The following is a 72089-nucleotide window of genomic DNA, read 5'->3' as shown; positions in this document are numbered from 1 at the left end:
CAACATTCATCACCCATGCTTCACACCCATATAAGAGCGTTGGTAGAACTATACTCTCATACATTCCCCTCTTTTCCTCCATGGACAAAGTTCTTTGTCTCCACAGACTCCTAAGTGCACCACTCACCCTATTCCCCTCATCAATTCTATGATTCACCTCATCTTTCATAGACCCATCCGCTGACACGTCCACTCCCAAATATCTGAATACATTCACCTCCTCCATACTCTCTCCCTCCAATCTGATATCCAATCTTTCATCACCTAATCTTTTTGTTATCCTCATAACCTTACTCTTTCCTGTATTCACTTTCAATTTTCTTCTTTTGCACACCCTACCAAATTCATCCACCAATCTCTGCAACTTCTCTTCAGAATCTCCCAAGAGCACAGTGTCATCAGCAAAGAGCAACTGTGACAACTCCCACTTTATGTGTGATTCTTTATCTTTTAACTCCACGCCTCTTGTCAAGACCCTCGCATTTACTTCTCTTACAACCCCATCTATAAATACATTAAACAACCACGGTGACATCACACATCCTTGTCTAAGGCCTACTTTTACTGGGAAATAATTTCCCTCTTTCCTACATACTCTAACTTGAGCCTCACTATCCTCGTAAAAACTCTTCACTGCTTTCAGTAACCTACCTCCTACACCATACACCTGCAACATCTGCCACATTGCCCCCCTATCCACCCTGTCATACGCCTTTTCCAAATCCATAAATGCCACAAAGACCTCTTTAGCCTTATCTAGATACTGTTCACTTATATATATATATATATATATATATATATATATATATATATATATATATATATATATATATATATATATATATATATATATATATATATATATACATATATATATATATATATATATATATATATATATATATATATATATATATATATATATATATATATATATATATATATATATATATATATATATATATATATATATGGGATGGGGTCCACCTCTGGTGTAAATTGTGGGACCCATATATATATATGTATATATATATATATATATATATATATATATATATATATATATATATATATATATATATATATATATACATATATATATATATATATATATATATATATATATATATATATATATATATATATATATATATATATATATACATGTATATATATGGAAGTACCACCTCTATATATAGCTTGAATGGGGACCCTCATCCTCAGAGAAGACAATAAACGTACCTCAGATAAAACTCAAGGTTCTCCCCGGAGCTGTTTGAATATTTTCTTCTCCTACCACCCCCTATATATTTTATATTCTATGTGAACATTTATTAATAAACAGAATACATTTACAGAATACATTTACAGAAAAAAACATAAACATGAATACAATGGCACAATGTATCAAAGAATTTCCCCTCTGGATGGCGACGCTGAGGTGCTGGAGCATGAAGGTGGCTGCCCTTGGGTCCCTGGTGGTGTCGATGAGTCTGGAACCCAATTCTTTAAGGAAACGTGTGACATTTTTTCCTCATGATCCCAAGGTCTCTGATCCCACTGGGACAAATTGATACTGTTGGCTAATGTCCCTGTACTTGCTGATCTTGTACTCCTCCCTGTGGTCAGCAGCTCCTCCCTGTCGCCCCACACTGTGATGGATATAGGTGTCAGCCAGTGTGGACACACAGGTATAGTCCCATGCTAAGAACTTGCCATTCTTCCAAGGATAGATGGTGATCCCGTCGGGGCGGTTTGCTGGGTTGTGGGTATTGTTTGCTGAAAGGGATCGTGGCTCCCTCTCGGCAGGGCATCCAGCTGTAGCAAGGGTTCTCTTAATGATGTCGTTGACTATTATGCAGGGTTCTGCATGACATCGTAATGTACATATAGTGGAGAAGTGTGCCATAATAATATGAATATTATAGTTGTAAAGAATAATTTTATAATTGATAATGTGCATTTGGGGGTACTGTAAAGTACTCTAACTGTAATTATAAAGAAATTGTGTTAATGATTTATTTTCCAAGGATGTTTGGGTACGCAGAGTAAGCGTGGGGAGGGGGTCACGTGACGTTAGCATGGTGTAGAGGCTGGCGTCGGAGATGCTGTGTATTTAAGATAAGTTTGTAGTTGTACACTCATTTTGTTTATCCAACTCAAGCCATAGGCTCTCATATGGCTTACCTGTATGTTCACCCAGGCTCTGACATGGTCAGGGTGCTGTGGGATGAGTGATGAAGTAAGAAATGAGGATTGTAGTGTAATGACGGCCTGACGCTGACGGAAGCCTAGTGTTATGGTGGCTGAACCTCCAGCCAGCTGTGTGTACCCTCATTTGGGCGTTTAGAATTAAGGTTTTTCTGTTATGTTATGTTATGGTGATTAAATAGATATATTTTCCTAATTGGGATTTTTGCCTAACCCTCTGTTAACCAACCCATTGAAGTAACACATACTGGTTTAGCGCTTTCTGTTTTGACTGGGATAGCCCGGGGTGGCCGGTTTGGGCTTGAGATGTGTGTAACTTTTACCTTTGCCCTTAGACCAGGCTCAAGCCCCCAGCTATCCCACATTTTTGCGTAACATTGACCTCATTGTGTCTTGCATGCCAGCCCTTGGTTTTGGAAAAGTTAAGACCATGTAGACCGTATTGGTCTGCTTGCACTTCGCCGCAAATACACGTATATTCTGTGTGAATTGGGGCAGCAAGGCGCAGAGCCACTGCAATACGGAGGGTCTTAGGGTCGAGTCGCGTTCCCATTGCCGATATGGGAACTGTTTGGAGGAAGTCGCCGGAGTGAAGTGCGCTCACAGCCTGGAGACGGGCAATCTCCCTATCTGATGTATGTATACATATGTACATATCTGTGGCAAGGTCATGTATTGAATGAGTGATGGTAAATGTATTTTCTTTTTTATATTATCCAATTTTGGCTGGACACCAGCAATATGGTTAAAATAACAAATTCAATTTTTTCTTCATGTTTTTAATATATATATTAAAAATAAATAAATTATACATATATATATATATATATATATATATATATATATATATATATATATATATATATATATATATATATGTATATATATATATATATATATATATATATATATATATATATATATATATATATATATATATATATATATATATAATATTCTCTATACAAGATATATATACCGAGATTAGTATGTATCTTTCAGTGTATATACACTGATAATTTACTTTAATCAATATTTTAGGTATTTATTGTATTTTTATCTGGTGGTATACAGGTGACAAGCAGCCTTGATGACCCTTTGCATTTTCAATGGGTTTTTAAGCCAAATTAATTAACTATCTCCACGAATAACCCATCAAGTAAGATAAAAGCCACAATACCGAGGCTGGTATAAGCCACACCTAACCCAGAAATTGGTCAGGAAATTCTGAGAGACGTTTTGGTTTGTCCTGATTTATAAGCAGTCGGGAATAGACCGCTGTCATGACCTTAAATTCCTTCTTTGAATTGTGGTTCGCCCTTGAATTGTACCTGGGTATTGTGGGTTGTATTCCAGGTGTTAAGATGAGTATTCTACCCGTAGGTGGATCGACGAGGGTCATAGCCACCAGCCTCGCTTGACTCCGAAGACTCTGAAGACTCGGGATAGCGAGCTTCTCCCTGGTAAGTCACCTCGACCACGTAGCCTGAGTCACCGTCCACGTAGTAAGTCACAGTCTGCAGACGACCATCGGGGAGCTGTACGTAGTACGACCCTTTGGTGTTGTCGTTGTCGCGGTTCTCCTGGTGACCGAAGTGGTTGCCAGAAGAGTCGTCCTTTACCGCGTAGCTGAAGTCGTACTTAGCTTCACTAGATTCGTAAGATTCCTCGGATGATTGCTGTGAGGGAGTGAATATTGAAGTTTAAACATGCTTGTGGATGTCTAGAATACCATCACGTAATTTTAGCGTGTGAATGCTCAGAATTGTTAGAAATTTTAGTGTGTGGATCTCTAGATTTGTTACGTAGTTAACGTGTGGATATCTAGAATACTCTGACGCAGTTTTAGCTTGTGTTAACTTACCTTATGACTCCAAAAGAATAATTAGCTCATGAGTTATGTCCAATTCCAACACCAGTTAGGTTAGGTTAGGTTAGGTAAGGTTCGTTAATAAACAGGACAAGTGTTTTCTGACGTTGGTCTTAGTCATATGATGACCCACAGTTGAAGCTTTTGGTCATCTGTCCTAGGCTATCCACTGGCTTACCACTCCAACACTTTAAAAATTAGGGTTATTAGATTTTTTCTCCACACCAGAATTTCATGAACAGCGTCACTTAGAAATTTTATCAAACTCAAACCTCAAACCTGTCCAGAAAATTGAAATAGACGAAAAAAACAAGCTGAGGGACTGACCACCTTCTATCAACATTGCCTCTCCAGTGTTATAATAAGCTCTGCATTTGACTGAAGAAGCCTGCTGAGCAGGCGTAACGTGTCCACAATAAAGATATCTAAGCTGTTGTTCGTATGTCGGTTTGTGTGCGGCCGGCAGTAACAGCCTGGTTGATCAGTTCCTGATCCACCGCGAGGCCTGGTTATGGACCTGGCCACGGGGGCGTTGACCCCCGAAACACACTCCAGGTATACTCCAGGTATGTCTAATGAGTTTAACGGAATTGTGTACCCTAAATTAGATAAATTCACTTCTAGGTGTGTAAGTCCACGGGTTAAGTCAGAGTCTAATGGAGGAACTCAAACCTAACTCTTTTGTATGCTTGAGTCACCCCTGGGTCGTTCAGAAATGAGTGAAATATATAGTAATGGTTTGCATTAGTTAACCTGTCGCCATGCAAACCTCGAAACGGGTGGGGGGTTGAACCAATAACAAATAAGTCCTGAAACTCACTCGCCATGGGATCAAATCCAACCTTTTTCTTGCTTTATTTGCAATTGTGTTATTACGATTTCGTGAGTCACGAGACACTCTGCAGATTCATCCACTTCAACCTCAATGTAAACCATGGAATTAAATATTTGTTATCTTTATCTCTATATATTCAAGGAATTATTGACGAGTGTGTGAGGAGTTGCTTATTCAGAGAAACAAGAGTTTAGAAGAGTTTACGTGCTGTTGGAGTGTTAGCCGAGTAAGATTTATGAAGGGATTCAGGGAAACCGGTTAGCTGGACTTGAGTCCTGGAGGTGGGAAGTATAGTGCCTGCACTCTGAAGTAAAAGTTGATATGTTGCAGTTTTTGATATGTAGTGTCGACATTCCTCTGGCAAGACAGTGATGGAATGAATAATGATGGAAGTGATTCTTCTTTTTCCGGTCACCCTGTCTTGGTAAATTGATCGAGACTGGAACTAATCATGTCTTCCTTGTATTCAATTCCTGATTGATCAAGAGGAGAGTAAACACAGCAATGAAGCAAGAAGAAACTGATAAAACTAACAGACACAATGCTAAATTTTTGAAATATTGGGCAACCTCCTTCACTACCTGCTTAATAAACTCTTGTCATGCTTTTATTACTATTGTATATGACAGCTATTATTAGTGTTACTATTCTATATGATAACCACACAGTGGGAACAACAACTATGTTTCCCTGTCATATTCCAGTCACGCAGAATGAACCACATACGTAATACACTGACAGCCACACAGTGGGGACAACAGCTATGTTTCCCTGTCATCTTCAATCACTCAGAAAGGGGCTCATACATGTTGTTAAAATCTGTGAGACTGAGATGAGCAACAACAGTGAGGATAACGTCAAGTATACCATTAAAAGACATCAGCTACGACAGCTTCAAAGGTTCCTGCCCAGCATAGCTGGAGTTACAAACAGCGCTAAGGACTGACCTGTGGTGCAGCATACGAGAGAGTCTGAAGTTTGTCGGCACCAACTGCAACCCCGAAACACATTACCAGGAATACCTGCAGTGAGACTTTGAATTAACGATGTGTGGTACATCACCAATGTGTTGCTATACTGTTGTGAGTGATAGTTACATTGTACTAACACTCGAAGTATGTTGCTACACTATTCTGTGATAGTTACATTATGGGAACACTCCTAGTGTGTTGCTACACTACTGTAGGATAGTTACATTGTACTTACACTCGCAGTGTGTTGCTACACTATTCCATATGATAGTTACATTGTGCTAACACCCGTAGTGTGTTGCTACACTATTCTATATGACAATTACACTATGGAAACACCCACAGTATGAGGTTACGCTATTCTACATGATAATTAAGCTGTGGGAATACCCGGAACATGTTGCTACACTATTCTACATGATAATTAAGCTGTGGGAATACCCGGAACATGTTGCTACACTATTCTACATGATAATTAAGCTGTGGGAATACCCGGAACATGTTGCTACACTATTCTACATGATAATTAAGCTGTGGGAATACCCGGAACATGTTGCTACACAATTCTACATGATAATTACACTATGGAAACACCCACAGTATGTGGTTACACTATTCTACATGATAATTAAGCTGTGAGAATACCCGGAACATGTTGCTACACTATTCTATAAGGGAAAGAAGAAGAGAAGAGAAGGAGGAGGAGAAAATCTGTGCTACGAGTCTCACAGACCCACCTTAACAACCATCTTGCTTACACCATGGAAAAACACACTGTGTCTGGTGAACTAATTCCCTTCTCTCTATATATATACCGGCAACGTGAACGGATGGACGCCCTGGGTACCTTTCTTCTTTAATACTCAACCTTTGGCCAGCTACAATAAAAAAAAATGAGGTTTGATAACCGCTAATCTGTTATCTTTCCAATCGGATTTCATGTTTCTTAAGACGATGGTGTAAGTATTTGTGGTTGGTTGATTGGTGGGGTTTCAAGTCTATCTACTATAGGAGGGTAGTAGTGTATAAATGCTCTGAGATGTATATACCTCATTGTGTAAATATGTTTCTCAGGGTATATATGTTTCTCATTGTAGTGGACGGAGTATCGAGCCTTCACCAGGCGTTTCGCTGAACGGCCGGGACTGGTTTACCGCTTCGAATTCACTCCTGGTCACTGGACCAACAATCCCCCCCCCCCCGAAACGGTCACACGTGCTCACGGGGAAGCACTAAACACGTGGGGGCCATGGGGAAAATGTGGGGATCTACTTCCTTGGATCAAGAGCCTCTAGACTGGATATTGCATAAATTATTTTTTTGCCTCAAACGGATTGATATACTAAGAAATGTATATCTCCTAGACTATGTACATTGAGAGTATACCTCGGTGTACGTCTATACAGCGAAAGGTGTGCATATTCTGTGAATATACACTGTGTTTATACACACTGGGAGGCGTGTATATATGCAGGAAACATCTCGGTGTATATATACACCGTGGAGTGTGTATATTGCAGTGTGTATACTCTGTGAATTGATTTCAATCCCTAGTTTACGCATTAAAATGATTACAGTTTGGATGTCGTTTCCTGTGTCGTTCTGACTGTTACATATAGTTTGGATGTCGTTTTCTGTGTCGTTCTGAATGTTACATACAGTTCGGATGTCGTTTCCTGTGTCGTTCTGACTGGCACTTACAGTTCGGATGTCGTTTCTTGTGTCGTTCTGAATGTTACATAAAGTTGGGATGTCGTTTCCTATGTCGTTTTGAATGTTACATACAGTTCGGATGTCGTTTCCTGTGTCGTTCTGACTGTTATTTACAGTTCGGATGTCGTTTCCTGTGTCGTTCTGACTGTTACATGATGCTTGGATGTCGTTTCCTGTGTCGTTCTGACTGTTACATAAAGTTTAGATGTCATTTTCTGCGTCGTTCTGAATGTTACATACAGTTCGGATGTCGTTTCCTGTGTCGTACTGACTGTTACATAAAGTTGGGATGTCGTTTCCTATGTCGTTCTGACTGTTACACACAGTTCGGATTTCGTTTCCTGTGTCGTTCTGTTACATAAAGTTTAGATGTCGTTTTTTTCTGCCGTTCTGGATGTTACATACAGTTCGGATGTCGTTTCCTGTGTCCTTCTGACTGTTACATACAATGCGGATGTCGTTTTCCCTGTGTCGATCTGAATACTAGTGTTTCCAGCTGTGATGTCGTTTCCCTGTACCGTACTGTTCCATAAATTCATTTTACTTTTAAAAGTATACGTGAGATACACTGTCACGCTTCAACACACTCGTATCGCTATCACGGACAGCGATCTAATGGGATTTCGCAGCGTCCTGCCAGATTTATATTGTGTGTGTACATAGTGTGAAAGTGTATATAGACCTTTTATAACGTGTGTGTATACGTTAAGTCTGTGTGTATACTATGAACGTTTAGAGACGCACACTGTGACTTCTGTGAGCGCATTTCGGGGGGTTTAGGGACAGGGTCGTGGGGGCGCTGACCCCCGGAAAACCGTCCAAGTTTGTCCCATCTACACATAACAGTTACAAAGAAATAATTTCTAAGGAATAAAGAGGAAGAATACCGTGACTGGAGCAATACACAATTAACCCGCACAGAGGAGAGAGGAGCTTACCACGACGTTTCGGTCCGACATGAACCGAAACGTCGTTGCTTCTGCTACTGTTCCTCGTGTTAGTTCTACTGTTGCTACTGGTTCTTGTGATAGTTCTAGTGTTGCTACTGGTACTTGTGATAGTTCTAGTGTTGCTACTGCTACTTGTGATAGTTCTAGTGTTGTTACTGGTTCTTGTGTTAATTCTAGTGTTGCTACTGCTACTTGTGATAGTACTAGTGTTGCTACTGCTACTTGTGATAGTTCTAGTGTTGCTACTGGTTCTTGTGTTAGTTCTAGTGTTGCTACTGGTTCTTGTGATAGTTGTAGTGTTGCAACTGCTACTTGTGATAGTTCTAGTGTTGCTACTGCTACTTGTGATAGTTCTAGTGTTGCTACTGGTACTTGTGATAGTTCTAGTGTTGCTACTGGTTCTTGTGATAGTTCTAGTGTTGCTACTGGTACTTGTGATAGTTCTAGTGTTGCTACTGCTACTTGTGATAGTACTAGTGTTGCTACTGCTACTTGTGATAGTTCTAGTGTTGCTACTGGTTCTTGTGTTAGTTCTAGTGTTGCTACTGGTTCTTGTGATAGTTGTAGTGTTGCTACTGCTACTTGTGATAGTTCTAGTGTTGCTACTGCTACTTGTGATAGTTCTAGTGTTGCTACTGGTACTTGTGATAGTTCTAGTGTTGCTACTGGTTCTTGTGTTAGTTCTAGTGTTGCTACTGCTACTTGTGATAGTTCTAGTGTTGCTACTGCTACTTGTGATAGTTCTAGTGTTGCTACTGCTACTTGTGGTAGTTCTAATGTTGCTACTGCTACTTGTGATAGTTCTAGTGTTGCTACTGGTACTTGTGACAATTCTACTGTTGCTACCGGTACTTGTGATAGTTCTAGTGTTGCTACTGGTACTTGTGATAGTTCTAGTGTTGCTACTGCTACTTGTGATAGTTCTAGTGTTGCTACTGGTACTTGTGATAGTTCTAGTGTTGCAACTGGTTCTTGTGTTAGTTCTAGTGTTGCTACTGTTCCTCGTGTTAGTTCTAGTGTTGCTACTGGTACTTGTGATAGTTCTAGTGTTGCTACTGGTACTTGTGATAGTTCTAGTGTTGCTACTGCTACTTGTGATAGTTCTAGTGTTGCTACTGCTACTTGTGATAGTTCTAGTGTTGCTACTGGTTCTTGTGTTAGTTCTAGCGTTGCTACTGCTACTTGTGATAGTTTTAGTGTTGCTACTGGTTCTTGTGTTAGTTCTATGTTGCTACTGCTACTTGTGATAGTTCTAGTGTTGCTACTGCTACTTGTGTTAGTTCTAGTGTTGCTACTGGTTCTTGTGTTAGTTCTAGTGTTGCTCCTGCTACTTGTGATAGTTCTAGTGTTGCTACTGTTCCTCGTGTTAGTTCTAGTGTTGCTACTGGTTCTTGTGTTAGTTCTAGTGTTGCTACTGGTACTTGTGTTCGTTCAAGTGTTGCTACTGTTCCTCGTGTTAGTTCTAGTGTTGCTACTGCTACTTGTGATAGTTCTAGTGTTGCTATTGCTACTTGTGATAGTTCTAGTGTTGCTTCTGCTACTTGTGATAGTTCTAGTGTTGCTACTGCTACTTGTGATAGTTCTAGTGTTGCTATTGCTACTTGTGATAGTTCTAGTGTTGCTACTGCTACTTGTGATAGTTCTAGTGTTGCTACTGCTACTTGTGATAGTTCTAGTGTTGCTACTGGTACTTGTGATAGTTCTAGTGTTGCTACTGGTTCTTGTGTTAGTTCTAGTGTTGTTACTGCTACTTGTGATAGTTCTAGTGTTGCTACTGCTACTTGTGATAGTTCTAGTGTTGCTACTGCTACTTTTGATAGTTCTAGTGTTGCTACTGGTACTTGTGATAGTTCTAGTGTTGCTACTGGTTCTTGTGATAGTTCTAGTGTTGCTACTGCTACTTGTGATAGTTCTAGTGTTGCTACTGCTACTTGTGATAGTTCTAGTGTTGCTACTGCTACTTGTGATAGTTCTAGTGTTGCTACTGCTGCTTGTGATAGTTCTAGTGTTGCTACTGCTACTTGTGATAGTTCTACTGTTGCTACTGCTACTTGTGATAGTTCTAGTGTTGCTACTGGTACTTGTGATAGTTCTAGTGTTGCTACTGGTTCTTGTGATAGTTCTAGTGTTGCTATTGCTACTTGTGATAGTTCTAGTGTTGCTATTGCTACTTGTGATAGTTCTAGTGTTGCTACTGGTACTTGTGATAGTTCTAGTGTTGCTACTGCTACTTGTGATAGTTCTAGTGTTGCTACTGGTACTTGTGATAGTTCTAGTGTTGCTACTGGTTCTTGTGATAGTTCTAGTGTTGCTACTGGTACTTGTGATAGTTCTAGTGTTGCTACTGGTAATTGTGATAGTTCTAGTGTTGCTACAGGTACTTGTGATAATTCTAGTGTTGCTTCTGGTACTTGTGATAGTTATAGTGTTGCTACTGGTACTTGTGATAGTTCTAGTGTTGCTACTGGTACTTGTGATAGTTCTAGTGTTGCTACTGGTACTTGTGATAGTTCTAGTGTTGCTACTGGTACTTGTGATAGTTCTAGTGTTGCTACTGCTACTTGTGATAGTTCTAGTGTTGCTACTGGTACTTGTGATAGTTCTAGTGTTGCTACTGCTACTTGTGATAGTTCTAGTGTTGCTACTGGTACTTGTGATAGTTCTAGTGTTGCTACTGCTACTTGTGATAGTTCTAGTGTTGCTACTGGTACTTGTGATAGTTCTAGTGTTGCAACTGGTTCTTGTGTTAGTTCTAGTGTTGCTACTGTTCCTCGTGTTAGTTCTAGTGTTGCTACTGGTACTTGTGATAGTTCTAGTGTTGCTACTGGTACTTGTGATAGTTCTAGTGTTGCTACTGCTACTTGTGATAGTTCTAGTGTTGCTACTGCTACTTGTGATAGTTCTAGTGTTGCTACTGGTTCTTGTGTTAGTTCTAGCGTTGCTACTGCTACTTGTGATAGTTTTAGTGTTGCTACTGGTTCTTTTGTTAGTTCTATGTTGCTACTGCTACTTGTGATAGTTCTAGTGTTGCTACTGCTACTTGTGTTAGTTCTAGTGTTGCTACTGGTTCTTGTGTTAGTTCTAGTGTTGCTCCTGCTACTTGTGATAGTTCTAGTGTTGCTACTGTTCCTCGTGTTAGTTCTAGTGTTGCTACTGGTTCTTGTGTTAGTTCTAGTGTTGCTACTGGTACTTGTGTTCGTTCAAGTGTTGCTACTGTTCCTCGTGTTAGTTCTAGTGTTGCTACTGCTACTTGTGATAGTTCTAGTGTTGCTATTGCTACTTGTGATAGTTCTAGTGTTGCTACTGCTACTTGTGATAGTTCTAGTGTTGCTACTGCTACTTGTGATAGTTCTAGTGTTGCTATTGCTACTTGTGATAGTTCTAGTGTTGCTACTGCTACTTGTGATAGTTCTAGTGTTGCTACTGCTACTTGTGATAGTTCTAGTGTTGCTACTGGTACTTGTGATAGTTCTAGTGTTGCTACTGGTTCTTGTGTTAGTTCTAGTGTTGTTACTGCTACTTGTGATAGTTCTAGTGTTGCTACTGCTACTTGTGATAGTTCTAGTGTTGCTACTGCTACTTTTGATAGTTCTAGTGTTGCTACTGGTACTTGTGATAGTTCTAGTGTTGCTACTGGTTCTTGTGATAGTTCTAGTGTTGCTACTGCTACTTGTGATAGTTCTAGTGTTGCTACTGCTACTTGTGATAGTTCTAGTGTTGCTACTGCTACTTGTGATAGTTCTAGTGTTGCTACTGCTGCTTGTGATAGTTCTAGTGTTGCTACTGCTACTTGTGATAGTTCTACTGTTGCTACTGCTACTTGTGATAGTTCTAGTGTTGCTACTGGTACTTGTGATAGTTCTAGTGTTGCTACTGGTTCTTGTGATAGTTCTAGTGTTGCTATTGCTACTTGTGATAGTTCTAGTGTTGCTATTGCTACTTGTGATAGTTCTAGTGTTGCTACTGGTACTTGTGATAGTTCTAGTGTTGCTACTGCTACTTGTGATAGTTCTATTGTTGCTACTGGTACTTGTGATAGTTCTAGTGTTGCTACTGGTTCTTGTGATAGTTCTAGTGTTGCTACTGGTACTTGTGATAGTTCTAGTGTTGCTACTGGTAATTGTGATAGTTCTAGTGTTGCTACAGGTACTTGTGATAATTCTAGTGTTGCTTCTGGTACTTGTGATAGTTATAGTGTTGCCACTGGTACTTGTGATAGTTCTAGTGTTGCTACTGGTACTTGTGATAGTTCTAGTGTTGCTACTGGTACTTGTGATAGTTCTAGTGTTGCTACTGGTACTTGTGATAGTTCTAGTGTTGCTACTGCTACTTGTGATAGTTCTAGTGTTGCTACTGGTACTTGTGATAGTTCTAGTGTTGCTACTGGTGCTTGTGATAGTTCTAGTGTTGCTTCTGATACTTGTGATAGTTCTAGTGTTGCTTCTGGTACTTGTGATAGTTCTAGTGTTGCTACTGGTACTGTAGATACGCAAATTATATAACATAGCAACGCATATTAAATATATATATATATATGTATATATATAGATATATATATATATATATATATATATATATATATATATATATATATATATATATATATATATATATATATATATATATATATATATATATATTTTAACATGGAGTCTGTAAAACAGCATTTAATGCATTATACAGCGAACACTATTATGTAAAAGTTCAATGGATCTCTGAACTGAACATGATGTAAGCGTTCAAAGGATCGTTGAACTCTAGATAAGGTTCAAAAGATCACTGAACCCTAACGCGTTCATTACTGGGAGACTGGAGAGGGTGTCCCAGGAGACACTGACACATTACTGGCGGCGCGAGACTCACAGAATTACATACATGTGTAACAACCTGACTCCTTTAATCAAACGAACACAGATGACAATATTGATAGACTAGTGTTGCACGTGTTTTATTCATCAATTAAGATACCTAAATGTTGCTCGCGTTTTGTTCATCAATTAAGATACCTAAGTGTTGCTCGCGTTTTATTCATCAATTAAGATACCTAAGTGTTGCACGCGTTTTGTTCATCAATTAAGATACCTAAGTGTTGCACGCGTTTTATTCATCAATTAAGATGCCTTAATGTTGCACGCGTTTTATTCATCAATTAAGATACCTAAGTGTTGCACGCGTTTTATTCATCAATTAAGATACCTAAGTGTTGCACGCGTTTTATTCATCAATTAAGATACCTAAGTGTTGCACGTGTTTTATTCATCAATTAAGATACCTAAGTGTTGCACGCGTTTTATTCATCAATTAAGATACCTAAGTGTTGCACGCGTTTTATTCATCAGTTAAGATGCCTTAGTGTTGCACGCGTTTTATTCATCAATTAAGATACCTAAGTGTTGCACGCGTTTTATTCATCAGTTAAGATGCCTTAGTGTTGCACGCGTTTTATTCATCAATTAAGATGCCTTAGTGTTGCACGCGTTTTATTCATCAATTAAGATACCTAAGTGTTGCACGCGTTTTATTCATCAATTAAGATGCCTTAGTGTTGCACGCGTTTTATTCATCAATTAAGATACCTAAGTGTTGCACGCGTTTTATTCATCAATTAAGATACCTAAGTGTTGCACGCGTTTTATTCATCACTTAAGATACCTTAGTGTTGCACGCGTTTTATTCATCAATTAAGATAACTAAGTGTTGCACGCGTTTTATTCATCAATTAAGATACCTAAGTGTTGCACGCGTTTTATTCATCAATTAAGATACCTAAGTGTTGCACGCGTTTTATTCATCACTTAAGATACCTTAGTGTTGCACGCGTTTTATTCATCAATTAAGATAACTAAGTGTTGCACGCGTTTTATTCATCAATTAAGATACCTTAGTGTTGCACGCGTTTTATTCATCAATTAAGATACCTTAGTGTTGCACGCGTTTTATTCATCAATTAAGATAACTAAGTGTTGCACGCGTTTTATTCATCAGTTAAGATACCTAATAGATGCATGCGTTTCTTTTTCTTCAATTAAGATACCTAAGTGTTGCAAGCGTGGCTTATTTATTAATAAAGATACCCCTAGTGTTGCACGTTTGTCTTATTACCTGGAGTTTACCTGGAGAGAGTTCCGGGGGTCAACGCCCCCGCGGCCCGGTCTGAGACCAGGCCTCCTGGTGGATCAGAGCCTGATCAACCAGGCTGTTGCTGCTGGCTGCACGCAAACCAACATACGAGCCACAGCCCGGCTGATCCGGAACTGACTTTAGGTGCTTGTCCAGTGCCAGCTTGAAGACTGCCAGGGGTCTGTTGGTAATCCCCCTTATGTGTGCTGGGAGGCAGTTGAACAGTCTCGGGCCCCTGACACTTATTGTATGGTCTCTTAACGTGCTAGTGACACCCCTGCTTTTCATTGGGGGGATGGTGCATCGTCTGCCAAGTCTTTTGCTTTCGTAGTGGGTGATTTTCGTGTGCAAGTTCGGTACTAGTCCCTCTAGGATTTTCCAGGTGTATATAATCATGTATCTCTCCCTCCTGCGTTCCAGGGAATACAGGTTTAGGAACCTCAAGCGCTCCCAATAATTGAGGTGTTTTATCTCCGTTATGCGCGCCGTGAAAGTTCTCTGTACATTTTCTAGGTCGGCAATTTCACCTGCCTTGAAAGGTGCTGTTAGTGTGCAGCAATATTCCAGCCTAGATAGAACAAGTGACCTGAAGAGTGTCATCATGGGCTTGGCCTCCCTAGTTTTGAAGGTTCTCATTATCCATCCTGTCATTTTTCTAGCAGATGCGATTGATACAATGTTATGGTCCTTGAAGGTGAGATCCTCCGACATGATCACTCCCAGGTCTTTGACGTTGGTGTTTCGCTCTATTTTGTGGCCAGAATTTGTTTTGTACTCTGATGAAGATTTAATTTCCTCATGTTTACCATATCTGAGTAATTGAAATTTCTCATCGTTGAACTTCATATTGTTTTCTGCAGCCCACTGAAAGATTTGGTTGATGTCTGCCTGGAGCTTTGCAGTGTCTGCAATGGAAGACACTGTCATGCAGATTCGGGTGTCATCTGCAAAGGAAGACACGGTGCTGTGGCTGACATCCTTGTCTATGTCGGATATAAGGATGAGGAACAAGATGGGAGCGAGTACTGTGCCTTGTGGAACAGAGCTTTTCACCGTAGCTGCCTCGGACTTTACTCTGTTGACGACTACTCTCTGTGTTCTGTTAGTGAGGAAATTATAGATCCATCGACCTAGTGTTGCAAGCGCATCTTATTCATCAATAAAGATACCCATAGTGTTGCAAGCGTATCTTATTCATCATTAAAGATACCCCTAGTGTTGCAAGCGTGTCTTAATCATCAATAAAAATCCCCTTAGTGTTGCAAGCGCATCTTATTCATCAATAAAGATACCCCTAGTGTTGCAAGCGTGTCTTAATCATCAATAAAAATACCCCTGGTGTTGCAAGCTTGTCTTATTCATTAAGATGCCCCTAGTGTTGCAAGCTTATCTTATTACTTCAATAAAAATACCCCTAGTATTGCAAGCTTGTCTTATTCATTAATAAAGATACCCCTAGTGTTGCAAGCGCGTCTTATTCATCAATAAAGTTGCCCCTAGTGTTGCAAGCGCGTCTTATTCTTCAATAAAGATGCCCCTAGTGTTGCAAGCGTATCTTATTTATCAATAACGATACCCCTAGTGTTGCAAGCGTGTTACAGCTGGGTTTGATTGGTGTCGTGGGTATGGGAGTTAATTCTTGGGTAGTTGTGGGTAGGGGTTGTTTTGATAAGGACCTGTTTTGCATGGGCCAGTAGGCCTTCTGCAGTGTTCCTCCATTCTTATGTTCTTATGTTACAATAATTTTGCAGCCAGCTGGCCCAGTGGCTAAAGCGTCTGGAGTTTAACGACTCGCCCACCGCGAGTTCAATCCCCGCCCGTACCCTGATTTGTTTACCTAATATTCCTTGATGTTAATAATTAAGACTGTTATCCTTGTAATAAAGATATAGTAGATATAAGTCCAACACTACAATTTTTTGGGGGGAAAACAACGTTTCGCTCACTGAAATTTTCATAATTTTACTTTGCAGGAGCTGAGGCAAAGCTCGTGGAGAGCAAAACGTTGCCACAATGAAATGTCACTTAACATATTGTAAGTAGTAGTACATGTGTGTGTGTATATATATGTGCGTGTATGTATATGTATATATGTATGTATGTATGCATGTATGTATGTATATATATATATATATATATATATATATATATATATATATATATATATATATATATATATATATATATATATATATATATATATATATATATATATATATATGTCGTGCCGAATAGGCAGAACTTGCGATCTTGGCTTAAATAGCAACGCTCATCTTGCCATATAAGATAAGTGAAAATTTGTGTATGCAATAATTTCGCCAAAATCATTCTGAACCTAACGACAAAAATATATTTCACTGTGTTTGTTTAGTATTAAATTATTGTAAACAAATCTAAAATATATTTAGTTGGGTTAGGCCAAAATAAATTGTTCTTGCTATAATAAGGTTAGGTAAATTTTCTAAGTTCCTTTTGGTGCAAAATTATAAATTTGTACATCGACATTAATGAAAAAAATATATTTTTAAACGTATAAGATAAAATTTTAGAAAGGACTTAATTTTAAATGAGTTCTTGCTAATTGACCAGTTTTACATATTCGGCACGACATATATATATATATATATATATATATATATATATATATATATATATATATATATATATATATATATATATATATATATATATATATATATATATATATATATATATATATATATTTATATATATCCATCACAGTGTGGAGCGACAGGGAGGAGCTGCTGACCACAGGGAGGAGTACAAGATCAGCAAGTACAGGGACATTAGCCAACAGTATCAATTTGTCCCAGTGGGATCAGAGACCTTGGGATCATGGGGAAAAAATGTTACACGTTTCCTTAAAGAATTGGGTTCCAAACTCACGACACCACCAGGGACCCAAGGGCAGCCACTTTCATGCTCCAGCACCTCAGCGTCGCCATCCAGAGGGGAAATGCTTGCTGCATACTTGGTTCGCGTCCAGCCTCGGAGGAGCTGGAGGAAATTCATGATATTTGATACATTGTGCCATTGTATTCATGTTTATTTTTTCTGTAAATGTATTCTGTTTATTAATAAATGTTCACATAGAATATAAAATATATAGGGGGTGGTAGGAGAAGAAAATATTCAAACAGCTCCGGGGAGAACCTTGAGTTTTTCCTGAGGTACGTTTTTTGTCTTCTCTGAGGATGAGGGTCCCCAGTCCGGCCATAGAGGTGGTACCTCCCTATATATATATATTTTTTTTTCAACAAACCAGCCGTATCCCACCGAGACAAGGTGGCCCAAAAAGAAAAACAAAAGTTTCTCTTTTCAAATTTAGTAATTTGTAGATTAGAAGGGGTTACTAGCCCCTTGCTCCCGGCATTTTAGTTGCCTCTTACAACACGCATGGCTTACGGAGGAAGAATTCTGTTCCACTTCCCCATGGAGATAAGAGGAAATAAACAAGAATAAGAACTAGAAAGAAAATAGAAGAAAGCCCAGAGGGGTGTGTATATATATGCTTGTACATGTATGTGTAGTGTGACCTAAGTGTAAGTAGAAGTAGCACGACGTATCTGAAATCTTGCATGTTTATGAGACAGAAAAAGGGACACCAGCAATCGTACCATCATGTAAAACAATTACAGGCTTCCGTTTTACATTCACTTGGCAGGACGGTAGTACCTCCCTGGGTGGTTGCTGTCTACCAACCTCCCTATATAAATATATATATATATATATATATATATATATATATATATATATATATATATATATATGATGTATGTATGCATGTATATATAGTATATGTCTGTATGTATATATATGGATGCATTAATGAATATATGCACGTGTATATGTATATATATACATATGTGTGTATAAAGTATAATGAACACTTGTCAGTGCTCAGAAATAATCCCCATGCGTACCTACCAATGTATGTATAAAAGTACATATATATGAATGAACGTATATTTGCACTGTATGTATGTATCTATTTATCATTTTCTGAAGGTAGACTTACGGAACAAGGTGATCAATCGACGGTCCACAGACAGAAAATTGATATGTCTGATAGCATTTCTTGGAATTTTTTAATCTACTCTGGTTTTTGCACATACGTAGTCTTGAAAGACTCTGGCCAGGTCTGGAGTCTTGTTTACACGTCGTGAAACATTTCAGGGTCCCATGACTTTCTCCCGCAGATGTTAACCTAGTTAGCGCGAGCTTACTAATACAGAGGGTGTGACCCAACCGTGGATAAAAACTAGACGTTTGTGGGGGAAGAGATGGGTGTGTTCCCTTCAATGTCACTCTCCACACCTGTTGCCCCTTTAGAGAAGGGAGCGAAGGGTATCTTTGATGCTGGTGAAACTGACTCTGGGTGTAAAGTATAATTTGAGCAAGAGACAGGGATGGGGGTTTGGAGTTTGGGAAGGACGTGATAAGTGTGGACCAGTAGACCTTCTGCAGTATTTCCTCATTCGTTACGTTCCTCTGCAGTTGGAGATGCCATCCACTTTCTCGGGTCTAACTTGATGGCACCTCTCAGCCAGCTCCCAAGCGATGTGTGACCCATAAGGATTTAGAGCGTTGTAAAACTGCAACAATAACGACCAAAACAACTATAGAAACAACAACCACCGCAGCAATAGCCACAGCAATCACAACAACAACAAAATAATAATAATAATAATAATAATAATAATAATAATAATAATAATAATAATAATAATAATAATAATGATAATAATAAAAATAATAATAATAATAATAATAACATTAATTATCAAAATAATGATAATAATAATAATAATAATAATAATAATAATAATAATAATAATAATAATAATAATAATAATAATAATAATAATAATAATAATAATAATAATAATAATAATCATAATAATAATAATGATAATAAAAATAATAATAATAATAATAACATTAATTATAAAAATAATGATAATAATAATAATAATAATAATAATAATAATAATAATAATAATAATAATAATAATAATAATAATAACAGAAATTTCAACTGTCCTGAGTTAACTGTTAAATTTCACGGTCACGAATCTCTTACTACGCGTTAAGAGTCATCTATTTACAAGTAACTTTACAATAACGAGATACGAACTAGACTGTCACTGTAAATCTTATGTCTAGAAGTAAATTCACTTCGATCTAAATGAGGTAAGTCACTATTATATTAAGAATTATAACTTGCACGCACTGTGTCACTGTAGACTACAAGAACATTTCACCCTCCAGGGATGCAACATTTCACCCTCCACGGAAGCGACATTTCACCCTCCAGGGATGCAACATTTCACCCTCCACGGAAGATACATTTCACCCTCCAGGGATACAACATTTCACCCTTCAGGGATGCAACATTTCACCCTCCACGGAAGCGACATTTCACCCGCCAGGGATGCAACATTTCACCCTCCATGGAAGCAGCATCTCACCCTCCAGGGATACAACATTTCACCCTCCAGGGATGCAACATTTCACACCTCCACGGTAGCAACATTTCACTCTCCAGGGATGCAGTATTTCACACTCCATGGATGCATCATTTCACCCCTCCACATAAGCAACATTTCACCCATCCATGAATGCAACATTTCACCCCTCCAAAGAAGCAACATTTCACCCCTCCATGGATGCAGCATTTCACACTCCATGAATGCAACATTTCACCCCTCCACAGAAGCAACATTTCACCCCTCCATGGATGCAACATTTCACCCCTCCATAGATGCAACATTTCACTCCTCCATGGAAGGTGTGTTCATTTAACGTTACGTACTTGCAAGTCCCTCCCGAGAAGATTATCACCAGTAATCCCTTTCTTAAATCACTTGTAAACACAACTGCTGAATAGCAAATTTCTGTCTTAACTGTTAGTAATAATTTTCCACAAGCTATATACACTGATGGATCTAAGCTGGAGTCTCCTGGCAGTGATGGGTCTAAGCTGGAGTCTCCTGACAGTGATGGGTCTAAGCTGGAGTCTCCTGGCAGTGATGGATCTAAGCTGGAGTCTCCTGGCAGTGATGGGTCTAAGCTGGAGTCTCCTGACAGTGATGGGTCTAAGCTGGAGTCTCCTGGCAGTGATGGATCTAAGCTGGAGTCTCCTGGCAGTGATGGATCTAAGCTGGAGTCTCCTGGCAGTGATGGATCTAAGCTGGAGTCTCCTGGCAGTGATGGGTCTAAGCTGGAGTCTCCCGGCAGGGCTGCATCTAATCTTGTTGCCCACCTCTCTAAGAACGATGCGTCTTAGCTGGAGTCTCCTGGCAGGGCTGCATCTGATCTTGTTGCCACCTCTCTATGAAAGATGGGTCTAAGCTGGAGTCTCCTGGCAGTGATGGGTCTAAACTGGAGTCTCCTGGCAGTGATGGATCTAAGCTGGAGTCTCCGGGCAGTGATGGGTCTAAGCAGGAGTCTCCTGGCAGTGATGGGTCTAAGCTGGAGTCTCCTGGCAGGGCTGCATCTGATCTTGTTGCCACCTCTCTAAGAACGATGGGTCTAAGCTGGAGTCTCCCGGCAGGGCTGCATCTAATCTTGTTGCCCACCTCTCTAAGAACGATGCGTCTAAGCTTGAGTCTCCTGGCAGGGCTGCATGATCTTGTTGCCACCTCTCTAAGAACGATGGGTCTAAGCTGGAGTCTCCCGGCAGGGCTGCATCTAATCTTGTTGCCCACCTCTCTAAGAACGATGGGTCTAAGCTGGAGTCTCCCGGCAGGGCTGCATCTAATCTTGTTGCCCACCTCTCTAAGAACAATGCGTCTAAGCTGGAGTCTCCCGGCAGGGCTGCATCTAATCTTGTTGTCACCTCTCTAAGAACGATACATCTAAGCTGGAGTCTCCCGGCAGGGCTGCATCTAATCTTGTTGCCCACCTCTCTAAGAACGATGCGTCTAAGCTGGAGTCTCCCGGCAGGGCTGCATCTAATCTTGTTGCCCACCTCTCTAAGAGCGATGCGTCTAAGCTGGAGTCTCCCGGCAGGGCTGCATCTAATCTTGTTGCCCACCTCTCTAAGAACGATGCGTCTAAGCTGGAGTCTCCCGGCAGGGCTGCATCTAATCTTGTTGCCCACCTCTCTAAGAACGATGCGTCTAAGCTGGAGTCTCCCGGCAGGGCTGCATATAATCTTGTTGCCCACCTCTCTAAGAACGATGCGTCTAAGCTGGAGTCTCCCGGCAGGGCTGCATCTAATCTTGTTGCCCACCTCTCTAAGAACGATGCGTCTAAGCTGGAGTCTCCCGGCAGGGCTGCATATAATCTTGTTGCCCACCTCTCTAAGAACGATGCGTCTAAGCTGGAGTCTCCTGGCAGGGCTGCATCTGATCTTGCTCCCACCTCCTTAAGAACGATGAGAACTTTGTTAAGTCAGGCATAAGAATTAACAACTGGGCGTCTACACTGGAAACTGAATTGTTTGTCATCCTAATAACACAAGCTAACTTACGACACTGCGATTGACTCTGTGGTTATCACTGATTCTGTGTCATCACTGAAGGTTCTTGACTCACATGAGTCTAACAGATAGCTCAGTGGAGAAGTCAGATATACACAGATACTCAAAAATTCGGGAAAAGGGAATTAATGTACAATTGTTATGGATTTCATTAGACATTGAAGGAAAATGTAGAATATAACTTTTTTGTGTCTGTGTCTAGCATTAGGGATAATATTAGGAGAGAAGTGAACAATGAAAATGATTGTTATAGGAATGTAGTTAGAAGCCTGAGTAGATCTATAACCCACTATGATAACATGAACATAGATAAGTATGTTTATGGAGCAACTTGCAGTGTGAACACTGACTGATATTTTAGTGGCCAGGCTTAGGCTTGGTTACAAGTACTTCTGGCAGTCTGGCAGACACACAGACTGATGTTATAGTGGCCAGGCTTAGGCTTGGTTACAAGTACTTCTGGCAGTCTGGCAGACACACAGACTGACTGATGTTATAGTGGCCAGGCTTAGGCTTGGTTACAAGTACTTCTGGCAGTCTGGCAGACACACAGACTGACTGATGTTATAGTGGCCAAGCTTAGGTTTGGTTACAAGTACTTCTGGCAGTCTGGCAGACACACAGACTGATGTTATAGTGGCCAGGCTTAGGCTTGGTTACAAGTACTTCTGGCAGTCTGGCAGACACACAGACTGACTGATGTTATAGTGGCCAGGCTTAGGCTTGGTTACAAGTACTTCTGGCAGTTTAGGAGACACACAGATGATCAAACCAAACCTAAGTGTCCACTTATTGAGCAATATATTGATAGACAGTATAATAACCTATGTGATATGTCAAGATATCTTATCAATGAAAATAAGATACAAGATATATTAAGCAAATTTCCGAATTTTGCTTGCAACAGATAAGTGAACAGTACTCCTGTAAAAACCCTTTGGGTCCTAGTTCCTGGGCCTTTTGTGTATCCATACGTTCTTGCGCTACCCTCCACAGAATGGATTTGTAATGCACAGTACACTAGCCACTTCAGCGGCTAGTACCTGCAGTGGGCTTACCAAAGATGGTTTACAAAGACGGTTTACAAAGATGGTTTACAAAGATGGTTTACAAAGATGGTTTACAGGTGTAACATCTTACTCTATTGAAGTTTTCCTGTCTGCAGTAAAGAGTTTTATTTGTTGGAACTGATTCTCAGTTTAGCAAGGAAACTTTAGAGGGCATTTCGGTCTGTTTAATGACCATTATCAGATTGTGCAGTGTAGTTTATACAATGGGGAACTGCAGTAGATTTTGTGTCTGTGTTCATCTAGACATTAAATCTATTTTCATAGACCTAGAGTTTAGTTATAGGAAGGTTAGCCTCGACGTAAACAGTGAAATTCTTTGCTGTCTACTCTTCTTATCTACTACACCATTTTCTTCAGTGTACTATCTGTACTTTCATGTACTCCGGTGTACTCCCCGTACTCTACACTATTTGTGACCGTCACCACCTGCCCTGTGAAGGTTCTGTGCACCAGCTGTAGCCTTATCTATGTAACTTTGAGCCGAGATGTAAATACTCTGTGAGATGCTGTGACATCTGTCTCTGTGGTCACAATACCCCACAATACCCCTCCACCCACAATACCTCTACTCACAAAACTACCCTGAGCAATAAACGCAATACATACACCCACAATACTCCGCCTACAATGCTACCCTTCCCCTGGGTAATAAATGCGATACCTTCGGCTATCTTAGTGTCTCACGTATTAACGCCTCCCACAATATCCCCAGCCACGTTTCCTCCCCACGATACCACCCTGGGCGAAACACGCAATACCCTGCTCCACATTCCACATTCTTGTCCGTTCCATCTCTCCAAATTCTCACAAAAACTCGTTCCTCTCAACCACACTGAAACAGATATAAATAAGGCAGATTTCGACCGTCTCACAGTCAAGATTCGTCTCTCAGACGTAACACAATGAATTCAAAGGTATAGATTGCCTCTCTTATTGCTCCTGATATCTATATAGATCTTGCTAACTATACACTACGTGGTATAGATTTCTTGTTATGTCTCTTTTTGATTTGAATACACATCTCGCTATCTGCCTAGTATTTAAAGACAGATATCAGATATTTTTTCTAACAGGCATACTTGCAACTTGTAAAGCACTTGAACGTATACACACACACACACACAGACTCACACACACACACACACACACACACACACACACACACACACACACACACACACACACACACACACACACACACACACACACACACACACACACACACACACACACACACACACACACACACACACACACACACATATATATATATATATATATATATATATATATATATATATATATATATATATACATACCTCTTGCAATTTATATATAGGTTATATGTACTTATTTGCTAAGAAACGTGAGAATTTTAAATTCTTCTGTTTTCAAAATTTCAGATTTTGCTGGTGTTGTGCCTGACAGCTGTTGCTGTGGCAGACAAGAGACCTTCCTTCACTTATGGACCTCCAAGGGTAATATATATATATATATATAATGAAACATTATTCTCCTTATTTTTTAACTGGTTGGGAAATCCATACTAGCATTCTAGATACTCATGTATCAGGATTTAAATTAGATAAGTTTAGATTTAGAAAGGACATAGGAAAGTATTGGTTTGGAAATAGGGTAGTTGATGAGTGGAACAGTCTACCTAGTTGGGTTATTGAGGCTAGGACTTTGGGTAGTTTCAAATTTAGGTTGGATAAGTACATGAGTGGGAGGGGTTGGATTTGAGTGGGACTTGCACATCGGAGCTTGTTTCTTGGGTGGCGTTGAAAATTGGGTTGGGCAAATGTATATTAGTGGGATGAATTGTAAAGGACCTGCCTAGTATGGGCCAACAGGCCTGCTGCAGTGTTCCTCCTTTCTTATGTTCTTATGTTCTTATGTTGTTGATCTAGGAAAATAACTTTTCCTGTTCTAGGAGCAAGAGTTCTAGATCATTTTCTAGGGGAACTAGAGGAATTAGCTATAATATTTCTTGTATGGATTCGCAACATAATTTTTTTTATCTTTGCTGATAAGCAAATATCCTTTTGAAAATAGATAATTTTTAATGTAAGGAGAAAATATTTGTGTTTAAAATAAGATTAAATTCACTCAGGAATAATGTCAACGATTTTCAATGCTAAAAATATTTGTAGAAGGGTTCTGAGGAGGCATGGATGTTATGGATAACTTAGGATAACTTAGGATAATCCAGGATAACTTAGGATAATCTACGATAATCCACGATAACTTAGGATAAGGTTGACTCTTTTCCATTGAAATAGTTAACGTTGTTGCAATATTTTTTAGGGTTCTTCTGAGGAATCTGGTCCAGCTCAGTACAACTTCAACTGGGCTGTCGATGACGACCCCTCAGGCAACGAGTTCGGTCACCAGGAGAGCCGCGACAACGACAACACCAAGGGGTCGTACAGCGTACAGCTCCCCGATGGTCGTCTCCAGACTGTGACTTACTACGTGGACGGTGACTCAGGCTACGTGGCTGACGTCCAGTACCAGGGAGAAGCTCGCTACCCTGACTCTGACGAAGTCAGGGCCTACGCCCCTCCAAGACCAACATATGGATAAGACCATCTCTCAGATCAACATATGGATAAGACCATCTCTCAGATCAACATATGGATAAGACCATCTCTCAGATCAACATATGGATAAGACCAACTCTCAGACCATCATACGGTTAGGAGCATCTCTTAAGAGAGCATATTATATAGCCCACCAGACTAACATACTGATAATAAATTCTCTAAAGTCAAGGGAAACCTACTGATTAGCATATATTGTAATGTAATATCTAGGGACCAATGTGTATATGTAATTATTTATTTACTTCTTAATAATGCAATTAAATCAAATTCACTGCCAAAAGCCTTTTTGTCTGATTCCTCGAGAACTGCAGTTGATTTACAATACTAAGAACTGCTACTGATTTACACACAACACTAGGGACTGCTACTGATTTACACACAACACTAGGAACTGCTACTGATTTACACACAACACTAGGAACTGCTACTGATTTACACACAACACAAGGGACTGCTACTGATTTACACACAACACTAGGAACTGCTACTGATTTACACACAACACGAGGAACTGCTACTGATTTACACATAACACTAGGAACTGCTACTGATTTACACACAACACTAGGAACTGCTACTGATTTACACACAACACAAGGGACTGCTACTGATTTACACACAACACTAGGAACTGCTACTGATTTACACACAACACTAGGAACTGCTACTGATTTACACATAACACTAGGAACTGCTACTGATTTACACACAACACTAGGGACTGCTACTGATTTACACATAACACTAGGAACTGCTACTGATTTACACACAACCCTAGGAACTGCTACTGATTTACACACAACACTAGGAACTGCTACTGATTTACACACAACACAAGGGACTGCTCCTGATTTACACACAACACTAGGGACTGCTACTGATTTACACACAACACTAGGAACTGCTACTGATTTACACACAACACTAGGGACTGCTACTGATTTACACACAACACTAGGAACTGCTACTGATTTACACACAACACTAGGGACTGCTATTGATTTACACACAACACTAGGAACTGCTACTGATTTACACACAACCCTAGGAACTGCTACTGATTTACACACAACACTAGGAACTGCTACTGATTTACATACAACACTAGGAACTGCTACTGATTTACACACAACACTAGGAACTGCTACTGATTTACACACAACACTAGGGACTGCTACTGATTTACACACAACACTAGGAACTGCTACTGATTTACACACAACACTAGGGACTGCTATTGATTTACACACAACACTAGGAACTGCTACTGATTTACACACAACACTAGGAACTGCTACTGATTTACACACAACACTAGGAACTGCTACTGATTTACACACAACACAAGGGACTGCTACTGATTTACACACAACACTAGGAACTGCTACTGATTTACACACAACACTAGGAACTGCTACTGATTTACACATAACACTAGGAACTGCTACTGATTTACACACAACACTAGGGACTGCTACTGATTTACACACAACACTAGGAACTGCTACTGATTTACACACAACCCTAGGAACTGCTACTGATTTACACACAACACTAGGAACTGCTACTGATTTACACACAACACAAGGGACTGCTCCTGATTTACACACAACACTAGGGACTGCTACTGATTTACACACAACACTAGGAACTGCTACTGATTTACACACAACACTAGGGACTGCTATTGATTTACACACAACACTAGGAATTGCTACTGATTTACACACAACCCTAGGAACTGCTACTGATTTACACACAACACTAGGAACTGCTACTGATTTACATACAACACTAGGAACTGCTACTGATTTACACACAACACTAGGAACTGCTACTGATTTACACACAACACTAGGGACTGCTACTGATTTACACACAACACTAGGAACTGCTACTGATTTACACACAACACTAGGGACTGCTATTGATTTACACACAACACTAGGAACTGCTACTGATTTACACACAACACTAGGAACTGCTACTGATTTACACACAACACTAGGAACTGCTACTGATTTACACACAACACAAGGGACTGCTACTGATTTACACACAACACTAGGAACTGCTACTGATTTACACACAACACTAGGAACTGCTACTGATTTACATACAACACTAGGAACTGCTACTGATTTACACACAACACTAGGAACTGCTACTGATTTACACACAACACTAGGGACTGCTACTGATTTACACACAACACTAGGAACTGCTACTGATTTACACACAACACTAGGGACTGCTATTGATTTACACACAACACTAGGAACTGCTACTGATTTACACACAACCCTAGGAAATGCTACTGATTTACACACAACACTAGGAACTGCTATTGATTTACACACAACACTAGGAACTGCTATTGATTTACACACAACACTAGGAACTGCTATTGATTTACACACAACACTAGGAACTGCTACTGATTTACACACAACACTAGGAACTGCTATTGATTTACACACAACACTAGGAACTGCTACTGATTTACACACAACACTAGGAACTGCTACTGATTTACACACAACACTAGGAACTGCTACTGATTTACACACAACACTAGGAACTGCTACTGATTTACACACAACACTAGGGACTGCTACTGATTTACACACAACACAAGGGACTGCTACTGATTTACAAACAACACAAGGGACTGCTACTGATTTACACACAACACAAGGGACTGCTACTGATTTACACACAACACAAGGGACTGCTACTGATTTACACACAACACAAGGGACTGCTACTGATTTACACACAACACTAGGCACTGCTACTGATTTACACACAACACTAGGAACTGCTACTGATTTACACACAACACAAGGGACTGCTACTGATTTACACATAACACAAGGGACTGCTTTTGATTTACACACAACACTAGGGACTGCTACTGATTTACACACAACACTAGGGACTGCTACTGATTTACACACAACACTAGGAACTGCTACTGATTTACACACAACACAAGGGACTGCTACTGATTTACACACAACACTAAGAACTGCTACTGATTTACACACAACACTAGGAACTGCTACTGATTTACACACAACACTAGGAACTGCTACTGATTTACACACAACACTAAGAACTGCTACTGATTTACACACAACACTAGGGACTGCTACTGATTTACACACAACACTAGGAACTGCTACTGATTTACACACAACACTAGGAACTGCTACTGATTTACACACAACACTAAGAACTGCTACTGATTTACACACAACACTAGGGACTGCTACTGATTTACACACAACACTAGGAACTGCTACTGATTTACACACAACACTAGGAACTGCTACTGATTTACACACAACACTAAGAACTGCTACTGATTTACACACAACACTAGGGACTGCTACTGATTTACACACAACACTAGGAACTGCTACTGATTTACACACAACACTAGGAACTGCTACTGATTTACACACAACACTAGGGACTGCTACTGATTTACACACAACACTAGGAACTGCTACTGATTTACACACAACACTAGGAACTGCTACTGATTTACACACAACACTAGGAACTGCTACTGATTTACACACAACACTAGGGACTGCTACTGATTTACACACAACACAAGGGACTGCTACTGATTTACACACAACACTAGGAACTGCTACTGATTTACACACAACACTAGGGACTGCTACTGATTTACACACAACACTAGGAACTGCTACTGATTTACACACAACACTAGGAACTGCTACTGATTTACACACAACACTAGGAACTGCTACTGATTTACACACAACACTAAGAACTGCTACTGATTTACACAAAATACCAATTATTATGGATTTACAAAGAAAGCCAAGAACTGCTATTAATTTTCACACAGCATCAAAGAACACCGAGAACTATTGATTTACAAATATCAAGAACTATTGATTTACAAATATTAAGAACTATTGATTTACAAATATCAAGAATTATTGATTTACAAATAACACCAAGAACTATTGTTTTACAGTTATCAAGAACTATTGATTTACAAATATCAAGAACCACTGATTTACAAATATCAAGAACTATTAATTTACAAATAACATCAAGAACTATTGATTTACAATGGATACCAAAATCTGCTATTGACTTACCGACATTATGCAACCTATGAGAATCTTTACTGAAGAAACGTTTCGCCACTCACTTTCTTCATCAGTCCAACACAAAGCAGGAAGGTATACGGAGAGGAGGAGTTTGAAGTAATCAGTCCCTCAGAGTGGAATCTATGTGTTCAGTCCATCATTCTGAAGGAAGTGTGGGGCAGCCCCTCACCTCTAACTTCCAAAGCTGGTGTCTACACCATCCCCCGTGGATTCTGTCCCAAGAAATATGTAGGTGAGACAGACAGAGACCTTGCGCTTCGCCTGAACGAGCATCGAAGTGCCTGTAACAGAGACGATGTAAGGTACGCCTGTGTCCTCCACAGAGACTCCACGGGGCATTTGACGAACTGGGATGAGGTACAACTCGTTCTCACCAAACCAGACCTCAGACGCCGACGGTGTCTAGAAGCCTCACTAATCACCGTCACCGACACAATAGAATGTAACACTGGAAACCACAAAATTTGTAATACATTAGCATACATGATAGTCAACCAGGCAAAGCACCACCAACCCAACAACACAGGAGTCACATCATCTCATAGTCTACCCGTCCTCATCCCAACATTGTATTCTTCAGGTCACCATGCGTCACTCACACCTCACTCTCCGCCTATATATAATGTCTTTCTACCTCTGTATGTTAGAGGTACATTCACACACCACGTGCACCATGCCCAGCCCTTCTAGGGCAGGGTAGGTGCCTGAGCCAGAGCTCGCAGCTCACAAGACTGTCATTCTCATTAGCCCCCTTGGGGTGGGGATGGCAGACCAGAGAGGCCTAGCTTCTCCCTACGAGCCCCGTGACGGCGGGGAATGTGGCTAGGCCTGGGGACAGTTGGTCCCAAAGATGAGGAGGTACTTGTACCTCCTCCCATGGGAGACTTAGGTCTCAGACATTCCCTAGAGAGGGAGCCAAGGCCGGGCCACCACTTGGAAAAGGTGTATAATAAATGTATAATAAATAATGTATGTCAAGGACCCAGGACCGAAACGTTTTCAAATAAATATGTCCTAGAGTTTACTTACGTGTTTTTCTAAACCAATTTCTGGGTATTTATTACCAAGGTTTATACCAATAATAATAATAATAATAATAATAATAATAATAATAATAATAATAATAATAATAATAATAATAATAATAATAAAATAATAATAAAAATAATAATAATAATAATTATTATTATTATAATAATAATACATTTGAATTTGCTTCGTGACCATTTACAAGGTTTTCTTATCCTCTCACCAGGTATTTTACTACACTTTACTATGGTACTTTATTGTCGATTATTGTTATTATTATTATTATTATTATTATTAGTAGTAGTAGTAGTAGTAGTAGTATTGATGATAGAAGTAGCAGTACTAGTGATGATAGTAGTAGTATTAGTACTATTGATGATAGTAGTAGTAATAGTAGTAGTGATAGTACTAGTAGTAGTAGTAGTAATAGTAGTAGTAGTGATGATAGCAGTAGTAGTAGTGATGAAAGTAGTAATAGTAGTTGTAGTAAGTAGTAGTAGTAGTGATGAGAGTAGTAGTAGTAGTAGTTGCAGTAGTAATAGTAGTAGTAGTAGTGATGAGAGTAGTAATAGTAGTAGTTGTAAGTAGTAGTAGTAGTAACCACACGGAGACAGAAACCTGAAGAATGAAGTTAGTCTGTATATGTCGACCTGTTAATGAAGTTTACGAGGTGCATGTGTCTCCGAGTTTACGTATTGAGAGTTTACCTTAATCACTATTTTAGGGATTAAAGTATTCTTGACTGGCGGTGTACAGGTGAGGTGCGCCCTTTATGATCGTAATCCACAGCCTTAAAACTTGCAAATCGATTCGTTGACTAGAGACGTCATGCAGAGTTAATAACCACTTTGTAGTCCATAGTTTTTTAAACCCACAATTCATTAGATCAAGGTTGTGTATCGTAACGCAGAGCCTCGCCCCACAACGCCTATGCTCCAAGCAACAAACGCAATATCTCGTTCCACATACCTTGATTTCGACTGCTTCCTTGCATGCGTGCTGCAAAAACTTGACTTTCTGCCTTACACGGGATGGGATATAAGGTGCCGAGGCTGTAGCTGTCTCACAGTCAAGAGTTTCCTCCAGACACAACACAATGAACTCCAAGGTAGCTGATGTCTTGAATTTTGTTTAATGGAGCAGTAGCCACGGAATGTTAGCTTGTGCTTCCATGTCAGACAATGAGGGTTGATGTTCTATCAGTCTTTGTATTGAATGATGCATGTGAGTTTGACATAAATTTAATTTATTAAATTTATTGTGTTAATGTTGAATAAGGCACAATACCCTGGCTAGAACGATTCACAACTAACTCATGAGACCGCTACTGGAACAACTCACAACTAATCCACAATACCCTCGCTGCGACAGTCCCCAACTAACAACTCCGTGGCTGCAAGATTTCACAACTAAGCCACAATCCAGTGACTGAAACAATTCACCACAATCCCATAAAATTCGTATTGATCAAAACAACGTTTTGGTCTGTCAAGACAATTAAGAAACTGCCATAATGATCCAAGATTTCCAGAACGTCTATTCCGTCTTCAGACTATGAATTAGTTGTTACACGTGCTAAGGTCCTGTGAAAATTAATAATAAGATCTTTTGTAATTTCTAGATTCTGTTGCTGCTGGGTCTTGTTGCTGTCGCTTCTGCTGACAAGCGACCATCCTTCTCCTATGGCCCACCTCAGGTAATATATAAATTATCGTAAGCTAGAAAAAAAATATGTGAAATGTTCTGATCTAGATGGGAAACCAGACTGGTTCAAGTCTTCAGCTAAAATCTCAGTGTTATATGTTATTTTATAGTTTATAAATTAAGGGAACCGTAGATTACTGGTGGAAAGTTAGGTTCGCAGAGACGCTGAACCGATTCCCATTTATGTTGAGACGTAAGAACAAGCCTCCCACTGTTGCTGCCCATGTTTTCCTACCAATAATAAGGTTCCTGGATTTCGTGCCTTTACTGTAACGAAAGTAAGACGTATGAGCAAATCTTCTTACTGTTGCTGCCCATGTTTTCTTAGTAGTAAGAAGGTACCTGGGTGTAAGTCGTCTGTTGTGGGTTTTAGTCTCACGAGTGCAAGATGTAAAATCTGGTTTCCCTGCTCACCTAGCAGTAAATGGGCACCTTGGTGCTAGTGAGTGTCAACCTGGGCACGGAGAGATTTTGTTTATAAAGATTTTTCGTTACCAAAACAATAGATTTCATTATAGATATAAGAGTGTTTATCATTCTATCGATGAAAGAAGAATTATTTAAGACATTCTTACTTATTTTTTTTATTTTTCAGCATTCTTCAGAGGAATCTGGTCCAGCTCAGTACAACTTCAACTGGGCTGTCGATGACGACCCCTCAGGCAACGAGTTCGGTCACCAGGAGAGCCGCGACAACGACAACACCAAGGGGTCGTACAGCGTACAGCTCCCCGATGGTCGTCTCCAGACTGTGACTTACTACGTGGACGGTGACTCAGGCTACGTGGCTGACGTCCAGTACCAGGGAGAAGCTCGCTACCCTGACTCTGATGAAGTCAGGTCTTACGTCCCTCCAAGACCAACATATGGATAAGACCATCTCTCAGATCAACATATGGATAAGACCATCTCCCTGACCAATGTATGGCTATGGCCATCTCTCAGACCAACATACAGAGACCAGCTCCAAGACCAATACACTTCTAGGACCATGTTTCTGTGGAAATAGATGTGTGGACTCGATACACAGTCTATTAAAATCTTGAAACTTGCAATGCTTGGCCAAAAGCTGAACAAAACTTACTACTAATACTAATACTAATAATAATATTAGTATTATTATTATCTTTATTATTATTATAGCAATCGCAATTATTTATGTATCTAATAAATGCATTATTTTCATATTAATTTGTTTGAGTTCCTTCATAACCATTTATTCTACGATTTCTACTATAAGAAGAAATATATACGTATAATATATACGTATAAAATGTACGTATAATATATACGTATAAAATGTACGTATAATATATACGTATAATACCTTATTAGTCTCTGTAACAACCTTATTAGGCTTTTAACGACCTTATTAGTATCTGTAACGACCTTATTAGTATTTGTAACGACCTTATTAGGCTTTTAACGACCTTATTAGTATCTGTAACGACCTTATTAGTCTCTGTAACAACCTTATTAGGCTTTTAACGACCTTATTAGTATATGTAACGACCTTATTAGTCTCTGTAACAACCTTATTAGGCTTTTAACGACCTTATTAGTATATGTAACGACCTTATTAGTCTCTGTAACAACCTTATTAGGCTTTTAACGACCTTATTAGTATTTGTAACGACCTTATTAGGCTTTTAACGACCTTATTAGTATCTGTAACGACCTTATTAGTATTTGTAACGACTTTATTAAACTTTTAACGACCTTATTAGTCTCTGTAACAACCTTATTAGGCCTTTAGCGACCTTATTAGTATCTGTAACGACCTTATTAGTATTTGTAACGACCTTATTAGACTTTTAACGACCTTATTAGTCTCTGTAACGACCTTATTAGTATTTGTAACGACCTTATTAGACTTTTAACGACCTTATTAGTCTCTGTAACGACCTTATTATTATTTATAACGGCCTTATTAGACTTTTAACCACCTTATTAGTCTCCGTAACGACCTTATTAGTGTAATAAAGTTGGTAGAATTACCGACAATATGTAAAGTAAAAGGACACAAGTGCAACTAATGTGACATTTATTGTGGCAACGTTTCGCTCTCCAGGAGCTTTATCAAGCCATTACAAACAATACATGGACACAGAGGGTATATAAAGGCTCAGAGTGAGGTGCAATACTAGTGAGGTAACATTTCGATGTTCACTAGTGGTAGTAGTAGTAGTAGTAGTAGTAGTAGTAGTGGTAGTGACAAAAGTAATACAATATGGTAGAGCAATTAATTCGTACATGAGTAAAAGGATATAAAAGCTATTACTTGGGTAACATAAAAATAGGTTGGACAAATATAGACTGGAATGAGGCAGCTTGTTTCAGTGTTCACTCTCTGTGCTTTGTGTAGTATAACAGGAGAGACTATGTGATGGCAGGGTTTACTGTTTTCAGGAGGATTCTTGCTAAGACTTCAGAGATGGTGAAGCTGCCTTTGTTTTGTTTAATTGTATTCGAAACAGCGATCAGTGCTGATTCGAGGCACTTGCGTCTGCGGAACCCTTTTACTTTACATATTGTCGGTAATTCTACCAACTTTATTATAGATAGAGCTTTTGGTCATCTGACCAAGGCCTTCCACTGGCATACCACTCCACCCCTTTAAAAATTAAGGTTACAATAATTCTTATTTTTAAAGGGTTTGGGTTTGAGAAGGACCTGCCTAGAATAAACCAGTAGGCCTCCTGCAGTGCTCCTCCCTTGCGTTGTTAAGTAGCACGAACACACTGATCCATAAAGCGACTCTCTCCACTTGCGATACTTTTGTAAATTCTTTCTTCTCTATTCGGGATAGTTTTCACTTGATCTATGTTGTGCAAGAATGGTATATAATACCGACAAGTTGAAATTAAGACACATGTACAACATCTGGCTAATTTTATTGTAGACGTTTCGCCCTCTCCACGACTACGGTGCTCTTCGCACCTACTCCAAGGTTGAGGGACTGATTACCTCATCTTCTGTACATAGTTCTACTGTCTTCAAGTTATGTCCTGGAATTTGTATTGATAAAGCCACTGGATGGCGAAACGTCTACAATAAAGATACCCAGATGTTGCACATGGATCTATTTTCTCTCTGGAGAATATCTGTGCTCTGGAGATTTTCTATATTACGTAGACAAATGTTATATTGGTCTCTCCCTTTATATCTGTTGCCTTGTACATGTACTTGTAGAAATAAAGATATTATTATTATTATTATTATTATTATTATTGTTATTATTATTATTATTATTATTATTATTATTATTATTATTATTATTATTATTGTTATTATTATTATTATTATTATTATTATTATTATTATTATTATTGTTATTATTATTATTATTATTATTATTATTATTATTATTATTATTATTATTATTATTATTAATATTATTATTATTATTATTATTATTATTATTATTATTATTATTATTATTATTATTATTATTATTATTGTTGTTGTTGTTATTATTATTATTATTATTATTATTATTATTATTATTATTATTATTATTATTATTATTATTATTATTATTATTATTATTATTAATATTATTATTATTATTATTATTATTATTATTATTATTATTATTATTATTATTATTATTATTAATGTTATTGTTATTATTATTATTATTATTATTAATATTATTATTATTATTATTGTTATTATTAATGTTATTATTATTATTATTATTATTATTATTATTATTATTATTATTATTATTATTATTATTATTATTGTTATTATTAATGTTATTATTATTATTATTATTGTTATTATTATTATTATTATTATTATTATTATTATTATTATTATTATTATTATTATTAATGTTATTATTATTATTATTATTATTATTATTATTATTATTATTATTATTATTATTATTGTTATTATTAATGTTATTATTATTATTATTATTATTATTATTATTATTATTATTATTATTAATGTTATTGTTATTATTATTATTATTATTATTATTATTATTATTATTATGATGATGATGATTATTATTATTATTATTATTATTATTATTAATGTTATTGTTATTATTATTATTATTATTATTATTATTATTATTATTATTATTATTATTATTATTATTATTATTGTTATTATTATTATTTGTATTATTATTATTATTATATTTTTATTAATTATTGCTATTATTATTATTGTTATTATTATCCTTATTAGTAGTAGTAGTGGTAGTAGTATTAGTAGTATTTGTATTATTATTATTATTATTATTATTATTATTATTATTATCATCATCATTATTATTACTATTATAATATTACTATTGGTAAGATCGTCTTCAGTAGAATCACAAGGATTCCAATTAAAATAAGTCACTTTGACTTTCAGTGGGGTTACCTTTGTAAATATACACACATGTTACTACGTGTTGCAATAAGATCACAGTAAACAGGTGATATCACAATATGCAACACAACCACTACGAAAAAAATCATTAAATAACAAGCGATTTCATAACTTCTCACACTACCAAAGAACTGGTCCTTGATAATGTGAGAAATGCCGAAAGCGCTTGGAATTTCACAATTTTTCAACAGTGGTTGTTCTACATGTGACTATGATAATTGTACCTATGTGAACCTGTACCTAAATAAACTTTAACGTTCTTTAAAGTTGTTAAGTACAAATTTGTGTATGCCAAGAATGTTATTATGATTTTAACTTGTCAAGAATATTAAATTCCCAAGTCTGTTTTGAGGAAGAGAAGGATTGCTCCAAGGACTTGAATCAAGAACCCTTTTGGAACACCAAGACTCCCTCGCTGGACAAAATAGATAAAAAAATGAGTAGGCCAATTATTTTACCCCCTCCATAGGCCTAATGAAAGTTAATAAGAAAAAATCACCAGGAAATTAAGGAGGCTGCGTAGGCCTACTGAGGCAAAAAAAAGCCAGAATTAATTTGTTTGGGCCTAAGAAAGGCATTTAGTTTCTAACAGACAGTGAGTCTAACAGCCTGGTCTTCCACAGACAAACTGACGAGGGTCCAGCGCCTCGTCACGAAGATGCCACTAATATAGTTATCAAACCCGTTTACAAGAACTAGATTCACTCCGCTTTATAAGGCGTTGTTTGAGACGTTTCAATTTTAAGAAAAAGGCAAACAGAAGATAATGTCGATGTGTAGAACTTCACGACGCATATCTTTTATATAATACGTAACAATATTCGTAAATTTACAAGCAATATTTTTTTATGTGCAAAGAAGCGAAACTGAAACAAGATTATCACTAAATGTATATTTTTTTTGTTAAAATTCGTTATGCATCTCCATTTAAAAATAGTGTTATAGAGGAGGGGATGAGCAAAATGTGGGTATCTTTACTGGGGAAACGTTTCGCCTGCGCAGCAGACTTTGTCAGTCTCACACAGAGGCATGTGGAGATTAATGGACCGTAACGAGAGGAGAGGTATAGCAGTTGAAGACATCATCGTAGGTGGGCGGGGGTCAGATTAACCCTAACATATAATAAACAATACAGAGAAATGTAGTAAATGCAATATCAATATATATATATATATATATATATATATATATATATATATATATATATATATATATATATATATATATATATATATATATACTTATATATATATATATATATATATATATATATATATATATATATATATATATATATATATATGTATATATATATATATATATATATATATATATATATATATATATATATATATATATATATACATACATATATAAATATATATATATATATATATATATATATATATATATATATATATATATATATATATATATATATATATATATATATATTTTTTTATTATCACACTGGCCGATTCCCACCAAGGCAGGGTGGCCCGAAAAAGAAAAACTTTCACCATCATTCACTCCATCACTGTCTTGCCAGAAGGGTGCTTTACACTACAGTTTTTAAACTGCAACATTAACACCCCTCCTTCAGAGTGCAGGCACTGTACTTCCCATCTCCAGGACTCAAGTCCGGCCTGCCGGTTTCCCTGAACCCCTTCATAAATGTTACTTTGCTCACACTCCAACAGCACGTCAAGTATTAAAAACCATTCGTCTCCATTCACTCCTATCAAACACGCTCACGCACGCCTGCTGGAAGTCCAAGCCCCTCGCACACAAAACCTCCTTTACCCCCTCCCTCCAACCTTTCCTAGGCCGACCCCTACCCCGCCTTCCTTCCACTACAGACTGATACACTCTTGAAGTCATTCTGTTTCGCTCCATTCTCTCTACATGTCCGAACCACCTCAACAACCCTTCCTCAGCCCTCTGGACAACAGTTTTGGTAATCCCGCACCTCCTCCTAACTTCCAAACTACGAATTCTCTGCATTATATTCACACCACACATTGCCCTCAGACATGACATCTCCACTGCCTCCAGCCTTCTCCTCGCTGCAACATTCATCACCCATGCTTCACACCCATATAAGAGTGTTGGTAAAACTATACTCTCATACATTCCCCTCTTTGCCTCCAAGGACAAAGTTCTTTGTCTCCATAGACTCCTAAGTGCACCACTCACCCTTTTCCCCTCATCAATTCTATGATTCACCTCATCCTTCATAGACCCATCCGCTGACACGTCCACTCCCAAATATCTGAATACATTCACCTCCTCCATACTCTCTCCCTCCAATCTGATATCCAATCTTTCATCACCTAATATTTTTGTTATCCTCATAACCTTACTCTTTCCTGTATTCACTTTTAATTTTCTTCTTTTACACACCCTACCAAATTCATCCACCAATCTCTGCAACTTCTCTTCAGAATCTCCCAAGAGCACAGTGTCATCAGCAAAGAGCAGCTGTGACAACTCCCACTTTATGTGTGATTCTTTATCTTTTAACTCCACGCCTCTTGTCAAGACCCTCGCATTTACTTCTCTTACAACCCCATCTATAAATATATTAAACAACCACGGTGACATCACACATCCTTGTCTAAGGCCTACTTTTACTGGGAAATAATTTCCCTCTTTCCTACATACTCTAACTTGAGCCTCACTATCCTCGTAAAAACTCTTCACTGCTTTCAGTAACCTACCTCCTATACCATACACCTGCAACATCTGCCACATTGCCCCCCTATCCACCCTGTCATACGCCTTTTCCAAATCCATAAATGCCACAAAGACCTCTTTAGCCTTATCTAAATACTGTTCACTTATATATATATATATATATATATATATATATATATATATATATATATATATATATATATATATATATATATATATATATATATATATATATATATATATATATATATATATATATATGTATGTATATATATATATATATATATATATATATATATATATATATATATATATATATATATATATATATATATATATATACGGATGGGTCTATGAAAGATGAGGTGAATCATAGAATTGATGAGGGAAAAAGAGTGAGTGGTGCACTTAGGAGTCTGTGGAGACAAGAACTTTGTCCTTGGAGGCAAAGAGGGGAATGTATGAGAGTATAGTTTTACCAACGCTCTTATATGGGTGTGAAGCGTGGGTGATGAATGTTGCAGCGAGGAGAAGGCTGGAGGCAGTGGAGATGTCATGTCTGAGGGCAATGTGTGGTGTGAATATAATGCAGAGAATTCGTAGTTTGGAAGTTAGGAGGAGGTGCGGGATTACCAAAACTGTTGTCCAGAGGGCTGAGGAAGGGTTGTTGAGGTGGTTCGGACATGTAGAGAGAATGGAGCGAAACAGAATGACTTCAAGAGTGTATCAGTCTGTAGTGGAAGGAAGGCGGGGTAGGGGTCGGCCTAGGAAGGGTTGGAGGGAGGGGGTAAAGGAGGTTTTGTGTGCGAGGGGCTTGGACTTCCAGCAGGCATGCGTGAGCGTGTTTGATAGGAGTGAATGGAGACAAATGGTTTTTAATACTTGACGTGCTGTTGGAGTGTGAGCAAAGTAACATTTATGAAGGGATTCAGGGAAACCGGCAGGCCGGACTTGAGTCCTGGAGATGGGAAGTACAGTGCCTGCACTCTGAAGGAGGGGTGTTAATGTTGCAGTTTAAAAACTGTAGTGTAAAGCACCCTTCTGGCAAGACAGTGATGGAGTGAATGATGGTGAAAGTTTTTCTTTTTCGGGCCACCCTGCCTTGGTGGGAATCGGCCGGTGTGATAATAAAAAAAAAATATATATATATATATATATATATATATATGTATATATATATATATATATATATATATTTATATATATATATATATATATATTTATATATATATATATATATATAGTTGAGAACAATATAAAATTATATGTGTTTCATCTGAGGCAGTGATCATATAGTGACTCAATTCACTGATAAAAGAAAACCTCGCCCTGGGTGTCACGTTTGTTCTGCTTCCTCTCAGAATGACATAAAAACCCGTCCTACTGCTTCCCTCCAGATACTGTATAAATACAAGAGACTACCAGCAGCCATCAGTGAAGTCTTCCCAGTCAAGGCAATAACATGGACTCCAAGGTATGCTCGTAAGAGGGTTTTCTATGCTACAGGACATAGGTGTGGGTGGCATCCTGGGGGACATTACTGAGGACTATAATAGAAATAAGACAGACAGTCCTTGATGACGCACTGACTTTCTTGGGTTATCCTGGGTGGCTAACCCTCCCTACCCCGGGTTAATAATCCAAACAAATCTTATGATATCTTACCACTGTTGTAGACTTACTGGCCTATATTAAGTAGGTTCCTCTAGTACCTAGCCCTTGTTATTCATAAGGACATAACAGGCATGTGCAGACATCATAGTGCAAATGAACCTCTAAACTGCAATATCCTCAACCCCTCTTTCAGAGCCAGGCACTGTATTTCCCATCTCTAGGACTCAACTCCGGCTGACTGATTTCCCTGGATTCCTTCTTAAATGTTATCTTCCTTACACTCCAACAGTACATCAAGCCATAAAAACCACTTGTCTCCACTCCAATCTAACTTACTCACACAAGCCTGCTGGATGCTCAAGCCCCTAGAACTCAAAATCTTCAACCCCTCCCTCCTATCCTCCCTGGGAAGACCTCCCCTACTCCTCCTTCCCTATCTACCCACACACTTGATTTTTCTAAATCCATAAAAGCGACAAACAGTTCTTAACCTTGATTTAAGTATTGTTCAGGTACATAAGGCAATGTAAACACTCCAATATAAACACACAATGTAAATCATCAGTGTTCCTCTATAATCCTACTTTCTGTCTTTCGCTTAATTGTTTTTCCAGCGATAATTCTTCCGTATATTTTACCTGTAATATTCAACACATTTATTCCCCTATAAATTTTACACACACACACACACACACACTCTCTCTCTCTCTCTCTCTCTCTCTCTCTCTCTCTCTCTCTCTCTCTCTCTCGTCTCCATTTCCGTAACACAAAGGACCTATGTTCGCTCTTTGTCAATACTTAGGTGCTTTTTCCTTCATGCAAATATTAAACATATACACCATCCTCTCCAAAACTATATCTCCACCTGCTTTTACCATGTCAATCTTAAGCCCAACTCAGAGAGCTACCCTCCCGTACTCTCCTATACGTATATAATAATAATAATAATAATAATAATAATAATAATAATAATAATAATAATAATAATAATAATAATAATAATAATAATAATAATAATAATAATAATAATGATAATCAAACACAATTAACTTGTTCGTCCTAATGATATTACTGTGTTAATCTGGTCTGTAGATTCTGCTTGTGTTGTGTGTGGCTGGTGTGGTCGCTGGAGACAAGCGCCCGACCTTCTACGGACCTCCTCAGGTAAGAAGAAGTCAATACTGAGTCCTGAGACTTGTTGATTTGTGTTATATACTGACACACTGTACATAGAGTACAAATAGGAAACATGTCTCGCTCTCAACAGACGGAGAATCAAGCTTCCACCACGTCTTGCGTTGAATTATTTACATGGGTTTAGCACTTAACATGAATTACTATCATTATTCAACACAGATGACCAAGACTGTATTGAGCGAAACGTGTCTTTAACAAAAGTAGCTGATTGTTGCATGCCTTGTCAAAGTTCTGCATTGTTGCAAGGTAAACTTTTGATTAATAGTCCTTAAATTAAGTTCAAAGAGTCAGTTGTTGATGTGGGTTTCAAGAATCATTTGTTTACGATTAATTCAAGAGTCACTTGTTTGAACTATTAAGCTGTCCCTCAGTAGATAGAGTCACGACACTTAACTTTGGAACTTCCTACAGTTTTCTTCTGAGGAAAGCGGTCCAGTTCAGTACAACTTCAACTGGGCTGTCGATCACGACCCCTCAGGCAACGAGTTCGGTCACCAGGAGAGCCGCGACAACGACAACACCAAGGGGTCGTACAGCGTACAGCTCCCCGATGGCCGTCTGCAGACTGTGACTTACTACGTGGACGGTGACTCAGGCTACCTCGCTGACGTCCAGTACCAGGGAGAAGCTCGCTACCCTGACTCTGATGAAGTCAGGTCTTACGCCCCTCCAAGACCAACATATGGATAAGACCATCTCTCAGACCAACATAGGGATAAGACTTTCTCAGACCAACATAGGGATAAAGCCATCTCTCAGACCAACATAGGGATAAGACTTTCTCAGACCAACATAGGGATAAAGCCATCTCTCAGACCAACATAGGGATAAGACTTTCTCAGACCAACATAGGGATAAAACCATCTCTCAAACCAACATAGGGATAAGACCATCTCTCAGACCAACATACGAATAAAACCATCCCTAAGACCAACATACAATTAAGAGCATCTCTTAAGAGATCGTACTATACAGTCTCCCAGACCCACTGATTAGCATCTATTCTACTTTAATATCCATTGACCAATGTATATATGCAATTATTTATTTTAATTTAGAATTTGATTGTGCAATTAAATCAAATTCAATAACCGGAGCCTTTCTTTTGATCCCTCAAGATATTAAACGGACCTTCAATGTAATAAAGACACCAGCATCAGTACTAATATATATGTCGTGCCGAATAGGTAAAACTTGCGATTTTGGCTTAAATAGCAAAGCTCTTCTTGCCGAATAAAGCAAACAAAAATTTGTGTATGCAATAATGTCGCCAAAATCATTCTGAACCTAACGAAAAAAAAATGTGTTTCATTTTTTTTATTATTAAATTATTGTAAACTTTTCTAAAAATATATATAGTTGGATTAGGCTAAATTTAAGTGCGCTTGTTATAATAAGGTCAGGTAAGTTTTCTAAGGTTCTTTTGGTACAAAATTATTAATTTTTACATTAACATAAACGAAAAATATATATCATTAAACATATAAGAGAAATTTTTAGAAAGGATTTAATTTTAAATGAGTTCTTGCTAATTGACCAATTTTACCTATTCGGCACGACAAAGTTAACTAACGCACAATCAAACAACCAACTAACCCATAAGTAAGCAATTAACTAATCCATACGACTACATTATGACCACGATTCCACTGGTCACCTGGAAAACTGGATTTGAAGATTTTGTAAGATATCTGTTCGTGATTTCTTGAGAATGTTTCTCATCTTAGTTTTCTAATTTAAATCTTTTAAATTACTTAGTATCTCATTTATTGTCACGCTAGTGTGTTTAGTAGAAGAAGAAGAGTATTCACAATACCCTGGCTGGAACAATTCACAACTTGCTCCACGATACAATAGCTGGAACAATTCACAACTTACCCACAATATTCTGGCTGGGACAATTCACAACTTACAATACCTTTGCTGGAACAATACAACAAAAAAACTCGCTCATTACAGACCATATGACGACGTTTCGGTTCGTCCTGGACCATTGCCAAGGCACAACTTTACTCTGGCCGAGGACGGACCAAAACGTCGTCACGAGGTTTCTTCTCTTATGCACAAAATGTAGTTAATTATTTGTCAATTCCTCACATCATGTTCCTGTGGAATGTGGCCGCTGCTATTTTGCGCAGGAATTTACAGGTTGCAAGCTGTGATCCTACCACAGCCAGTTTCAAAACCTCAGCTCTAAGATCTACTGCAGAGATGTACCGAATACCCGCATCCGCATCCGCAGCACATCCGCACACTTTCTTGCATCCGCATCTGCATCCACATCAGCATTTTACTGTAAACAGATATCTGCATATGCATCTGCATCCGCAAAATAAGTAAGACAACCTCATACACATCCGCATCTGCGGATATCTAAATTTTCACATCCGATGCATCTCTAATTGTTTTATTTTGTATTTGCTAGGAAGTTAATAGGGGTAGCAAGTGTGAGGAGGCTAGGACGTTAGTTTGACCCTACCGAGGATGGATTCCTGGTGTGAGAAGACTAGGACGTTAGTTTGACCCTACCGAGGATGGATTCCTGGTGTGAGGAGACTAGGGCGTTAGTTTGACCCTACCGAGGATGGATTCCTGATGTGAGGAGACTAGGACGTTAGTTTGACCCTACCGAGGATGGATTCCTGGTGTGAGGAGACTAGGGCGTTAGTTTGACCCTACCGAGGATGGATTCCTGATGTGAGGAGACTAGGACGTTAGTTTGACCCTACCGAGGATGGATTCCTGGTGTGAGGAGACTAGGGCGTTAGTTTGACCCTACCGAGGATGGATTCCTTGTGTGAGGAGACTAGGACGTTAGTTTTGCCCTACCGAGGATGGATTCCTTGTGTGAGGAGACTAGGACGTTAGTTTGACCCTACCGAGGATGGATTCCTGGTGTGTCTGTGACCCGAACACTGTTCTTAATCATGACTACGGTGATCTTCACCAACTCCGAGGCTGAGGGACTGATTACCTCGTCATTTGCATATAGTCCTACAATCTTCCCATTATGTCCATGAATTTGTATCGATAAAGCCACTGGATGGCAAAACTTCTACAAGATACCCAGATGTAGCACATGTGACTTAATCCTCATTTATTTGGTATTGTATACCATACACGTACAACTGTTCTAATGAGCTAAAGGTCACCTGAGCTGATTTATGTGGGAAATGATTGAATCATAATTTTTCTGACGCAAGTACGTAGTTTAGAGAACAAGACTGAAAAAAGTGAGGCAAATGGGATATAATCCACAGAGTTTATTGGGGATTTCAATGCTCCTACAACTAGTTATCACTTAATGAATTCATTCCTTCTTTCAAGCTCTCTATAGTTATGTGCCCGTCTCGATTTTTTTTTTCAGTTAATACGAAGCTCTAAACCCGTGTGTGTCATTCAGCTCAAGGAGTAGTGGAGGCTCGATCCTCTGTTTGCTAAGAGCGAGACAGACGTGTTAACATTCCCAGTACTGCTGGTGATTAGCAGGCAGAAGTTATTGTTATTATGTTATTATTATTATTATTATTATTATTATTATTATTATTATTATTATTATTATTATTATTATTATTATTATTATTATAATTGTTATTGTTACAATAATAATAATAATAATAATAATAATAATAATAATTATTATTATTATTATTATTATTATTATTATTATTATTATTATTATTATTATTATTATTATTATTATTATTATTATTATTATTATTATTATTATTATTATTATTTATATTATTATTATTATAGAGGCACAACACTTTATGATGAACAATCAGGAGAGTCTGTCAACACAAGGTGTTTTTACCACGACCAACACTTGAATATATATGTAAAAATACTTGTATTCTTAAATATATATTTTAATAAATACTTAAATATATATACTTATAAATACTTAATTGTAAGTATTTATTATGAAGAACAAACTTCATAAAAATGTGGCTGGGACAATTTACAACTTACCTACAATACCCTGGCTGGAACAATTTACAATTTACCTACAATACCCTGGCTGGAACAATTTACAGCTTTCCCACAATACCCTGGCTGGAACAATTTATAACTTACCAACAATACCTTGGCTGGAACAATTTACAACTCACCCACAATACATTAAAACCTACACTTCCTAAACTATGAAGTCAATCAGCAGAGGAATTCTCTGGTTATTGCACGGAATTATGCGATTTCCAATTTATTATCTAATAGGAACTTAGCAAATTTCTACTCACAAATCGTGAACTCACTCACAGTCATCCAGTCCAGGATGGAACAAAACAGAATGACCTCGAGAGTGTATAAATCTGTAGTGGAGGGAAGTCGAGGTAGGGGTAGGCCTAGTAGGGGGTAATTAGGTTTTTGTGTGCGAGGGGCTTGGACTTCCAGCAAGCATGCGTGAGCGTGTTTGATAGGAGTGAATGGAGACAAATGGTTGTTAATACTTGACGTGCTGTTGGAGTGTGAGCAAAGTAACATTTATGAAGGGATTCAGGGAAACCGGCAGGTCGGACTTGAGTCCTGGAGATGGGAAGTACAGTGCCTGCACTCTGAAGGAGGGGTGTTAATGTTGCAGTTTAAAAAACTGTAGCGTAAAGCACCCCTGGAGTTTACCTGGAGAGAGTTCCGGGGGTCAACGCCCCCGCGGCCCGGTCTGTGACCAGGCCTCCTGGTGGATCAGAGCCTGATCAACCAGGCTGTTACTGCTGGCAAGACAGTGATGGAGTGAATGATGGTGAAAGTTTTTCCTTTTCGGGCCACCCTGCCTTGGTGGGAATCGGCCGATGTGTTAGGGCAAATTATTCATTTATTTATTAACACACAGGCAGTTTCCCACCAAGGCAGGGTGACCCGAAAAAGAAAAACTTTCACCATCATTCACACAATCACTGTCTTACCAGAGGTTTGTTTATACTGCAATTATAAAACTGCAACATTAACACCCCTCCTTCAGGGTTTGGGTTTGAGAAGGACCTGCTTAGTATGGGCCAGTAAACGTACTTCAAAGGCGTAAATACCAAGTCATTAGATCATAAGAAAAGAGGAACACTGCACAAGGCCTACTGGCCAATACTAGGCAAGTTCTCGTCAATATAAAATTACCAGATTTGCATACAAACACTTCATTAACACTCTCAGCCTTCTTCTAAGTAGAATACACGGGTGTTGAAAGTTTGAAGCCAATCAGAAGAGGCATTCTCAAGTTATCCCAGGAAAACTAACCCGGGAATGATTTATGTAAAATTATCCGGGCGCCAAAAAAAACATGCTACAAATTACACGATATTTTCTCTAGTTACAATACAAGATCGTGGGAAATTTGAAGCCTATCGGCTGAGGCATTCTCAAGTAATAAGTGAAATCCCTTGAGGGACACAAGTACAAAAAATATATAACTATGAGTTGGTTTGTAAATAACACCAGAAATAATTTTGACATCTTCAGTTCTTGGATTTTGAATTAGAGATATAGTCAAACATCGTAGTTTAGTCAATTTGATGTGTGTGTGTGTGTGTGTGTGTGTGTGTGTGTGTAAGTGGAAGGGCGTGGATGGGCGTGTGTGATCGTGTGTGTACGTGGTTGGGCGTGGGTGGAAGCACGCGCCGTGTTGATGGATAGTAATCCAGGCAGTGTGTCGAGGACGCCTGGATGCTGAGCTGCCTCTGAGAGACGATCTTAACTCCATTAGGGGATGCTGGGGAGGAGAGAGAGTGCTTGTCAGACGCACCCACACCGCTACTGCTACTAATATACCTCAGTAAACAACAAAAAGGCACATTATACAAATAACCCGCACATAGAAGACGTTTATGACGATCAAGTACAAGGAAAGCCGCTAGCATGCATGAGCATTTCTTTCCAAATCGACCGAAATGTCGCCAAAGTTCGTCTCTCTTCTATGTGCTGGTTATTTGTGTATGTTCCAGTGACCTGCCAGAAGAGATCAAGTCTTGTGTGTCGCTGGTGATGTAAAAATAATGAGAAGAATACAAACATGACAGGAAAATAAGAAATTCCCTGGAAGCCTCAACATTCTGACCCAGATGAAGTTAAACCGAGGTTCACTAAAATTAAAAACTCAACACAGAGTACAACATGGGTGAAGAAATGCTGTAAATATCAGATGGGGACTCAGGATATATTATGAAACAAATGAAGGTTAATATAGAGGGCCCCTAATCCCAGAGGGGCCCCAGAAGCCACTTTAGTCCATATTGATTAAAAATTTTGAGTCCACTGTTTGAGATTGGTTCTTTAAAAAATAATAATGTTAATAATATAATGTAATTTAGCAAAAAACAGTAGTTAAAATGAAAATGAGAAGGTTATTAACGTATGATATAGGCCTAGCTGTTGCTGGTTGTGAGGGGCCCCCAACAAAGTTTCAAGCTTCAGGGCCCCCCAAAAAAATGTAGGCCCCCCCACTGGGGTTGAATTCAACACCAAGTATGTAAAGTTAAAAATAAAAATAAACCATTTAACGTCAGTTACATTTGCAAGATTAACAAACCTCAGAATTGTATTCAGGAACTCGAGTTAAGAATCTTTCAAAGCCTTGTGTACGACTGAGTTGAAGATTGAGACACTTATGCAACATATGGGAATCTTTATTCAGGAAACGTTTCACCACACAGTGGCTTCATCAGTCCATCAGTGTGGCGAAACGTTTCCTGAATAAAGATTCCCATATGTTGCATAAGTGTCTCAATCTTCAACTTGTTAGGTAAGACACATATGTAACAGTTAGGTATCTTTATTTCGAAACGTTTCGCCTACACAGTAGGCTTCTTCAGTCGAGTACAGAAAAGTTGATAGAAGCAGAAGATACTTGAAGACGATGTAATCAGTCCATCACCCATAAAGTTTTGAGGTGGTCAGTCCCTCAGTCTGGAGAAGAGCATTGTTCCATAGTATGAAACAATGGAACAATGGAACTATGGAACAATGCTCTTCTCCAGACTGAGGGACTAACCACCTCAAAACTTTAAGGGTGATGGACTGATTACATCGTCTTCAAGTCTCTTCTGCTTCTATCAACTTTTCTGTACTCGACTGAAGAAGCCTACTGTGTAGGCGAAACGTTTCGAAATAAAGATACCTAACTGTTGCATATGTGTCTTACCTAACAACCTGTCGGTATTTTATACCATTTTAATGTTCAATCTTCAACTTGTCGGTTTTTCAAACCATTCATCACAATTACTGAGTGCGCAGCTCCAGTATGGAGCCCACACTTGGTCAAACACGTAAACAGACGTGAAGAGATCCTTACATTGCATTCCTCTCAAAGGTTTGCAACCTTTGAGAGGACTGTAATGTAAGGAGAGGATGAAGGCACTGACCCAGACGACCTTGGCAGAGAAAAGGACAAGGGGATATTGACTGCATCTTTCTAAGGGCTGATAGGGACAAGCTGTTTAAGTTAAGACAACAAGGATAAGGGTGACACAGGTGGAACTCGAAGACACAGATGTCAGGATATATTTCTTCAACCCTCAGGGTGGTTGAAAAAAAAACCAGGGATGTCAGGAAGTTTTCTTTAAGCCTCAAAAACTTAAGCAAGTCATGGAATATTTCTTTAGCCTCAGAGTGGTCAAAATCACTGATGAGTGTGTTGTAAATTGTCCAAGCCGGTTCGAAACGTTCTTCCAGTCATACAGATGAGCCTCAGGGATGCAAGAAACCATTTCTTTAGTCTCAAGGTGACTCTCCCGCACATGTACTACCTAATTACTACCCCATAGTCACCTAATCCACACTCAAAACTGACCTGAGCCCCACCCACGAATGGCCTAACTCACGCACACCGTGACCTTGTCACGCCTACCTACGACTGACCTCAGACCCGCCCATATACTCAATGTTGGTCACCAAATATTCTATATATTTTTATTTAAGTTCAATCAGTGATTGAAAGCTTGTTAGATGTTAGTCTTGTTAAATTGTCAGGTTTAAAACCAATCTACTGCACCGTTGTCACTAAGATTGCAATTACAAATTGTACTAGCAAACAGGGATACAAGAATCACTCTCATTGTATATACACTGTGAGAAAATATACCTCTCAGTGTATATAAAGCTGCTAGTATATTTATACTGGGAGAAACACACCTTGCAGTGTATTTACACAAGCAGATATTCACTCTTCAGTGTATATACACTGAGAGATACACCTCTCTATGTATACATTAACTCGTAGATCGAGAGATATACATCTCCAGGTGTATATCTCTGTTCTTGGGGAAAAATACAGATACAAGTGCATATGCACCGGTTGTCTATGTTCACCCATCAGTAAAATAGGTACCTGGGTGTTAGTGGACAAGTGTGGGTCGCATCCTGGGACAAAACTGACCTAATCTGGGTGAATTGCTTAACATAACAAGCGGCTTTCTATATAGTAGTATGTCACTGATGTCAACTATGGTCTGTATACCTTGTACATGTACTGGTAGAAATAATGGTATTATTATATTATTATTATTATTATTATTATTATTATTATTATTAGTAGTAGTAGTAGTAGTAGTAGTAGTAGTAGTAGTAGTAGTAGTAGTAGTAGTAGTAGTAGTAGTAGTAGTATCATTATTATTATTATTATTATTATTATTATTATTATTATTATTATTATTATTATTATTATTATTATTACAGATTAGTGTGTATTTTAGAAGCTAGTATTTGTGTATATACAAGATGGTTTCACGTATAAATCACGAGCAGATATGTATGGGAAAATAAATCAGAAGATACGGAAGAAATTTAAATCCCCCACAGTGTGTGTTTATTCAAGTCTCGTGAGTAAAACTTATACAATAATTGTTTTGGGCTCGAGGTGCAAAAAAAAAATTCGTGACTTGGGCGAGGCAGTGTGATGTATATAAGAACTGACGAAGTCTCTCAGACTTACATATCTCTGAGAGACCGTAATGGCAGTCACGGTGAGATCATTTCTCCAGAGAAACCTGGAGGTGTAGATTTACCCATTGATTCCCTGGTCAATTAGGCTGTTGCTGCCTTCGTCAAATATCTCTGTATTATTTAGACTGCCAGGATGATGTATTATTTTCGTTTCATTGCTGGAAAAGCTTTAAATCCGTAGGGGTTAGACTGTACCTGGGGGATGGGGGGTAATCAGGGTTAATTCCAGGTACAGGGAGGCAGGTATAATTCCTTGGATCAAAAGCCTTTTAATCTTAATAATGATAAATTTTCCACCTTCAGCTTGTGGTAGTGTTGTGTGTGGTGGTGGTGGTCGTGGCTGGAGACACACGACCCCTGTACGACTATGCTGCCCCTCAGGTAATTCTCTCTTTGACCATCAGAGCCCATCAGGTAACTCTCTTTGCCCATCAGGTAACTCTTTTTGCCAATCAGGTAACTCTCTTTGCCCATCAGGTAACTCTCTTTGCCCATAAGGTATCTGTCTCTCTCTCTTTGCCCATCAGGTAACTCTCTTTGCTCGTCAGGTAACTCTCTTTGACCATCAGGCAACTCTCTCTGCCACTCAGGTAACACTCTTTGCCCATCAGATAACTCTCATCGCCCATCAGGTAACTCGCTTTGCACACCAGGTAGCTCACTTTGCCCATCAGGTAACTCTCTCTTTGCCACTCAGGTAACTCTTATTACCCATCACGTAATTCTTGATCCGAAAACCCCATTTTTCTACGTATTTTAATATTTGGGGGGGGGGGGAGAATGGATTAGTCATTACAATTCTATGACATTTTGTGATCATTTCCTGGAGTGCTTTAGTAAAATTTGTCTTAAAAATCAGTGAGAACATATATAGTGAATGTCTAGATGCTAGTAGACAGAGGATCGAGTCTTCATTAACCTTCCTCTGAATGAGTAGTTAGCTCGTTAACCATGAAGATGTGAAATAGGTAACAGGATTGTATTCTTTTAGGATTCAGTTGAGTATTCACCTCGGTCCAGAGAGGTCAAGTACGACTTCGGCTACGCTGTGAGAGACGACTTAGATAACGACTTCGGCCACCAGGAGAGCCGCAACGGCGACGACACCAAGGGATCGTACAGCGTGCACCTCCCCGATGGTCGTCTACAGACTGTGACTTACTACGTGGACGGTGACTCAGGCTACGTGGCTGAGGTGACTTACCAGGGAGAGGCTCGCTATCCAGAGTCACACGAAGTCAGGTCATACGTCCCTCCAAGACCTTTGTACCGCGCCCCTGACTCGGATGAGTCGAACGAGGCCCCAGAGTATATACCAGCCAGACCATCCTTCATCCCAAGACCAGTCTTCACAACACCAAGACCATTTTACACCCCAAGACCAGTGTATACCACGCCCAGACCTCGTTATACTCCACTAGAACCCGAAGAATCAGGAGAGACCATATACACACCAGCCAGACCATCCTTCACTCCAAGACCAATATACACTTCCCCTAGACCTATACACTCCCCTCCAAGACTATCATACGTAAGACCAGAAGCTGAGGAGTCTAGTGAGGAGGCTGTGTACTTGCCTCCGGTCTCCGAAGTAGAAGAATCCGGCGAAGTTGGTAAATACAGAAGAAACCGCCCTAGCAACTTGTCTGTCCCCTCCTACCAGCCACCAGTCTACAGCCTTCCCTCTCGATCCTATGGCTTTCCCTAAGTGATCCCTCACCGGCTACAATCACAAGAAAAAGGACCCGGGTCTAATCCTAGAAGGTAAAACACCCACTAGCAAGTCTCCTAACACCTACTGCTCCTGTTCCTCTAGTAGTAAATAGAAACTATGGGTTAGACAACCGTTGTTTGTACCATCTTGGGATAGGATCTAAGAACCACAATGAAAATAATCCACACTCTTAGATCTCTTGTCTTATCCTCGATCCTACAATATTACGACATCCTACGAATTTCCTAGCAAATAATCCAAACTGTGACATAAACAGATTCGACCGAAATTTTATTTATCCATTGCGTAGTGTGTGAATCGAGAATAAAATCTGGAGATAATTGAAAATTGATGTTGCATAATATCATCCTCTATTGACAACTGGGAAATATGATTTGTATACGAGATTAGATACGATTTCTCTAAAATGCCTTTCAGACAAACCATACCACATGCGGGGATAGAACCTGGAGTTTCATGACTCTCTGACTGCGAGTTCAAACCCCGTCCGTGGTATGGTTTGTTTGCAATCGTGTCATTACGATTTCGTGAGTCTTCAGACACTTTGAACACTGATGTAATTTCTCCCCAGTATGTACTTTCAATGCCATTTTACATTTGATTTTACTGTAAAGACTTATAACACTGTACACTGATTTGGATTCTGTCTTGTGTACAATTTGTAAAAGAATGTTGTACAGGAATACCGTAAGAACACACAGGCAGCAAGTGGATGTTTTATTTAGTCGAAATAAGGTATGAAATCGCTGTTTTTACGTGTTTTTTTCAGCTTCAAACTCTCAGGTGTTTTACCAGAGCTGAGTTGAAGAAAAACGTCACAATACAAAGAATGGAACAATACAGAAATAATACGCCCATAAGAGACGACATCTCGGTCTTGGATAATTAACAAGATACAGACGCGCGAGAAGAGGACCGAAACGTGTGGATTATTTGACACCACATACGTCTTCTCTCACCCGAGCCCAGTCACGCTAGCCAATACTGTAAATACCGAATTACAGAAAATATCTACCTGGATGAGGACTAACAAACTTACACTAAACATTGACAAAACCTACTTCATTCAGTTTGGTAACAGAGCTACAGATGTACCTCTTAACATAATGATAAACGGATCACCTATCACAAAGCTAACAGAGGGAAAATTCTTAGGAATCCACCTTGATAATAGACTCAAATTTCATACACATATACAACAAATTTCTAAGAAAATTTCCAAGACTGTAGGCATACTATCGAAGATACGGTACTATGTTCCACAGTCAGCCCTCCTGGCCCTATATCACTCTCTTATTTACCCCTATCTCACCTATGGAATTTGTGCATGGGGCTCAACAACAAGTAACCATCTCAGACCACTAATTACCCAACAAAAGGCTGCAGTTAGAATGATAACAAATTCTCACTATAGGCAGCACACTCCACCAATATTCAAAACACTCAACCTACTCACCATACAAAACATCCATACTTATTACTGCACCTATTACATACATAGAACACTTAACTCTGATATTAACCCTCCCCTCAAACATCTCCTTGCCAACCTCAACAGAACACATGACCACAACACAAGGCACAGATCACTCTTTGATGTTCCTCGTGTCCATCTCACGCTATGCAAAATCTCAATGCACATAAAAGGCCCTAAAATCTGGAATTCATTACCTGTAAATATAAAAGAAACACTACCTGTTTATAAATTCAAGTCTCTTCTCAAAGATCACTTACTCACTCAAAACCAAATAAATCCTGAATAACTGAACCTTATAAATTGTATATCTTAAATGTTTCTCACAATTATATCACATAAATGTTAAACCTAACTTTGTTATTTTTTTAAATACACTACCTAACAGAATACTCCATTCTACTGAATGTACAGCAATGCATGCAACCATATGACCTGTCTTTGTAATACTCATTTGTATTTTATAGTTATCTGTTTACAATAATGTTTTATCACTGATTTCATCATTGCTTAGTTAATCTTAAGTTAACTTTAAGCCAGCCCGTAATGCTATGCATATAAGTGGCTTTGGCATGCTGCTCTTACCTGTATTTTTTGTACCTCTGTTTGTATGCTAAATTTCTAAATAAATAAATAAATAAATAAATTTGTGTATTAGATTTGGGCTGTTAAAACAGAGGATAAGGCATTCTAAACACTGATAATAATGGTTTTTTATGCGTGTCCTTAAGATAAGATACTATTTTTATTAAACATCCAGGATAAGTTAAGAAAGTCAGTGCGTCATCGAGGGACTGTCTGTCTTATTTCCATTGTTGTCCTCAATCTTGTCCCCCAGGATGCCACCCACACCAGTCCACTAACATCCAGGTACCTACTTGCTGCTAGGTGAACAGGCACAACAGGTGTAGGGTAACTAACACCTAGGTACCTACTTACTGCTAGGTGAACAGGGACAACAGCTGTAAGATAGCACACTCAATGTTTCCACCCTTACGTGGTGTTTACCTGGAGAGGATTTCGGGGGTCAACGCCCCCGCGGCTCGGTCTGAGACCAGGCCTCGTGGTGGATCAGGGCCTTATCAATCAGGCTGTTACTGATAGCCGCACGTAAAGCGACATATGAACCACAGCTCGGCTGGTCAGGGACTGACTTTAGGTGCCTGTCCAGTGCCTTCTTGAAGACAGTCAGGGGTCTATTGGTAATCCCCCTTATGTATGCTGGGAGGTAGTTCAACAGTCTTGGGTCCCTGACACTTACTGTGTTGTCTCTCAGTGTACTCGTGGCGCCTCTGATTTTCATTGACGGAATATTACATCTCTTGAGAGTCTTTTGCTTTCATAGGGAATGATTTTCATGTGCAAATTTGGTACTAAGCCCTCTAGGATTTTCCAAGTGGATATTATCATGTATCTCTCTCGCCTGCATTCCAGGGAATACAAATCAAGGGACTTCAATCATTCCCAGTAATCGCCGGGAATCAAACCACTGACACTCAGAGTTTGAAGCAAGAGCGTTGCCTACCAAGCCACGGGACACCTTCATGGGTCATATATCCTGACCCAATGCAAACTGGTTAACGCACTGGCCTGTGAGTTTTAGCACACACCTGCCTTAGGTTCAACCCCCAACCCCCGTCCATCCCTGATTTTTAGGGGTTTACGAAAATACTGATTGATATGTCATGTAGTTGACTGAGATAGTAACAGTGAACAGCCACATGTCTGTACTAAAGAGCAGCCAAGCATCTGAAAGGTCCAGCTGGACATGTATATTCTGTACCAACAGCCATAAGGGCGAGTATGGTATACTCATCTATTTGTACTCACCTGTTTGTGGTTGCACGGGTCGAGTTACAGCTGCTGGCCCCGCCTCATCGCTGATCCCTACTAGTAAGTAAGTTTATTCAGGTATACATAAATACAGTTACATAGATTATCATACATTTTAGCATATGTGTTAAGAAACACAAATAACCCGCACATAGAAGAAAGGAGCTTACGACGACGTTTCGGTCCGACTTGGACCATTTACAAAGTTACACTTTGTGACTTTGTAAATGGTCCAAGTCGGACCGAAACGTCGTCATAAGCTCCTCTCTTCTATGTGCGGGTTATTTGTGTATCGTTCCAGTCACGGTATTGTGCCTTTTTTGTTACTTATGTGTAGAGAACCTGGGATAACCCAAAAAATCAGACAAAGTGACTTATTTCCACTGGGGTCCTTTTAATACCTTATAATTATACTATAAAGGAGATATATTAGGCATAAAGTAAAATTAGTTATTTACATTTACATGTGTGTTAGCTAAAAAAAATAAAAAAATTATTCTCCTCCCTTTCTGTAGCTACATTCATTACGTACCTTTTGGTTCTCTTCTTGAACTGGTTCATGTTATGACTGGCTTTGACATGTGCGAGTAGTCTGTTCCATTCCTTTATTGCTGTACAATAAAAGGTGTTTGAAGCCTGGCTACTTACTGTGGCTACTATAAAGTTGTGCTCTCTCCCCCTCGTACTATGATTGTTTTGGTTCCCGACCTTGACAATATTGACAGCAAGATATTCTGGACACTGTTCGTGAGCAATTTTATAAACATGATTTAACTTCAGTTGTTTTACTCTGTCTTCAACATTCAGCATATCCAACTGCTGTAATTCATCCTGGCCTACATGTTCTCTTGGACCCAGGTCCAGGACCCAGTTCCAGGACCCAGGTCCAGGATCCAGGTCCAGAATGAATCTTACCATTTTGTTCTGGGTGATTTGCAGTCTATCTTTCACTTTTTTTGTCAAGGCAGAGTACCATGAAGAGCAAGCGTAATCCATATGGCATTGTATAAGGGCTAGACATAGGATCCTGCGAGCCTCAGTAGGTAGACACTGTGCCTCAGTAGGTAGACACTATACCTCAGTAGGTAGACACTGTGCTTGTCTATACAGGAACTTCAGTCTGGCATTCGCTTTCTTTACTACACTGTTCCCTATCAATTCTCCTGACATGCATGGGTCAAAGGGGATTCATAGATATTTTACTGAGGAAATTGAAATTATGGGCTCCCCATTACACTGGACATTAAAATTATTTACCCTTCTCAGTTTATGTTTCGTACCAAAGAGTATAGCTTCCGCTTTCCCGAGGTGTAGCGATAGTTTGTTGTCTACTAACTATTTGCTGCAGGACTCCAGTTCCAGTGTTAATACATTAGCTATATCTTGTGGGTCTTTACCTGACACTAACAGAGCACTGTCATCTGCATACAGTCGGAGTTTGCACTTGACGCTGATAGGCATGTCCTTTGTATAACATAGGAATAGCAAGGGACCCAGAATACTACCTTGGAGAACTCCACATGCTATCGACAGGGGTTCTGATCCTGTTTTGTTGATTTCGACAATTTGTTTCCTGTTGCTAAGGTAGGATTTAAACCAGTCTACGGAACCTATACCGATAGATTGAAGTATCTTACTAATCGTGACTATTACTGTATTACGGTGTATAGTAGTTAGTTTTGCCGCCTGAGGTAGTAGTTTGTTGTGTTTGAATAATTGGTTTACAATACATACAAGTTGATAAATGACACGCCTGTGCAACATTTGGGAATCTTTATTCTGAAAACGTTTAATGGTATCCCTTTCCGGGGGATACCTAATGAACGTCTGCTCTACTAAATAGACAAAATAGATGTGCGTTCTCAGTCCCAAGAATGTCACTAGTCACTAGGTTACTAGGTAAGAAGTGCCTGCTTTAGACAGAAAAAAAAATGTTGAGGACTTTAAAGCTAGTCTACCATCAAAGAATATCTCTCTCACCGTTTTCTTTGTATTGAAGAAAACGAAGAAGAAGAGGGAACTATTGTATAATATATTATTAATAATAACTTTGCTTCTGACTGACGGCACTAGAAGTGTATATCTCTCAGTGTACATACACAGAGAATTTGCTTTAATCACTATTTTAGGCAATAAAGTATTTATGACTGGTGCTGAACAGGTGATATACAGCCTTAATGACCTTCGTGTAGTAGACTTGAAAACTAATTAACCACACAATCACTCCTCCACGGATAACTAGGGATTTGACATCAACAAGAGAATAGCTGGGTATCTGTATTGAACGCCACATACCCATCCTGTGGGTAGAAGTTACCACATACCCATCCTATGGGTGGTAGTTACAACATACCCATCCTGAGGGTGATAAGATAAGATAAGATTTCGTTCGGATTTTTAACCCCGGAGGGTTAGCCACCCAGGATAACCCAAGAAAGTCAGTGCGTCATCGAGGACTGTCTAACTTATTTCCATTGGGGTCCTTAATCTTGTCCCCCAGGATGCGACCCACACCAGTCGACTAACACCCAGGTACCTATTTGCTGCTAGGTGAACAGGACAACAGGTGTAAGGAAACGTGTCGAATGTTTCCACCCGCCGGGAATCGAACCCGGGCCCTCCGTGTGTGAAGCGAGAGCTTTAGCCACCAGGCCGCCGGGGTGGTAGTTACTACATACCCATCCTGTGGGTGGTAGTTACTACATACTCATCCTGTGGGTGGTATATACTACATACCCATCCTGTGGGTGGTAGTTACCACATACCCATCCTATGGGTGGTAGTTACCACATACACATCCTGTAGTTGGTAGCTACCACATACCTATCCTGTGGGTGATAGTTACAACATACCCATCCTGTGGGTGGTAGATACCACATACCCATCCTATGGGTGGTAGTTACCACATACCCATCCTGTGGGTGATAGTTACCACATACCCATCCAGTGGGTGGTAGTTACCACATACCCATCCTGCGGGTGGTAGTTACCACATACCCATCCTATGGTTGATAGTTACCACATACCCATCCTGTGGGTGGAAGTTACACATACCCATCCTGTGGGGGTAGTTACCACATACCCATCCTGTGGTTGATAGTTACCACATACCCATCCTGTGAGTCGTAGTTATAACATACCCATTCTGTGGGTGGTAGTTACCACATACTCATCCTTTGGGTGGTAGTTACCACATACCCACCCTGTGGTTGATAGTTACTACATACCCATCTGTGGGTGGTAGTTACTACATACCCATCCTGTGGGTGATAGTTGCCACATACCCATCCTGTGGGTGATAGTTATCACATACCCATCCTGTGGGTGGTAGTTGACATATACCCATCCTGTGAGCCGTAGTTACCACATACCCATCCTGTGGGTGGTAGTCACCACATACCCATCCTGTGGGTGGTAGTCACCACATACCCATCCTGTGGGTGGTAGTTACCACATACCCATCCTGTGGGTGATAGTTGCCGCATACCCATCCTGTGGGTGGTAGTTACCACATACCCATCCTGTGGGTGGTAATTACTACATACCCATCCTGTGGGTCGTAGTTATAATATACCCATTCTGTGGGTGGTAGTTACCACATACTCATCCTTTGGGTGGTAGTTACCACATACCCATCCAGTGGGTGGTAGTTACTACATACCCATCCTGTGGGTGGTAGCTATCACATACCCATCCTGTGGGTGATAGTTGCCACATACCCATCCTGTGGGTGGTAGTTATCACATACCCATCCTGTGGGTGGTAGTTGCCATATAGCCATCCTGTTGGTCGTAGTTACCACATACCCATCCTGTGGGTGATAGTCACCACATACCCATCCTGTGGGTGGTAGTTACCACATACCCATCTCGTGGGTGATAGTTACCACATACCCATCCTGTGGGTGGTAGTTGCCATATACCCATCCTGTGGGTCGTAGTTACCACATACCCATCCTGTGGGTGGTAGTCACCACATACCCATCCTGTGAATGGTAGTTACCACATACCCATCCCGTGGGTGGTAGTTACCACATACCCATCTTGTGGGTGGTAGTTACCACATACCCATCCTGTGGGTGGTAGTTACCACATACTCATCCTGTGGGTAACAATTACCACATACCCATCCTGTGGGTGACAGTTACCACATACTCATCCTGTGGGCGGTAGTTACCACATACCCATCCTGTGGGTGATAGCTACCACATACCCATCATGTGGGTGACAGTTACCGCATACCCATCCTGTGGGCGGTAGTTACCACATACCCATCCTGTGGGTGATAGTTACCACATACACATCCTGTGGGCGGTAGTTACCATATACCCATCCCGTGGGTGGTAGTTACCACATATCAGTCTTGTGGTTGGCGGCTACCACATACCCATCCTGTGGGCAGTAGTTACCACATATCCATCCTGTGGGTGGTAGCTACCACATACCCATCCAGTGGGTGGTAGTTACCACATACCCATCTTGTGGTTGGTAGCTACCACATACCCATCCTGTGGGCGGTAGTTACCACATACCCATCCTGTGGGTGGTAGCTGCCCCATACCCATCCTGTGGGTGGTAGTTACCACATACCCATCCTGTGGGTCGTAGTTACTACATGTCCATCCCGTGGTTGGTAGCTACCACCTACCCATCCTGTGGGTGACAGTTGCCACATACCCATCCTGTAGGTGGTAGTTACCACATACCCATCCTTTGGGTGGTAGTTACCATATACCCATGCAGTGGGTCGTAGCTACCACATACCCATACTGTGGTTTTTAGCTACCACATACTCATCCTGTGGTTGGTAGCTACCACATACCCATCCTGTGCTTGGTAGCTACCACATACCCATCTTGTGCTTGGTAGCTACCACATACCCATCCTGTGGGCGGCAGTTGCCACATACCCATCCTGCGAGTAGTAGTTACCACATACCCGTCCTGTGGGTGACAGTTGCCACATACCCATCCTGTGGGTGGTAGTTACCATATACACATCCTGTAAGTGATAGTTGCCACATACCTATCCTGTGGGTGGTAGCTACCACATACCCATCCTGTGGGTGGTAGTTACCACATACCCATCCTGTGGGTGGTAGTTACTACATACCCATCCTGTGGTTGGTAGCTACCACATACCCATCCTGTGGGTGACAGTTGCCACATACCCATCCTGTACGTGGTATTTACCACATACCCATCCAGTGGGTGGTAGTTACCACATACCCATCCTGTGGGTGGCAGTTACTACATACCCATCCTGTGGGTAGTAGTTACCACATACCCATCCTGCGGGTGGTAGTTACTACATACCTATCCCGTGGATGGTAGTTTCCACATACCCATCCTGTTGCTGGTAGTTACCACATAACCATCCAGAGGGTGGTAGTTGAAATATACCCATCGTGTGGGTGGTAGTTACCATATACCCATCCTGTCGGTGATAGTTGCCATATACCCATCCAGTGGGTCGTAGTTACCACATGCCCATCCTGTGGGTGGTAGTCACCACATACCCATCCTGTGGGTGACAGTTACCACATACCCATCCTGTGGGTGGTAGTTACCACATACCAATCCTGTGGGTGGTAGCTACCACATACCCATCCTGTGGGTGACAGTTACCACATACCCATCCTTGGGTGGTAGTTACCACGTACCCATCTTGTGGGTGGTAATTACCACATGCCCATCTTGTGGTTGATAGCTACCACATACCCATCCTGTGGTTGGTAGCTACCACATACCTTCTCAGTATTACCAGTTATCAGTAACCAGTTACCAGTAGATGACTCACTACCAACCGTCTGTGTGAATCACTGACTGTTATTCACGTTGCTGCTGACCATAGCATGTTTTTGAACACCGCTCACCCTCTAGGCACTGGTGGGTCAGTCTGAGATAGAGAGCAGAGAGAGACCTCATCCACTTCACTGGATCAGTCCGTTCCACCAGTTGAGGAGAAAGACTTAGCTCCCACTGACTTCCCAGACGAGGTCAAGTGTTTGTTGACACTGTTGAACAACCGTTGTAAAGTCATTTCTTTACCAGGTGAGAAGATGGGTATAATGAACTTATTGTCCCATCGTATCCCACTTGAACCTGGTACTAGACCCATCTATATACCTGCATACAGAATGCCTCATTCACAAGTTGCTGTTGCAGAAGAATTGATCAATCAAATGCTTGATGATGGAGTTATTGCACCAAGCAATTCATCTTGGAATGCGCCCTTGATCCTAGTGCCTAAGAAGGATGGTACTTGGGGCCCAGTGATTGACTTTAGGAAGTTAAATGCGAAAACTATTCTAGATCGCTTCCCACTTCCTGTACTGGGTGATCTTTTACGTAATATCGGAGATAACAAAGTCTTTTCAACCCTGGACTTGTTACAAGGGTTTTGGCAAGTCCCTCTTCACGAGGACAGCCAAGAGCTAACTGCATTCTCCACTCTTACAGGTCATTATCACTTCCTTCATATGGCCTTTGGATTACGATCCTCCCCTATCACGTTCTCAAGGCTCATGACTAATATCTTTAGAGGTCTCATAGGTAATGCACTAATGGTGTACTTAGATGACGTAATTGTCATGTCTAAAGACGTAGATACACACATGAAAAGACTTGATGTAGTACTTGGTAAGCTTGAAGAAGCCAATTTAAAGATCAAACTGTCTAAATGTCAATTTTTCAGATCAGAAATTAAGTTTCATGGTCACGTAGTCACTCCTAGAGGGGTTACGACTGACCAAAGTAAAGTAACTGCAGTACTAAATTTTCCAACTCCCAAAACTGCTGATGCCGTAAGATCCTTTGTGGGCTTAGCAGGTTTTTATAGATCTTTCAATGCCAATTTTTCTTCCATAGCTGCTCCTCTAACTGAGTTGCTTAAGAAAGATGCTCCTTTTGTTTGGACCTTCCGTCAAGAAAGAGCATTCCAAACTCTAAAAGAAAAGCTAATATCTGCTCCAATTTTGAAATTCCCAGAATTTTCTAAGCCTTTCTATCTGACAACTGATGCTAGTTCTATTGGCATAGGTGCCGTACTAGCTCAGAAGACTGATGGCAAGTACAACGCAGTTGCATTTGCTAGCCGAGTCCTTAAGTAAGTAAGTAAGTAAGTAAGTAAATTTATTCAGGTATACACAATACAGTTACATAGAATTATCATACATAGCAGCATATGTGTAGAGAACCTGGGATAACCCAAAAAAGTCAGTGTGACTTATTTCCATTGGGGTCCTTTTACCTTATTATTATAATATAAAGGTTATAATATTTTCTTATTATTCTATAATGAAGATAACATCTTATTATCATACTAGAAAGACTATCTACTACACGAGGGTCATTAAGACTATCTACAATACGAGGGTCATTAAGACTATCTACTACCCGAGGGTCATTACGACTATCTACAATACGAGGGTCATTACTAGGGATAAGGTAAAATTTACACGTATTTTAGCTAAAAAATAGAAAATCATTCCCCTCCCTTTCTGTTGCTTCATTCATCAGACACTTTTTGGCAGTCTTCTTGAACTGGTTCAAGCTATGACTGGCTTTGACATGTGCGGGTAGTCTGTTCCATTCCTTTATTGCTGTACAATAAAAGGTGTTTGAAGCCTGGCCAATGACTGTGGGTACTACAAAGTTGTGCTCTCTCCCCCTAGTACTATGATTGCTTTGGTTCCCAACCTTGACAAAATTGACAGCAAGATATTCTGGACACTGTTCGTGAGCAATTTTATAAACATGATTTAGCTTCAGTTGTTTTACTCTGTCTTCAACATTCAGCATATCCAACTGCTGTAATTCATCCTGGCCTACATGTTCTCTTGGTCCCAGCCCCAGGATGAATCTTACGATTTTGTTCTGGGTGATTTGCAGTCTATCTTTCAGTTTTTTTGTCAAGGCAGAGTACCAAGAAGGCTGAACGTAATTATACAGTAACTGAGCAAGAAGCTTTAGCAATAGTATGGTCTTTAAAGCACTTTTGAGACATTATTTATCAGTACTCTGTTCATGTCTTGACAGGTCATGCTCCACTGATACCTTTATTCCAGAACAAACAACCTACTGGAAGGTTAGCCAGATGGACCTTGACTATCCAAGAGTTCAATCCTACCTTTGAACACTTACCTGGCAGGTCAAATGTAGTCGCAGATGCTTTATCACGACAAGTTAGTATAGTAACTGCAGACCCTCCATTTACTGCCGAGGATGTAAAGAATGCTCAACGAGCACATCCCATGTGGTCTGGTGTGATTCGATTCCTGCTCCAGGAAGATCTTATTCTGACTGTGAAGCCACCAGCACCCATCAGTGACTTTGTCATGAACCAAGAATTACTGTATCGAACAGCCGAGTTGGGTACTCCTAGAAGAAGGGTATACCAGTTAGTAATTCCACAGTCAATAGTGAATGTAGCCTTACAGCTAGTTCACGATGTACCAGGTGTTGCACACCCTGGTATGGATCGTTCAGTAAAACAAGACAGATTGAAATACTTTTGGCCTCATCATACTTTTGGCGGACATCAACCAAATCTTTCAGTGGGCTGCAGAAAACAATATGAAGTTCAACGATGAGAAATTTCAATTACTCAGATATGGTAAACATGAGGAAATTAAATCTTCATCAGAGTACAAAACAAATTCTGGCCACAAAATAGAGCGAAACACCAACGTCAAAGACCTGGGAGTGATTATGTCGGAGGATCTCACCTTCAAGGACCATAACATTGTATCAATCGCATCTGCTAGAAAAATGACAGGATGGATAATGAGAACCTTCAAAACTAGGGAGGCCAAGCCCATGATGACACTCTTCAGGTCACTTGTTCTATCTAGGCTGGAATATTGCTGCACTCTAACAGCACCTTTCAAGGCAGGTGAAATTGCCGACCTAGAAAATGTACAGAGAACTTTCACGGCGCGCATAACGGAGATAAAACACCTCAATTACTGGGAGCGCTTGAGGTTTCTAAACCTGTATTCCCTGGAACGCAGGAGGGAGAGATACATGATTATATACACCTGGAAAATCCTAGAGGGACTAGTACCGAACTTGCACACGAAAATCACTCACTACGAAAGCAAAAGACTTGGCAGACGATGCACCATCCCCCCAATGAAAAGCAGGGGTGTCACTAGCACGTTAAGAGACCATACAATAAGTGTCAGGGGCCCGAGACTGTTCAACTGCCTCCCAGCACACATAAGGGGGATTACCAACAGACCCCTGGCAGTCTTCAAGCTGGCACTGGACAAGCACCTAAAGTCAGTTCCGGATCAGCCGGGCTGTGGCTCGTACGTTGGTTTGCGTGCAGCCAGCAGCAACAGCCTGGTTGATCAGGCTCTGATCCACCAGGAGGCCTGGTCACAGACCGGGCCGCGGGGGCGTTGACCCCCGAAACTCTCTCCAGGTAAACTCCAGATAAGCGCATTTACATACTGATTGACCTTGTCTGACCTTAACTTCATTTAATAAATATCTGGTTCAAGTGAATTGTTTACCCAAGTAGACGATGCAGTAAATCTCAATTTACAGCTCTCTTACTGATATATCGATCTCAGGTGTTACTCTCTACAAATAGTGGGTAATGTATGTTAAATACTTCTGCCTTCATTATCTTAAAAAACTCATCTTACTCTCATTTTATTGCATCAGATTTACAGCGGTTCTATTAATCCTCAACAGTTTTTCAGTTGGGTAAAATGTTCCCAAAATAGAAAGCAGTAACATCTTAAGAAGTTTAATTAATCTGTAGGAGAAATAAAGGAATTCGACTCCACGAATTCGTCTTTGAGGTAGAAGGCCATTAATATGAATAACGTTTATGTGGTGGCTTTATCTGCTACCACAAATGCATCCCCATCTCATTTGGCTACTACCATACGAAAACGTTTCCAGCGGTCGTCAATTATCTCTACTCAGTATAATGTACCAGTCATGATCTGTTTACATGTTGTATTGTACTCGTTGTTTCTACCTGCTAAACTTGACATGACGTTGCCAAAGCCACCCACTCTAAGAAACCTATCAGTTATCAAATGAAAGTTGGTGAGCACAGAGGTACTAACCTTACCCCACCCCCCAGTAAATATCCGAAGCACTTTTAGACATGTTCAAACTCGAAAATATACAGTAAATTAATTACACTAATCCAGAAAAATTCCATTGCGGGTTTTAGGCCCCTTTCAATGCAGTCTTCCATTTCCCACCCACTGACTTCCTGTCAACGAATTTTAAGGCTTTCAACTAATTTTTTTGAGAGAATTTATAATGCTTGATATGCTATTGCTATTATTAATCATTATTTAGCAAATTTTTGCCATTTTTGGGCAAAACCAGTTAAGAAATGAGATCAATCTATCTCCTCTCCCTCCTGATTTTTAAAGAACATGTAAGCTGTCATGCCACAATCTCAATGAATATGCTTCTATAGCAGACAATGAACTTTCAAAAGAATATCAATAAAATATTTCCAGTTGACGTCAGATCAAAATAAGTTCAGTTGGACAATTTTCAGTTGATCCACTAAAGAAAAATAGAGAAACCCAAATCATTCAGTGATTCATGTGCAAGACATGGGAGTAATGATGTCAGAAGATATCGCATTCAAGGAACACAACATTGTTGCTATTGCTGAAGCAAGGAAAATAATAGAATGGATAGCTTTCTAAGCAATGGATGTGAGCCAGTGATGATACTCTTCGAGTCACTTGTTCTTTCCAGGCTGGAATACTGCTAAGAAACGGGCACAGAACTTTCACTGGCCACTTACACTCAGTCAAACGTCTAAACTACTGAGAACGCCTGCAGTCTCTGCAAATGTATTTCTTCGAACTTAGGCGAGAAAGGTACTTCATAATTTAAACCTTGAAAATCATGCAGGGACTGGTTCTAAAGCTGCACACCGGAATCACTCCGCGTGAAAGATACTTTGCAGATGGTGCAAGGCACCTCCAGTAAAATGCAGGGGCATAACAAGTGTGCTAAAGAAGAACACGTTTACTGTCACAGGTCCCGGACACCTCTACGATGTCCCTCAGTGCATAAAAGAAATTACCACAAAAAACTGTGGGTATCTTCAAAAGGGAACCGGACAAGTTCTTCAATTCATTTCATCACCAGGCAGGCTGAAATTCGTTCATTTTACTGCGTGCTGCTAAAAGTCACAGCTTTGTAGATCAGGCCTTCATCTGCCGGAAAGCTTGGTGTTGGACCGGGTCGAGGGGGCGTTGACCTCCAGATGTATCCACCAGGTATCCAGGTATCCTTCAGGTGTCCCTCTCCACTACTCACACTCGAATTTTTTGAAAAAAAAAAAAAATCATTGACCTTATCAGACATATTTTTAATGACATGTTATATCGAAATTGCTTCTCAATCTGTTCATATAATCCAAAAACTAAAGACAAACGATTTGACCCCCAAAATTTATTAGCTGTACAAAATCGTTATAAATTAACATGTATTTGATAGCAAATTCATAATTAAGGGAAATTGATTTCTCTAAGTTTGTCCGATTTTTCAATTCTGTAAAACTCTCACGAACTGTAATTGGTATTGAGATGACAACTCAGTATATTGTCCCCCACATGTCCAAACATGTAGATAACATTACAACTTGCCAAATTTTCATCACCAAGAAAAATAATGATCTTCTTTATCATAGTGTGATTTATATTATTCAATTGTAATATGAAGAATCCTTAGGCATCCTTGGAGCAATGCTATCCATTATTTCTTTAAATAACTTTAGTAATATAGTTAATGTTGATGTTAATGGCTTCAACAGGTCTATCCAGATCTTGAATAACACTGAGAAAACGTTAAGAAGCATCTTTCCATCATACATTGCCCAAGTTTCAATAAGACAGCGAAAAATAAACTAAGAAAAAAAATATTTACGATAAGTCATATATGACAAGCCCTAGGTGGGTACTGGCACTGCTAGAAGCTGTTTGGGCATTAGCTACTGATATCATGTGGGAGTCCGACATAGACAAGAATGTCAGCCACAGCACCGTGTCTTCCTTTGCAGATGACACCCGAATCTGCATGACAGTGTCTTCCATTGCAGACACTGCAAAGCTCCAGGCAGACATCAACCAAATCTTTCAGTGGGCTGCAGAAAACAATATGAAGTTCAACGATGAGAAATTTCAATTACTCAGATATGGTAAACATGAGGAAATTAAATCTTCATCAGAGTACAAAACAAATTCTGGCCACAAAATAGAGCGAAACACCAACGTCAAAGACCTGGGAGTGATCATGTCGGAGGATCTCACCTTCAAGGACCATAACATTGTATCAATCGCATCTGCTAGAAAAATGACAGGATGGATAATGAGAACCTTCAAAACTAGGGAGGCCAAGCCCATGATGACACTCTTCAGGTCACTTGTTCTATCTAGGCTGGAATATTGCTGCACACTAACAGCACCTTTCAAGGCAGGTGAAATTGCCGACCTAGAAAATGTACAGAGAACTTTCACGGCGCGCATAACGGAGATAAAACACCTCAATTATTGGGAGCGCTTGAGGTTCCTAAACCTGTATTCCCTGGAACGCAGGAGGGAGAGATACATGATTATATACACCTGGAAAATCCTAGAGGGACTAGTACCGAACTTGCACACGAAAATCACTCATTACGAAAGCAAAAGACTTGGCAGACGATGCACCATCCCCCCAATGAAAAGCAGGGGTGTCACTAGCACGTTAAGAGACCATACAATAAGTGTCAGGGGCCCGAGACTGTTCAACTGCCTCCCAGCACACATAAGGGGGATTACCAACAGACCCCTGGCAGTCTTCAAGCTGGCACTGGACAAGCACCTAAAGTCAGTTCCGGATCAGCCGGGCTGTAGCTCGTATGTTGGTTTGCGTGCAGCCAGCAGCAACAGCCTGGTTGATCAGGCTCTGATCCACCAGGAGGCCTGGTCTCAGACCGGGCCGCGGGGGCGTTGACCCCCGGAACTCTCTCCAGGTAAACTCCAGGTATGGCAACTGATATTTCTGAGTATGTTAAGAAACGTAGTGTCTGCATGCAACATAAAGGTAATGCTAATGGTCCTAATCCAATCCAAGTGTATCCAACTACTAACCGTGGGAAAGAGTTGCACTGGATTTTAACTAATTTCCAATGTTCCCTCCAAGGCAACAAACATCTGTATGTTATGGTAGACCATTTCACCAGATATTGTGAGTTAGTTCCTATTGCAGATAAGACTGCCGAGACAGTAGCTAAAGCGTTTAAAGAACGCATTATCTGCAGGCATACCACCCCTAAGTCCCTAGTAACAGATAATGGAGGTGAATTCTGTAATGAAATTCTTGAAAATTTGTGTGCCTTGTACAAGATCTCTAAATCCACCATTGTTCCTCATCATCCTGCCAGCAATGGGTTAGCGGAATGAACCAATAAGAAAGTACTTGATGTCTTGAGAGCCACTATCAATCCCAACAGTGACACTTGGGATGAAGTTATACCTGATGTGCAGTGTGCTATAAATTCTGCTTACAATGTTTCTATAGGTGACACCCCACATTATGCATTGTACGTGTAGATAAACGTTTGCCTTATGAGTTGCTATATTCTAATCCGAAACCAAATTACAACCCTGATGATTTAATAATAACTTGTACCAGCTTAGCTCAAAGCATCTTTAGAAGAATCGGTGAAACACTTCATAAATCAACAGCAGAACTTACAAAAGTCGCAAACACTCGAGCAAAGCCGTCCAAAATCAAAGTAGGTTCGAGAGTTATGCTGACTAACTTTAACAAAACGTCTGCAATGCCTAAGCATGATCAAAAGTTTGTTGTTCCTTATCGAGTAGTTGAACATATCACTGGTAATAAGTATAAGGTTAGAGAAATTAGTACTGGTCAGTATAAAGAATCGCATTTAGATCATATGAAGTTAGTATGTGATGATAATGATGTTCCAACCCAGACTGTGACAGACTCTGACAATCCTCCTGATCCTGTACTCTCTACCTCTGATACTCAGTCAGACGATCAACCTGAATGTCGTTATTCCCTACGTACACGACAGGTATTGAGAAATCCTCAAGTATCATTTGCAACTACCAATTCAGATTTGCCTCAAATACAGCATGAGTTAGCCAGTGCAACAGAGTTTGATCCTCCCAGAGATGACACCCATTCTGCATATGTCAATCTCACCCTAGCAGAGTTGGGGTTAAATGTAAATAACCTGTATAGATGAATAATTACAGTATCAACTTATCAGTATTCAAGAATTTTTTTTGTGTGTTCACGTTCTCTCCGAATTCTGAGATTTAACAGTCTAGATTTGAGTGCACCGAATCTGCTTCTGTTAAACACTTCTTTCTTTGTATATATTTCTTCCTCAGAATCCGTAGATCACATGAATACAGATCGATCGATCAAAATATTTTTTTTCACTTCTATTGTGTAATCCCAATGTTGAGTCTCATTCGATGAGTTGTGCTATATCATACCTTGTAATGCGTTACAGTTTCATTACAGTTTCATTACAGTAAATTACATTAGCTTCCATTCCAATATTCTACTTATGTCTGTTATAATGTTCAATTGTTGTGTACTTTGACATTGTATAGAATCAGCCCAAGCCGTACACCTGCCGTCTCTAGTTTGCATTAGCTGTATGTCGGGACAACATACGTTAGCGTCGCCGAGCTCTCAGTAGTAGCAGTTACCAGTAACCAGTTACCAGTAGATGGCTCACTATCAACCGTCTGTGTGAATCACTGACTGATATTCATGTTGCTGCTGACCACAGCATGTTTTTAAACACCGCTCAACCCCTAGGCACTGGTGGGTCAGTCTGAGATTGAGAGCAGAGAGAGGCAGGGCGGCTGATGGTGCTTCCTATACTTTTTGTTATAATTATACGTACTAACCAGCCTACGTGAGTGTTTTTACCCCATCCACGTTATCGAACCCACATGACAACCCATCCTGTGGGTGGAAGTTACCACATACCCATCCTGTGGGTGGTAGTTATCACATACCCATCCTGTGGGTGGTAGTTACCACACACCCATCCTGTGGTTGGTAGCGACCACATTCCCATCCTGTGGGTCGTACTTACCACATACCCATCCTGTGGGTGACAGTTGCCACATACCCATCCTGTGGTTGGTAGCTACCACATACCCATCCTGTGGATGGCAGTTGCAACATACCCATCCTGTGGGTGGTAGCTACCACATACCCATCCTGTGGGTGACAGTTACCACATACCCATGTTGGACGCCACATGTTAAGAGAGATCCCGATTATATACTGTTAATTAATACGAGTTAAATCAAAACGTTGTCGTCAGTTTCTATTCTCTCTTCAGATGGATGCCAGGTTCAGATGGGATGCGTCTGAACCTGGCATCCATCTGAACCTGGCATCTACCCGAAACTGGCATCCGTCTGAACCTGGCATC

At 39.7% G+C, this 72089-nt stretch overlaps 5 protein-coding genes across 5 annotated transcripts; 4 read left to right on the top strand and 1 right to left on the bottom strand.

The window, feature by feature from the left end:
- Positions 1 to 3277: 3277 nt before the first annotated feature.
- Positions 3278 to 6636, bottom strand: LOC128699773 (pro-resilin-like). Its single transcript, XM_053792503.2, has 3 exons — positions 6625 to 6636; positions 5864 to 5938; positions 3278 to 3890 (listed from the first exon to the last, which is right to left on the bottom strand). Exons 1-3 carry the CDS (start codon positions 6634 to 6636, stop codon positions 3585 to 3587), a joined length of 393 nt encoding a protein of 130 aa, XP_053648478.2. The 3' UTR covers positions 3278 to 3584.
- Positions 6637 to 24128: 17492 nt separating this feature from the next.
- Positions 24129 to 25914, top strand: LOC128699858 (pro-resilin-like). Its single transcript, XM_053792647.2, has 3 exons — positions 24129 to 24161; positions 24651 to 24725; positions 25555 to 25914. Exons 1-3 carry the CDS (start codon positions 24150 to 24152, stop codon positions 25831 to 25833), a joined length of 366 nt encoding a protein of 121 aa, XP_053648622.1. The 5' UTR covers positions 24129 to 24149; the 3' UTR covers positions 25834 to 25914.
- Positions 25915 to 32114: 6200 nt separating this feature from the next.
- On the top strand, positions 32115 to 33891 carry LOC128699857 (pro-resilin-like). The gene is made up of 3 exons (XM_053792646.2): positions 32115 to 32150; positions 32664 to 32738; positions 33342 to 33891. The coding sequence occupies exons 1-3, from the start codon at positions 32139 to 32141 to the stop codon at positions 33618 to 33620; spliced, it is 366 nt and encodes a 121-aa protein (XP_053648621.1). The 5' UTR covers positions 32115 to 32138; the 3' UTR covers positions 33621 to 33891.
- Positions 33892 to 41290: 7399 nt separating this feature from the next.
- On the top strand, positions 41291 to 43737 carry LOC128699859 (pro-resilin-like). Its single transcript, XM_053792648.2, has 3 exons — positions 41291 to 41315; positions 42548 to 42619; positions 43064 to 43737. Exons 1-3 carry the CDS (start codon positions 41304 to 41306, stop codon positions 43340 to 43342), a joined length of 363 nt encoding a protein of 120 aa, XP_053648623.2. The 5' UTR covers positions 41291 to 41303; the 3' UTR covers positions 43343 to 43737.
- Positions 43738 to 51591: 7854 nt separating this feature from the next.
- On the top strand, positions 51592 to 53291 carry LOC128699855 (cuticle protein 8-like). The gene is made up of 3 exons (XM_070102248.1): positions 51592 to 51603; positions 51887 to 51964; positions 52575 to 53291. Exons 1-3 carry the CDS (start codon positions 51592 to 51594, stop codon positions 53289 to 53291), a joined length of 807 nt encoding a protein of 268 aa, XP_069958349.1.
- Positions 53292 to 72089: the final 18798 nt, after the last annotated feature.

This window comes from Cherax quadricarinatus, chromosome 81, assembly GCF_038502225.1.
Source record: "Cherax quadricarinatus isolate ZL_2023a chromosome 81, ASM3850222v1, whole genome shotgun sequence".
In the NCBI taxonomy this organism is placed as follows: Eukaryota; Metazoa; Arthropoda; class Malacostraca; order Decapoda; family Parastacidae; genus Cherax; species Cherax quadricarinatus.
Note: the sequence above shows the minus strand (reverse complement) of the source record. Positions and strands in the feature narration are given on the sequence as shown.

Bases quoted from the DNA above. Each gene is read 5' to 3' on its own strand.
- LOC128699857 (XM_053792646.2), top strand. The intron at 32,739-33,341 runs GTAATATATAAA...TTTATTTTTCAG, and splicing joins TCTCCTATGGCCCACCTCAG to CATTCTTCAGAGGAATCTGG.
- LOC128699858 (XM_053792647.2), top strand. The intron at 24,726-25,554 runs GTAATATATATA...AATATTTTTTAG, and splicing joins TCACTTATGGACCTCCAAGG to GGTTCTTCTGAGGAATCTGG.
- LOC128699855 (XM_070102248.1), top strand. The intron at 51,965-52,574 runs GTAATTCTCTCT...GTATTCTTTTAG, and splicing joins ACGACTATGCTGCCCCTCAG to GATTCAGTTGAGTATTCACC.
- LOC128699859 (XM_053792648.2), top strand. The intron at 42,620-43,063 runs GTAAGAAGAAGT...AACTTCCTACAG, and splicing joins CCTTCTACGGACCTCCTCAG to TTTTCTTCTGAGGAAAGCGG.
- LOC128699773 (XM_053792503.2), bottom strand. The intron at 3,891-5,863 runs GTCAGTCCTTAG...ACTCCCTCACAG, and splicing joins TCTCGTATGCTGCACCACAG to CAATCATCCGAGGAATCTTA.